The sequence below is a fragment of the Mercenaria mercenaria genome, chromosome 8 (genome assembly GCF_021730395.1).
Source record: "Mercenaria mercenaria strain notata chromosome 8, MADL_Memer_1, whole genome shotgun sequence".
Taxonomy (NCBI): domain Eukaryota; kingdom Metazoa; phylum Mollusca; class Bivalvia; order Venerida; family Veneridae; genus Mercenaria; species Mercenaria mercenaria.
Window position 1 is genome coordinate 46,493,232 of NC_069368.1, and position 65,116 is coordinate 46,558,347.

The 65,116-nt window shown below is 35.0% G+C and overlaps 3 protein-coding genes across 3 annotated transcripts; 1 reads left to right on the forward strand and 2 right to left on the reverse strand.

Moving 5' to 3' along the window:
- The first annotated feature begins 3,821 nt into the window (after window positions 1–3,821).
- On the forward strand, window positions 3,822–32,077 carry LOC123566402 (snRNA-activating protein complex subunit 3-like). The gene is made up of 9 exons (XM_045360445.2): window positions 3,822–4,023; window positions 9,209–9,307; window positions 14,891–14,987; window positions 15,785–15,940; window positions 17,783–17,923; window positions 21,299–21,381; window positions 25,493–25,654; window positions 28,794–28,901; window positions 31,075–32,077. Exons 1-9 carry the CDS (start codon window positions 3,860–3,862, stop codon window positions 31,220–31,222), a joined length of 1,158 nt encoding a protein of 385 aa, XP_045216380.2. The 5' UTR covers window positions 3,822–3,859; the 3' UTR covers window positions 31,223–32,077.
- Window positions 32,078–34,237: 2,160 nt separating this feature from the next.
- LOC123566403 (frataxin, mitochondrial-like) lies at window positions 34,238–46,277 on the reverse strand. Its single transcript, XM_045360446.2, has 5 exons — window positions 46,123–46,277; window positions 43,480–43,583; window positions 41,792–41,909; window positions 40,769–40,866; window positions 34,238–34,444 (listed from the first exon to the last, which is right to left on the reverse strand). Exons 1-5 carry the CDS (start codon window positions 46,213–46,215, stop codon window positions 34,300–34,302), a joined length of 558 nt encoding a protein of 185 aa, XP_045216381.2. The 5' UTR covers window positions 46,216–46,277; the 3' UTR covers window positions 34,238–34,299.
- Window positions 46,278–50,579: 4,302 nt separating this feature from the next.
- On the reverse strand, window positions 50,580–58,676 carry LOC123566404 (uncharacterized). The gene is made up of 2 exons (XM_045360447.2): window positions 58,554–58,676; window positions 50,580–54,616 (listed from the first exon to the last, which is right to left on the reverse strand). The coding sequence occupies exons 1-2, from the start codon at window positions 58,616–58,618 to the stop codon at window positions 53,182–53,184; spliced, it is 1,500 nt and encodes a 499-aa protein (XP_045216382.2). The 5' UTR covers window positions 58,619–58,676; the 3' UTR covers window positions 50,580–53,181.
- Window positions 58,677–65,116: the final 6,440 nt, after the last annotated feature.

The following is a 65,116-nucleotide window of genomic DNA, read 5'->3' on the forward strand; positions in this document are numbered from 1 at the left end:
CTATCAGCATATTTCTGATCAGATGGTAAACCAAGACTTTATTGTCATATTATGCTTAAGATTATGCTGATTACATGTCAACGGTTTCATTACAAAAGTATAACCATAACAGAAACATTTGTTGTAAAGAAGTATTCTGGTAAAGTTGTTTGTTTTTTATTTGACAAGTTTGATTACGAGTTAATGTAGATTTACATAAATGTTTCTAAGAAAAACTTTATTTAATGAACTTAAATTCGTGTTATCAGACACATAATGTTGGTAAATAACAATCATATTTGCCATATAATACATCTAACTTGAATGTATTTTTCTCTCATACCCATGTCATTCAATCTATTGATACTTACGTTACTTTTGTAGTGTAGCTTAACTTTCAAGCAGGACACATAAAACATTCAATTTGCTCTAACAAGTGTATATGTTTATGGTATCGTAAGAGTATATCTATGATTTTATGAGCTTATTATGTTTGCAAGTTACCTTTTGTTAATGTTTTTAAATATGTTTTGTAACAGTTAAATGTTCGTTCAATAAAATTTACTAGCAAACTTGCGCGGTAATATTCTTTTATAACTCTAAGCCAACGTTAACTTATAATGTAAGAGGTAATGATGATTATCAAAAGTCGTATACATAGTTATAGCTTCAACCGAATAATTTCTTGTCTATATGTATCCATAAAATCGTGAATTAGTGCACCTAAATGTTGCATAACGTATGTATCTTAAAGCAAAAATACGAACAAGAGCGGTATATTTCAACAAGGAATAACGCCTAAACAAGTGAAGTGGTGTTGCTGATTTTTCACTATCTTTTGTAGAAAACATAGTATTTTTAGTAGGTTTAACTTTTAATGGTTCCTTAAGACAAAAATATTTCAATATTTTTGTAAGGCAATTGCTTGTTATTAACGACTTTGGGCGAAAAACACAAAATTACTGGGCCTAGGTCGAAACACGAAACCTTTATTAAAGACGTTGACAATTTGAGGATCGTCCGCTAAAATAACATTCTAAAATGCTTTTCTCTGTTAAAACACTCTTACGCTGGAATGACGTCACGTTAACGTGCGGTGACGTCAATGTTTTTGTTGCGACCAAGAAAGAGCGCTACTATATTTTATCTACTTTTTTTGAATTAAGTGCATATTAGAATCGAAATAATTTATAGCAAAGCCGTGTTTTAACACTATTTATACACTCGGGCGGTAATACGTCGTACAAATAATATCACTCGGGCTGCGCCCTCGTGAAATTATTACGCCCGACGTATAACCACCCATCGTGCATGTTAAAACGCTCTTTTGCTATAAAATCGCTTAGGAAAAAGGAAGGAAGTAAAACTGCAGTTTTTCAGCATTATATTTCAGGGCATTAAAATGCAGTTTTTAGCAGTTATTTGTCTTCAAATGCCTAGATTAACATATTTAATAGAAAAGAAGTGAAAAAGCAGTGAAATGTAGTGAAAAAGCAGTTAAATTGGCCGAAATATGTAAATGAGCTAAGAAGTATAATGATGTTACAAAAAAACTGCAACAAAACTGCAGGATCAGTTTTATGCAGTTAAATGTCATCACAAAATACTGCAAAAATACTACAATTCTTGCTTCTACCATTTAAATGACATCACAAAAAAAAAACTGCAGAATAACTTGCATCAACTTGCCCAAGGGGAGTAATTCATTCTATACTTTCTTTTGAATATTAAACTGTCTGTGATGATTTAACCAGCCATAAAATGTACAATGAGTTGATTTTCTATTTAAATACAAAACCTTAGATTCATTTATACAAGTTATGAACTGGTTTGTCCTTTATCTTGTAAATCCTTTGAATTTGCACATTTTCACCAGTTTCCGCCAAATGATTATAAATCCAATCAGTCTGTGCATGAGTTTCACACTTTAATTCTGCCTTATTAGTTAACTCCATTAAAACAGTTGTTATCAATTATTTAACTATTTGTGCATCATTTTGTGTTAAACACTGTTTTTGAGATGTTATAATCCATTTTTACCTTTCACATGCTTTTGTTTTCACTGTGAGCGGCCATCTTTCGCACTGCATTATGGGACACCAGGAAGCATGTAGTATTTAGCAGTTTTTTAATACTGCTGATCATAAAAGATGCTAAAAATACTGCTCTCAGAAAATAATTGCATTTAACTGACCGTAGAACTGCTTTTTGTGAAAACATTTACAAAAACTTCAAAATAACAACAGAAAACTGGCCATCAGCAGTTTTTCAATCCTCCAGTTATATGCAGTTTCTAAAAAAAACTGTTTTTTACTAGTCATTTCATGCTGGAAACAGTTTTAATAACTGGCAAAGAAGGCAGTTTTTCTGAAAAACTGCTATTTCACTGCAAAAAGACTGCAAAATTGAGCAGTGTTCCCCCCTAAGGGTTATTTCTTAATTAAAGCGCACCAGAGATTGTGTTGTGACTATTCAACTGCATAGAAAAGGCTTTATTGCAGACACAACTGAAGAAGTGGGCTTCAAATACCCCGGATTAAATCCTAACAGTAAATATCACAGTTTTAAGCACACCTGCACAGGACGGCAAGGAAAACATATATAAGTGCCACTGTGTTTTTTTGATATACCAAACTAATGTCTTTAGGTATTAGATCACTAATAGAGAACCTCCTTTTTGAAGAGTATTCAATTCCTACTATAAACCTACTTTTTTTAATACTGCAATTTTTAGTGGGGCGTAGGTTCAAGCTCTACTGGGACCAATTTTTTTTTTCTCCTTAATTTCCTTTTTTTCTAGAAAGTTTTTACTTCTTTCAAGACTTATTATTGATTTCTTGTACAAAAATGATTAATCTTACAAGCGATTTCTTGGTGTTCAAAGTGAATTTACTACTTAAACAGAAGGGGTAGAGTTACACATCTTTAAGAATATTGAGTTACACGCGGTGAAAGTTCTCTATTTGGCTTTCACTCTTAGATTATATATTTTGGAAGAAATTTAGGTAGGTTTTATGTCTGCCCTAAGGTTATTTTTAAATGGAGTAAGCAAAATTCAAAACAGAAACACAGCATTCGACCTTATTTTTTCAATGTTGAAGTATGAATTCTGTCTCATTAAATCCGTTTACTTGAGGCACCATAGAAAAAAATGATATTGACATTTTTATTTTGTGTTTTATAATTGTTTACCAATAGTTTGATGTTTCTTTTATTAAAATTAATAGTAAAATGAGTTCTCTGCAAACGTTTTGGATGTGGCTATCACTTTGAAATTTGTCTTTACTTGAGCTTGAGGAGATACCACAAGTTATACAAAATTTATAAAAAAAACGGCAAGGTAAAAGTTGTTTAAAAACTGCAAAATATAGTGCAAAACACGTTTACCTTTCAGAATATACCAAGCAAAGGCCATTTTGTAAAGGAAGTGTCTAGCCGTCCGGTAATCGGACGCCTAGCTTGCGTTCTAGTCGTCCGGTTACCAGACGGCTAGCAAATCCTCAGGGGATTTTCTAGTCGTCCGGTAATTGATTTCTTAATAATAAAACATGATTTTATATAGTTTTAATGTTATTTACTTAAGATATCGATACTTATCTGCAAACAAAATTTTGTGTGAATACATATTATACAGATTTACAATAAATCACTGCATTATTCAGCGGAATAACATTACTATTAGTGATCTAATACCTTACATTTTTACCATTGTTTTCAAATTTAAATCAGCATAAAATCGGAGAGGCTATGTTCCAATTGTAAAATGATAATAAACTCTTTTAGAAAAAGAAAACATGATCTCTGGTTACACGAATATAGTTTGGGAACCAGCCTTGTAACCGCAGAAATTACTGACAGTAACGAATGTTAAACTGTTAAGATGGCGGCCTCCACGGAAAAAATAAATGTCAGAGAATTTCTGTCGAAATGGGACAATGATGTGTATCATACATGTGCAGAAGAGTCGAAATCCGATGTGGAAACATTGACCAAAAAACTTAAAATGAGTGCCGAAAATGTGAAGGAACTTGAAAACGTGTGCAGGTGATTTGTAATCTATTTTCGCGATAATAAACACTTGAAGAGGTTACGGTAAAACCTACGAATGCAAATGTTCGGCTAAAGTCAGTTTGTTAAGGGAACTTGTAAGGCCAGTGTGTGTGTGATTGACCTACTGATGAAATCTGTTTGAGTGAAGCCATGATCTAAGTTGTTTACATTATGCCTTTTTTTTGTTCTCCGAATAAATTTATGGGTATGTTCTGCAATGTGTCACACGGTAAAACTATCTACCTATCTTCCATTACTTATCTATCTATCTTCCATTAATGTCGAACCCCTTAGACATAAAATTTTCTGTGACGTAGACACTTGCACGTCAAGCCACAAAGATTGTTAGTAGAAAATAAAAGGAAAATTGGGCCAAAATAAAAGGCAGTGGCTAGAGGACCGGAATTGGTTCCCTAGACTGCGAACTTATTCGTCCGGAACCGGTTCTCTAAGCAAAATACCATGCATAGGCTAGGGAACCGGAATTTTATTTCTATGCATAATACTGCCAAAATCCACTTTGTTTCTTTTGGTAAGTATCGTGTGCATGTTCTTATCTTAATAAGTTAATTAATTTTACCATTTCAGCAAGCTATGCCCTTTTATTTATTTGTGTTTACTATGTCTCCAGAAGTGTACTCGCCGCATACTGTCCGCCATATTGGAATGATAAAATAAACTAGTACGAATGAATGCGAAATCGCGACACTGGATAAACTTGAAATTTAAACTTAAAAGGTAAAAGACAATAAAAGAAACGATTGAAACAAAATAAGTAATTTCAGTATTGATTACATATCTTTGAATGTGAAATGCTGAGGTGTTACAAACCAGTATTTAAAGTGATCAAAGAATATGTATGAAGTTTTAAGGGCAATTAAATTAATTTGTTCCTCTATAAACATGTAATGACGCAAATACAAACCAATATTATTTTATATTTTAATAAATAATTTAAACATAGTACAAGTTTAAAGCAAATAACATTTAAAAACGGCAAAGTAGTTTTCACGCATTCATTCCTACTAGTTTCTATCATTTGAATATGGCAGTCATGGTATATATGCGGCTGTTACAGTATAGAACTTGAACATTATTAAAACTGGGAGAAAGTGTGTAGGCAGCCAGGTAGCTCAGTCGGTAGAGCATTGGAACAGTATTCTGAGGCCCCGGGTTCGAGTCCTGGTCTGGCTGCACATTTTTCTCACCCTGGGACGCCAATTTCGGCGTTTCCGAGAACCCTGGTACACTGATTTGACAAGGTCATTTACAAGCATAATTAGTTGTGTCACACAGGATCTTTTTTCTCAAAAAACAACCAGGAGCACCTTATGTACTACTTCCTCTTTCCATTACGGCAGTTTGTAAATTATATGAAAATGATCAAATGTTACTGTAACAGTTACATGCATTTCCATTGATTTTTTTGCTAAAACCATTTTTAAAAGTTACCTTCCAGGGAATTGCAAGCAGTTACATGTATATATCTTTTGTTTATGATTTCAGACCATACATGTATAAATAGCAAATTTTCATATTCAAATTCAATTTAGTTAACTTTGTAATCACTGATTTTAGAAACTGAATGCACAGTATTATACATCCCTGGATGTAAACAATCAACAAAGGCAGCCATAAGCAGTAGTTCAAAGATTTCAGTAACCATAACTTGTATGATTTGATTTGCAGAGTGTTAATTATTTTTCCACATGATCATTAATCATTTCTGTCTCGGTTTCTTACTGCCCAACAATGAAATTGTTTACATCTGGAAATAGATGTCTGCACATGCACCATGGTTAAATGTGTTGTTTTTAAAATTGCTTAAAAGTGTAGTGAGGACTTTAATTGTTTTTTTTTTTTTGTATTTCCCATCGAAATCATTGAAAGTATGCCAATTTTAACAATTTTCGTTGCTTCAGTATTGAAAACAAAATTATTTGTGCATGTAGAAGTGGAACAGTTTTTTTTTCTGCAAAGACAATTAATTGTTCTTTAGAAAATAGCTTTAAACTTCTTAAAATGTAGACACTTTACCCCACTAATGGGGTCTCCGGCTTAAAATAGAAATATCACTGAATGACATTTTCCCTGTAGCCACACAGCTGATCTTCATTAAATTTTGTCCTTAGAATCGTTATATTTTCCTCTTGCAAATTTATTAAAATGGGGGTATTTAACCTGTTTCATGATGATGTCTTTTGTTCAAATCACATATACAGTACGTCCAAGATGAAAAGTCAATTTTTTGCGCGACCTCGGTGACAAAAAACGATTGACTGTGTCCTTTTGCGGTGTCCCGAACACGCTAGCACATCTAAACGGACACTGAGTCCGTTATCGGCTGCCTAGCGATCGGCGGACACGGTGGGTCGCGGTGTACAATTGCGGTGATTCTCCGTGTTCAGATCGTCTCAATTAATCCCGTTTTTGGTTGTAGAAAGATAATTTTTGCTCCTATATTTTGTTTTAACAATATTGTTTTCTGTTTTCAGGTGAACACTAAGCTTATAAGATGTGTAATTATAAACTGTTTTGTTTCCTTTGTTTATGTTCATAGTTGTATGTAAAAATGTTAAAACGTCCACTAACAATTACTACTAACATTACATGTTGGAATAAATGTTTTACTCACCTCTGTTGCAATTAAACTGCCTAAGTCTTTCTTTCGTTTAGCATGTTTGCCAATTTTCACATGTTGCGAAATTATTTGGTAAGTTACTTATGATTAATAACTTCATGTTGGTATAACAAGTGCTAATTAGGTAATTGTCGACATCAATAAAGAGTATTTAAATTTTATAGTTTTCGAGTAAAACTTCTTTCTATAAAATGCAGTTTCAAACAGTTAATTTTAACTTCAAGTCATGAAAATTGTTCGATGTTTAAATCAATATCATTTTCACTTGTACATGTAGTCTAGTTTATTTTCAATTTGCAATGACGTATTATCGTAAAATTTACAATGAAACAAGGGATAAATCAAAAGTTATGAAGCAGTTGTTTTATATTTCAGGTACACATCAACTACTAGTATATAAAAAATAGAAGAGAAAAAAAACAGAATTGAAGTTTCGGAGCAGTAATAGCTAGTAATACGGTCCCGCACGGTCCTAAAGCTAGTTATACTTGAGGCACGTTCAGCTAGACAGTCTTGCTTGGACTACAAGAGTAGTGATAATCAAATACGACAAGATTTTTTTGCCGTCGCGCGGGACAGTTCACTACAGGATGTTTTAAAGCCACTAATAAATATGTATCATTTCCATATGGTTTATAATAAATAATGAAAGCATAAAGTAGTTGTTATCTATACTTACGGGTACTGGTAGAACATTTCAACAAGAGTGAAAATTACAGCACAACACCAGAGGAGGGAAGAAGCAGAAAACGAAAATCGGGCTTCTATATCTTTTATTAATTCAATTTTTTTCTATACGAAATTTAACGGAATATAATATTTATTAGGAAGCACAAACAATTCAAACAAATAAAGCCAAGAATGATTTACACTAGAAAAATAAAATATTTTGCTATGTTTTCTTATTCATAACATGTACATAGATACAAACGATACCAACAATCGAAGATTATTTACACAAAATACAGACAGACAGACAGACATATTCTATAAATCACCATGTAATAATCACACACATAACGTGACAAATACACGTGGAGTTGTTAAAACTAAACAGTATAATTCTATTTCATATTTTGTTTCTGTTCCCTATAGTCTATTACACAGACAAAATTTTATGGAAAAGATCATATACGTTATTACGAATATGCAAATATTACGAATATGAAAGTATCTTAATCTTGCCGAAAATAATACAGAATGGAGAATAAACAATTTTTGTCAGTAGTGAATACATAATATGAATTATATAATAAACACAAAATAATTTCTGTAAGAATTACCGATACATAGGTTTTTGTTTTATATGAGGCTATAAACATATATGACATTTAATGCTAATAAAATTATGTTTACAAAAAAAAAATATATATTAAATTGTAAGTTGTTGCTTCCAAGGCTCTTACTCAGCACTATTTTTCGTAATCTTGCCCTGAAAAAAGAAAGCAGATAAAACATTATTTTTAACAGCTGTATGTTACACATTAATAATTTCCTGAAATTTGAAATGTCATGTGATATAATTCGATTAATTTGTTGTTTCAGACATGTAGACAAGCATCTAAATGTTTAATGGATAAATACTTTGTTTACTTTAAGTGAATACCACTGTTTTCTTTCCCGAGCGAAAACTTTAATGTCGATATTCTATTTTGCATTAAAATTAAATTTCATTTTTTTTTTTTTTTTGATATTTACAAAAGCAAATAAATTCGTTACAAATTAACAAGTTATTCAAAAACTACTAATTTTAACTAATAACTTACCTCTTAATAATTATCTAACTCCATGCCAAACTGTGAACGAAGATTAATCGTTAGGGTTTTAAATAACGTAATCGTATTAAAGTAATTGTTAGTATAACAACAGAAGTTTGCAACAAACATACAAAACTGCAAAAGTGAACTCTAAATAAAACAACTGAATTTACAAGTTTTATTGTTTATTGAGCACTGTGTCGTCGTATACGCTTCGTGTCAAATGCTGTACCTGCAAAATACGAAAAGTTTCCAAAATTACCTTGCAGACAAACATTGAAACTGAAAAATTACGATGATATTTTGTGTTAACATTCACATAAATATATCTTTTAATTTTTGGTTAAAATAAAATGAAAAATAGCATATTTTAAAACAATATCATGAACACCGCAATCCGCCGCGATTTCACCGCGAAACAGCGTGTTCGGCGAGCACCGTGTCCGGACACGCTGTTCACCGCGATTTGCGGTGAAATCACCCAGCTGGGTGGTCAAATTTCTTTGAACACGCTAGTCTGGTGTCACGGTGATGGGTGTCCTTGGAACTTTTCATTTTGGACGTACTTGTTTGTATATATATTCAAAGTCAGTTAGGGACATTATGGCCCTCTTATATCATATTGCTTTGTGCAAAATAATGCAAGTACTGCTATGTTGTGGGGATTGGGAGATGTGGTGTGTTTTTTTTTGGGGGGGGGGGGGATTCTCAAAAAAAAATTAAAACTAAAGTTGGGAGAAAGCGTTGTTTTTATACACTGCAATTTCTATTTTACTTTCAGTTTAGACCTGCTTGAACCAGACACAGAGGAAAGACATCTCTATGACAAATGGGAGTACCTGGAAAATATTCCTGGTGATGCAAAACTCATGTGTGTTAGGTAAGCTGAAATTTCTCATATTTTGTATACCTCATGATATAAGATTGCCAACAAAATGCCCCTTCTGACAAAGTAAATGAGACCAATGCACTCTTAAAAAAAAACCCTCTTGGGACTAGGTTTGTGTTTACTGTAAAAACAACAGGTGCCAGAGCTAAAATAGAAAAATCTTCTAACACCTATTTTAAACTGTCATTCTAAAATGCTGGTCTGATTTTGAAATATTGGTATTGAATGACACTTTACCAAAATTGTTTAAGCCTTTCCATTATAATTTATTATCTGGCTGTATAGAAAACTTCTAAAATCATCTTGTGTTAAACTGCCAGCCAGTTTTCAAAATAACTTGGCAGAATATTGCTTGAATAACTTTCAAATACTTACCTGTTTAAATTGTGATTAAGGTAAGCCATCCTGGTCCATCATGGACTACTTGTGATCAGAAAGAATGCCCCTTAGATGTCATTGTGGTCGATGAGGTCAAGGCTACCATTACCACAAAAAGAAAAATCAGTGTCCACTCGATAACTAAAGTTTGGACTGATATATTGAAATGAATTTATTAACCCTTATCCTGCTAAATTTCTATAATGAACTTGTCCATCTTTCAATTTGGTCAGTACCATTAACTATTTAAAAGAGGTGCAGTTACCAAAAAGATACTGACTGAATGGCAAACAGTGCAGATCATGATCAGACTGCATGGCTGAATGCAAATATTTTTTTGGTGAGTACTGTAAAAGCAGAAATTTTCACAAGGGTTTAATTTTCGCTATATTTGCGAGGCCCTACATCTTGCAAAAATTTATCCTTGCAAAAATATTTGCCATTAGTATAATTCAAGTAGGATATAATTAAAGTAGGATACCATTTTAGCAATTTTGGAAATATTAAACCTTGCGAACATACTCAAAATTTCAAATTCGCGAAACTTTGACCCAGCGAAAATATACGGCTTTTACAGTAAATGGTTTACACATGTAAGATAATCATCTAAACATGTTTATATTTATCTGCTCAAATGGCAGGTTTTCCTAAATGACTAATAGCTTGATAAACAGTAAATAACTTACACATTAAGGTCAGGTTGGTACACTATTTCTTTCGATGTCATATTTCTCTAATAATTTTTATAATACTATAGTCACTTCTCTCTGATCTTGGCTGCCTTTGTAAGACTGCTGTATCAATATTAGTGCATGAATTAGAAATATGAATGTACTTTAAATTTGATTATTTTCTGATTTTGAATTGAAACACTCTTGTTGGGCAGTGAACCTAACCGGTGTTCCTGGATTCTGTACCATTACAAACCTGTTCTTCGCAAAATAAAATGCCAACTTCCCCACATGAATCAGAGGTAGAGAATGAATGGTTTCAGACACGATGTCTTTTATCAAATTGTCACAGAGAATATATGCCAAGTCCGAGGATCCAACTCACGACCTCGCAATCCGTAGATCTGCACTCTCCCTATTGAGCTAAGCGAGTGGGCTGTATGGAGTCTGATTTTTCAATACCATAAGTTGCCAAGTCTGATGGTCCTTGTTTGGGTTAGAAACTGTGGAATAGTTTAAGCTTGCTGTCCTTAGCTTGTCACAAGTCCATTTTGTAACTACAATGTATGTTAACTGGTTTGGGAACACAATTTTTAGCTGTCTGTAATGGTACCTTCTTTTTAAACTTTTTCTGTGTTATCTTGCTTTTACAGTAATATTTTGTAATCTTGACTGGTTTCAAAATTTCTGCTAATGTTCAATTTATCACCTAACAAGCCTCTTCAGTACCTAGGGTACAAAAATTGAGTTTTTACAACTTCTAACTATCCCATATTGATTCTAATTTATTAAATCAGTTAGCACTACACACTTCTCAAGGATGTATTGGCAAATTTATCATGAAATTGTTTACAAATGAGATTTTAGCTTACATGAACTTTAGTACGTGTGTAGGGATGGTCTGGTAACTGTCATCAGTCTTCAGCCATCTTGCTTAAAAATCCTCTCTTCTGAAACTATTCATCAGAATTAAACCAAACTTGGTCAGTAGCATCCTGGCATAGACGTCTATCAAGTTTAGTCAAATGGTTTAGCTTGGCCCATTTTAACAGCTGCTAAGGCTAAAAATAGAAAAAAAAACTTAAATAATTAAATAATTAAATAATTAAATAATAATTAATAATTAAACTAAATAATTTCTCTTGAACAGCTAGAAGATATAAGTTGGTTTGTAGCACCAAGGTTCTTTCCCAAGTCTGTACAAGTGGGAGTGCTTGGCCCTTTTTAGGGGCCACAGAAGCAAAAAAGAGCAAGAACTTTAAATAATTTTTAATTACTTCTTGATGGTTCTTCTTCAATCTTGATCTGTAGCATCATTCATTTTTAGATCCTTCCCCGGATTTACTCAGATGGGGAAACTTGGTTTCTTTAAGGGCGGCTAGAGCTAAAAAAATAGAAAAACCTTTAAACATTTTCATCTCATAAACCACATGATGGATATACACCAAATTAAGCTAAATGTAGCAATGAACCTCTGTCAGATTTGTTCAAATGGTTTCACTTGGCCTTTTTTTAGGGGTTGTTAAAAATAGAAAAAACCTTAAACAACCTCTTTTCATTAACCAATTGTTGGATCTTGATTTCCTGTATGAACCTGTCTCATATTTCTTCAAAGGTTCCACAAGTCCCCCTTCAGGGGTAGCATAAGATAAAAATAGGAAAAATCTTCATACAACTTCTCATGATCTGTCTGATGATTCATCACCAAACTTGGTCTGTAGCATCCTTCTAAGGGTCTCTCTCAAGTTTATTCAAATGGTTCCACTTGGTCATTTTAAGGGAGCACCAGAAGTAAAACTGGGAAATATATTGTAACAGCTTCTTTATATGTATGCCTGATCAATCTTACAAAATTTGGCTTATAGCGTCCTTGGCACAAACCTCTCAGAATTTGTTTAAATTGTTCTGCTTGATCCCTTTTAGGGGTCACCAGAGCTGAAAAATAGAAAACTCTTAAAACTTATTCTTACCATGAACCTCATTTTTGGGTCATCACAGCAGAAAATAGAAAATCTTTAAATGACTTTAAGTTAACTGCATTAAGGATGTTCACCATACTTGGTCACAAGCAAGGTCCAATTATACAATACCATAAATTGCTAAGTCATGGTCTTTGTTCGACTTAGAAACTGTAAAACAGCTGAGCTTGCTGTCCTATGGACAGGGCTTGTCTTAAGTACAATTTGTAGCTACAGTGTATGTCAACTGGTTTGGGATCAAAATTTTAAGCTGTCTATAATGGTACCTTCTTTTCAAACTTCTTTTGTGTTATCTTGCTTTTACCATTATAGTATTTTGTCATTTTGACTGGTTTCAAAATTTCTGCTGATGTTCAATTTTGTCACCTAACAATCCTCTTCATTACCTGCGTAAAGGAGTTTTAACAACTTGTAACTCTCCCAGATTGATTCTAATTTATTAAACTATTCCTACAATTAGCACTAGACTATTCATGGATAAGTTGGCAATTTTATCATAATTGTTGTTTACCAATGAGTTTTTTCTTCATCTGAACTTTGTTCAGGATGAGCCATAACAACGTTCAGAGTCACAGAGCAGTGAGTGTTAGTATAGATGGATGGTCCAGTGTTTGCAACAATCGTCCTGAATCAACATTACTTCTTAAAAATCTTCTCTTCTGAAAGTAACAGTCAGAATGGCATCAAACTTGATAAGTAGCAGTCTGAAATTAACCATTTTCAGATTTATTCAAATGGTTCAGCTTGGCTCATTTTAAGGGCTGCTAAAAACTGAAAATAGAAATACCTTTAAATAACTTCTCATGAACCTCTGGATGGATATTCATTAAAGTTTGTTTGTAGCATTATGAAAAGGTCCTATTCGAAATCTATACAGTGGGGTGCCATTTTAGGGGCCACTAGAGCTTAAAAAAGAAATCCCTTTAAATTATTTCTAATGAACTGATGGATTTTCATCAGACTTGATCTGTAGCATCGTTGTAAGATCCTCTCCCATATTTATTCAAACATGGACACTTGGTTCTTTCAAGAGGCCACTTCTGCTAAGAAATAGACAGATCTTTAAACAACTTTGTCTCATGAACTTCTTCATGGATTTGCACTAAACTTGGCCTGTAGCATCCTTGCACGGACCTCTCTCAGAATTTGTTTAGAATGGTTCCTATTAATCCTTTTATGGAGATCACCAGAGCTAAAACTAGAGAAACCCTAAACAGCCTTATCTCATGAACCACTTGATGGATCTACACCAAATTTTGTCTAAAGCATTATTGTATGAACCTTTGTCATATTTGTTCAAAGGTTCCATTATAGTCCCCTTCAGGGGTAGCTTGAGATAGAAATAGGAAAAACCTTCAAACACCATAGTAGCATCCTTGTGAGGACCTCTCTCAAGTTTATTCAAATGGGTCCACTTGGTGAATGTGGGAAAAAACTTGTAACACCTTCTTCTTGTGAATGTCTTGATGGATCATCGCAAAATTTGGCTTAAGGCATCCTTGGCACAGACCTCTCAGTTTTGGTTCTGCTTGATACCTTTTTGGTGTCACCAGAGCTGAAAAATAGAAAAATATTTAAACAACCTTACCATGAACTGCTTGATAGATCTTCACCAGCTCTGAGTGACTCTCAAGTTTGTTCTAACAGTTACACATTTTTGGGCTATCACAGCAGAAAATGGGAGAAAGCTTTAAGTTAACTGCTTTAAGGGTGTTTACCATTTAACTTGGTCAGAAGCGAGTTCAGATTGGTCATAGTCTGCCTCAGGTGAGCTGCTTAGGCCCATTATGGCCTCTGATATGTGATTTGGTTTGCCCAAAGGTATACCCCTGCAATTCAAGTTTTGGGGTTTTTATGGATGCCTCATCCATTTGTCCATCCTGACACATTTAAGACAACTTGACACCACTGACAGAAATTTGATATTACTTGACACAGTGATAGAGTGCAATGAAAGAAAGTGTTAAGCATAAGAACCATATCAGTTTCTTGAATTATTTTAAATTATCCCCCTTTTTTGTGCTCTTTACATTTTAGACTAGAGGATGGACACTACTAAATCCACATCCACTATTTCATATAAATCCCACTTATTTAACTTTAATATCCTGCTAAATTTCTAAGACGGACTGGCCCATCATTCACTTTGGGCAGTACCATTTACTATTTACTATATCTCAGGGGTGGTCACTGAAAATTAACTGACTGAATAGGAACAGTGCAGACCATGATCTATGTTAGGATTGTGGTAAGGTTCTGCTATTGATGATACTTTATCCTGCAATTTTTTAATTCTGTAAGTTTAACCTTTACAATGCTGGACACGATTGATTCTGCCTTTGCAACCAGTGCAGATGATCTGTGCTGTTCGGGATTCAGTCAGTATCTTTTGGTATGCACCCCTTTTAACAAGTAATGGTACTGCCCAGATTGAAAGATGGACATGTTCGTTATAGAAATTTAGCAGGGTAAGGGTTAAAATACATTTATTCCATATGCCTTTCACTTACAACATTGCTCACTGAGGTAATTATTAATTATTACAGGTTTCAAAAACAAGAACTAGAGAGGAGAAATCAAAATTCTGCGCACCTGATTGCAGTTTACAGAAAATTTAAATACAGACAGACAGACGAACACTTGGTAAGATATGTTTAAATGCTAAAATACCCATAATGCATAGCTGCTGAAATATCCATGATCTAATGGTGAAAACACTTCTAATATTCCCCATGAAGAGCTGTTGGGTAGAGTTTACGCGATATCTGTGTGTGTTCATGCGTTACAATTTCCCCAGTCGTATATTATAACGATAAGTCACATAGAGGTGATGTTTATTAAGAGTGTTTGTATTCGCTCATTTCTGTTTTCCTGTAAGTATTGTGGAAATTAACTAATTTGGTGTGGGGCATTCTGTTGTGATCCTGTCACGGTTCTGCTTGACTAGTTAGGGACCACATGAGCAAAAAGTAGGAAAAGCATCTCATGATCTCATAACTGTTTGATGAATGATTAACAAAGCTTGGTCAGAAGCATCCTTGGACTTTCTTTAACTGCTTGTTTAATAGTTCAGCAGATAGGGTCACCAATTTAAAGGTCATATCTGCAAGGTTAAAGTAATATAGCTTAATTATCTGTTTTTATGACGGGGGTCATATCTAACATAATTTGCAGGGTTAATGCAAAAGGGTACCATTACCTTCTTTATTTAGAAGCACTTGATACAGGTTGTAATGCCGTGAATCATGTTAGATATATTAGAAATGAGCGTTTTCATACTTAACAAAATTGTTCCTTTCATAAGACCATGTGCCATGACATATATTCAAGGTAAAAAGGTCAAAGTCAGGTGAAAGACGTAGTACCATCGCAGCCCTCTTTGTACTACGAAAGTTTTGAAAGGTATATGTTGAAAAGAGTTGCATTCCTGTTCTTTCCAGATGTATGACCCAGGACCTGATGGGAGCAAACTTAAAGACATACCAGAGGATTGCAGAGTTATCTACCCTGATGTGGTATTGACTGTTCATATACATAGACCAAGTAAAGTTAAAATGGCTAAAAAGCTTTATGAGGAACAAGGAAAATATGAAGCGGTAGGTGTAATAAAGTATTTTCTGCCTTCAAGGAAAGAGATATATGAAAGTCTGATTTAAAACCAAGTTTAATGACAAAAAGATTAACACTTTGACCATAAGGGGGGCCTCCGTGGCCGAGTGGTTATGGTCGCTGACTTCAAACACTTGCCCCTCACCAGCGTGGGTTCAAGCCTTTCTGTGGGCATTGAAGTCTTCATATGAGCCAGAGGAAGCCATCCAGCTGGCTTACTGAAGGTCAGTGGTTCTACCAAAGTGTCTGTCCTGGATAATGCACAGAGGGGCAACTGGAGTCTTCCTGCACCATCAAAAGCTGGAAAGCCACCATATGACCTATAATTGTGTCGGTGTGACATTAAGCTGAACAAAACAAAAAACACCTTGACCACCCATCTGTCTTATTTTGGTCCAGTTAGCAAGTGTAATGCCAGTTTTATCTTTTTTTGCACTTGCCCAAACCTGTAATGTAATGAATGGCTGAACTTTGTTACAGTGTAGATAAAATATTGCTGCATGATTAAAATCTGCAAACCAGTCTGCCCATTGCATCTTTATAAGTCAATGAGTCCTTTGTAAAACTCAGTGATATGTAATTTATTTATCAGAACCTAAATTTGCATTGTCATTTCCAGTTGAGTTTTTGCACTTTTCTATGCATTTTATGGGTATGCAAGCTCAAATTTGTACCCTGAATTTTCAAATAAAGAAAAAAAAATCAGTACAGTAAGTTTTCTAGGTCAAATATTCCTTAGTCATTCTTAGCTTGATGATACAAAGTTTATGATCTGTCTACTTCAAAGCCTGCTGGTTGGTCTCAATTTTTCATACACTTACACTTCATAATTTTCACTAAACAGATTAGGTACAAACTTAAAATAGTTGTTCATTGTCATGACCCACACCACAAGACACATGGTCAATAACTCATGCACCAGTATATGCCTCTTTTTTTAGGTAAGATGCACTCTACTCTGTCTTTATTATCCCTCCACCTGAAGGCAAAGGGAATATGGTTAAAGTCTTGTCAATACATGGATTTTATTCAGACTGCACACAAGGATGAAAGAGCATTGTACAATTTGATCTGTTATTTTCAAACTTGACCACTGACTGAAAAAAAATGTCCGACTTGATTTTCGAAAACTGTCACACTATGCTTGAAAGAAATATTTCAAACCAAAATGTGCCAGATATGTGAAACACAAGTTTGGCTCTTAAGCAGCAAGTCTGCAAACTTATCAAATTGTTTTTAGCTCATCTGATTTTTTGAAAAAAGAATGATGAGTTATTTTCATCATTTGATTGGCATTGGCATTAGCGTTGGCCTTGGCGATGTCTGGTTAAGTTTTATGTTTAGGTCATCATTTCTCCTAAAATATATCAAAGCTTTTGCTTTAGAACATGCAACACTTGTTCACCATCAATAGCTGATTCTATACAATTAGAAACATAACTCCATCCTGCTTTTTGCAAGAATTATGGCCCCTTTTAAACTTCATATATCAGAGAAAATATCAGAAAAACACATGGGTAGGACAACATTTCTGTTACACAGGGACAATAGAAATCAGATGAGTGTCTGCACCCTCAAGGCGGTGCTCTTGTTCTTCTAGTTTGGGCTTGTTTTAAACAGCCATCTGCCTTAACCAGCCAGACTGTTTCTCTTTATTGGCTAGTTGCTTAACACTGGTTTGAGTGTATAACCTTACCTATCTGTGCATCTTAAAATTCATATTGTTGTGCTGTAAATGGGAAGGTAAAGTTCAGTCCTCGAGCATGAAATTATTATGAAATACTTGTAAATACTCCTGTTTTTTAATCTATCATTTAATTGTGTTTCAGCCATTTTTGTCAAACACACTACTGGTGCTTGGGCGTCAGAAGTTGACAGACCTTCGGGATATGGTTAGATGTGTACATGATCTGACAGTAGCTGGAGATATGAGTGAAAACCCAGACATGGATTGTCAAGTATATGCAAAGGTAACATAATTACTATGTATTACATTTTAGACAGTTCTTGCTGAGTATTTATAAACTAGAATTTACTAGTAAATAAATAAATTTTATGGTCATAACTTATAGGAAACTTCTCAGATGAGATCCCCTTAACAACCAATATGGAGGGCCACACACTTCTCGCAACTCCTACATACCAAAATCAGGGAGCCCCAGGACTAACAAAATCAAGCTAACATAGAAATCTTTACAATGCAAATAGTGCGAAAAAGTCTGCACCAGTTTTTGCTGACTATTTTTAGCTCACCTGTCACAAAGTGACAAGGTGAGCTTTTGTGATCGCGCGGTGTCCGTCGTCCGTCCGTCCGTGCGTCCGTAAACTTTTGCTTGTGACCACTCTGGAGGTCACATTTTTCATGGGATCTTTATGAAAGTTGGTCAGAATGTTCATCTTGATGATATCTAGGTCAAGTTCGAAACTGGGTCACATGCCTTCAAAAACTAGGTCAGTAGGTCTAAAAATAGAAAAACATTGTGACCTCTCTAGAGGCCATATATTTCAAAAGATTTTCATGAAAATTGGTCAGAATGTTCACCTTGATGATATCTAGGTCAAGTTCGAAACTGGGCCACGTGCCCTCAAAAACTAGGTCAGTAGGTCTAAAAATAGAAAAACCTTGTGACCTCTCTAGAGGCCATATTTTTCACAAGATCTTCATGAAAATTGGTCAGAACGTTCACCTTGATGATATCTAGATCAAATTCGAAACTGGGTCACGTGCCGTCAAAAACTAGGTCATTAGGTCAAATAATAGAAAAACCTTGTGATCTCTCTAAAGGCCATATTTTTCATGGGATCTGTATGAAAGTTGGTCTGAATATTCATCTTGATGATATCTAGGTCAAGTCTGAAACTGGGTCACGTGCGGTCAAAAACTAGGTCAGTAGGTCTAAAAATAAAAAAACCTTGTGACCTCTCTATAGGCCATATATTTCATGAGATCTTCATGAAAATTGGTCAGAATGTTCATCTTGATGATATCTAGGTCAAGATCGAAAGTGGGTCACGTGCCATCAAAAACTAGGTCAGTAGGTCAAATAATAGAAAAACCTTGTGATCTCTCTAGAGGCCATGGGATCTGTATGAAAGTTGGTCTGAATGTTCATCTTGATGATATCTAGATCAAGTTCGAAAGTGGGTCACATGCCATCAAAAACTACGTCAGTAGGTCAAATAATAGAAAAACCTTGTGACCTCTCTATAGGCCATATTTTTCATGGGATCTGTATGAAAATTGATCTGAATGTTCATCTTGATGATATCTAGGTCAAGTTTGAAACAGGGTCATGTGCCGATCAAAAACTAGGTCAGTAGGTCTAAAAATAGAAAAACCTTGTGACCTCTCTATAGGCCATACTTGTGAATGGATCTCCATAAAAATTGGTCAGAATGTTCACCTTGATGATATCTAGGTCAAATTTGAAACTGGGTCACGTGCCATACAAAACTAGGTCAGTAGGTCAAATAATAAAGAAACCTTGTGATCTCTCTAGAGGCCATACTTTTCATGAGATCTGTATGAAAGTTGGTCTGAATGTTCATCTTGATGATATCTAGGTCAAGTTTGAAACTGGGTCAACTGCGGTCAAAAACTAGGTCAGTAGGTCTGAAGTTATTAAAATCTTTTGACCTCTCTAGAGGCCATATTTTTCAATGGATCTTCATGAAAATTAATTGAATGTTCACCTTAATGATATCTAGGTCAGTTTCGAAACTGGGTCACGTGCGGTCAAAAACTAGGCCAGTAGGTATAAAAATAGAAAAACCTTGTGACCTCTCTAGAGGCCATATTTTTCATGAAATCTTCATGAAAATTAGTAAGACTGTTCACCTTGATGATATCTAGGTGAAGTTCAAAACAGGGTCACGTACCTTCGAAAACTAGGTCAATAGGTCAAATAATAGAAAAACCTTGTGACCTCTCTAGAGACCATATTTTTCAATGGATCTTCATGAAAATTGGTCAGAATTTTAGTGTTGATAATATCTAGATCAAGTTCAAAACTGGGTCACATGAGCTCAAAAACTAGGTCACTATGTCAAATTATAGAAAAAACGCTGTCATACTCAAAACTGGGTCATGTGGGAAGAGGTGAACGATTCAGGACCATCATGGTCCTCTTGTTATGACTGGTTTCCCAGTAGTTTCCGGACCGAAATCGCTATTTTTTGCCTGTAACTTTCAAACAAAACATAGTAGAAACATAAATTTTTCACAGAAAAAACCTAGGTTCTTCATTAACACCATGCAGAATTCGTATTACACTTGCGTTCATAACACAAATGTAGATGAGGCCTCAAAGGGGGCAATTAATTCCATTAATATCTCAGTTAGTCCGAGTAGTTTTCCGGACCTTTCATTGCACAGTTGTAACCCTTCTCTAAAAGCAACCATTTCCGATTTCGTTACATATATTCAAAATTAAAACATTATTCTAAGGCGAGATGATGATTAGAAAAGAATATTTCAAGAATTTAACAAATACTAGATTTATAATATGCTCATTACAGTTACGTCTAATTACTTTTGAATGACGTTTGCAACGTCACGCTAAAATGACGGGACGTATTGAGCGAACTGGTAATATTACAAAAAAGAAATTAAGAACTTTTAATACAGTTAACAACTATTTTCTAAAAAACAGCAAGACCGGTCTCAGAATTGGTATTCTAACGCCCTGACCACTCGGGCATGGACACTAATGCTAAAAATTTGATTGATAGACGGTATCGTAGGTAAATCCCTGTCTATTTTGGTTCCTATTTCTAATCGATGATTGAATGCCGTAGTTAAGTGAAAAGGTCGATTTTTCTGACTTTCGTTGTTTTATTTTATTACTATCAGTATGTTTTTACTGTATCGTCTGTAAATGGGGGCATCAGTTGACTGATGTTTACCTTCAAGGGGCCTCAACTTCTGCGCATGCGCACTGTAACTGGAATTCCCCTGCGGTTGACAATCTCTTTTGTAAACATTACATCGAAGTAAGTTAAAACAACCGGGATTTTCAAATAATAAATAAGTTCGGTAATGCTAGGTTTTCGCTGCTAGTTAAAGGCAACAAATGTCTAGATAATATGATATTGTTACCCAGATGTTTTACTACGGCGTAAATGGTATACAGCACGAAATGTGAAAGGTCCGGAAAACTACTTAGGTCCGGAAACTACTGGGAAACCAGTAGAGCTGAAAAACTGGCTATTACTTTTTCAAATCGAGTGTGAGCTCAGTTTTCTTGCATTGATGAGTATTGACACCTGCTGGCTGTCCTGTTTGTTGCTCAACTGATACATGGTGTCACTGTAATTATGCTGTATCTTGATTTGCATACTTGTAGGATGTGTTCAAATCTGGTTTCTTCTTCATAAATGATGTGTTTTACAATGACCTGAGAGAAGATGATGCAAGAGATTATAGCAAGTAAGTTATTGTACAGTATTGCATGCTAAATAGGTGACCCGATGGTCTGGTGGTAACACGCTTGACTGTCAATCCAGAGGTCCAGGGTTCGAATCGCGGTCCAGACACTGGAAATTTTTGAGATGCTCTTGAGTGTCTCCCACCTAACTAAGAAGCCAGTACTGGTTCTTCCCAGGAAAGACAGCTTTGCAGGTATCAGTGCTATACACTGGTGGATGTTAAAGAACCAGACCGTCTATTTGCATAGAGCTAGGCTAAGTTAGCCGGACAGGCCTGTATCTAAAAGGATTTTTCTCTCTCTCTATTCTTGAGGCTTTGTCACTCTGTCTGTATGGTCAGATCGCTCTATGTCTGTACTAGTAGAGGATGAATTTGGCACCCTAGTGGCTGCCTTTGCCCTGTGTGAATCGCCTTTGAACATGTTTATCATGAAAAGGGCGCTATATAAATCTGGCATAATATATAAAAATATAAACAGAATACTGATGTGTTTTACAAGAACAGGAGATTATGCAAGGAACTACTATATAATGTTGTTGTATTTTTTTTAGCTCACCTGTCACATAGTGACAAGGTGAGCTTTTGTGATCACCCGTCGTCCGTCATCAGTCCGTCCATGCGTCCGTCTGTCCGTGCGTGCGTCAACAATTTCAATTTCTTGTCTGCACGATAGTGGTTTCATTTATGATTTTATTTTAACCAAACTTGCACACAACTTGTATCACCGTAAGATCTCGGTTCCTTTCTTCAAATGGCCAGATGCCATTATGGGTTCCAGAGTTATGGCCCCTGAAAGGGCAAAAATTAGCTATTTTGACCTTGTCTGCACAATAGCAGCTTATTTATAATTTGATTTTTACCAAACTGGTACACAACTTGTATCACCATAAGATCTTGGTTCCTTTCTTGAACTGGCCAGATTCCATTATGGGTTCCAGAGTTATGGCCCTTGAAAGGGCCAGAATTAGCTATTTTGACCTTGTCTGCACAATAGCAGCTTCATTTATGATTTTATTTTAACCAAGTTGCACACAACTTGTATCACCAAAGATCTTGGTTCCTTTCTTAACTGGCCAGATTCCTTCATGGGTTCCAGAGTTATGGCCCCTTAAAGGTCCAAATTGGCTATTTTGACTTGTTGCACATATAGAGCTTATTTATGGTTTGATTTGATCAAATCCATTGCAAAAATAATCTTGGATTCCCATAAATGATCTTGGTTCCTTTTTTATATATACCCCCAGATCCGTTAAATGGTTCAGTAAGTTTATGGCACCCTGAAAGGGCGAAAATAGATATTGGACCTTGGCTGATACAAATAGTCACTTCATTTTTTGTGTTTATACCCACTTGCACATTTTGGGTAATTTACAGATCTGTCTTTCTTGAATGCAGATACCATTGGTCAGAGATATGCCCAAAGGCCAAAATTTTTTTGACTTAGAGCATATACACACTTTATTTGGTTCTTTTTGATTCATTGTTGCAAAATTTTTCTTGCATCAAAATGAAATTCTTTGTTAGTTCACTGACAAATCAGATAATGTAAGGGTTTCCAGAATTTTAAATCTGATTTCTCCCGTGATTGTAATCAAATATGATTATATACAGTATATGTTACTTATAGGACTTATTTGAAATTCCATTATTGTCATAAGTTGGACTGAGCCAATCAGGGTAGATAACTATGGACTGATTTTAAGTCAAATTACCTCCCTTTATTTCAAATTAAAATGGGTATATCTCCGTAACTAATGAAGATACTGATCTGAAATTTCATGTATGTCAACAGATTTATTTGGCAGATCCTTCTTTTGTTCACTTACAATAGTTTGTTTTTTTAATAACTTCCCTTTTACGTTACTATAAATAGCTTATTTTTAGTTTGTTTTTTTTTATTGGCGGTAGGGAAAAACCGAGACCAATTTTCTGTGGTACAACATGGATGGTACCTCCAATTTTTAGGTGTATTTTGACATATCTGTACCTTGTAAGAATTTTGTTTTGTTTTTGGTTAAATTTCTTCCCTTTGTTGTTCCTGTCCTTTGGACTTAGATATTTTTTCTGAGGACCTTCTTGTCCTCAAGTGCAATGATAACAGGTGAGCGATATAGGGCCATCATGGCCCTCTTGTTGCATTATTTTGTGATATATTGCAACTTACACATTTTGAATTTTAGCATTGACGTAACTATGTGATTACAGCAAGTATTTTGTTGTACATGTCTTTTATTAAATCAACCTATAAATGCCATACATGGTCTGAAAAATGACCCTGTGAGCTGTGGATCTGCACTCTGCCAACTGAGCTAAACTTATGAGCAGAAATGCCATTTAAGAAAAAAATATCAGTAGTTAAAATGACCAGAACTTATTTGGAGTCTAGCCCTTATGGTGCTGGACACGACTGATTCTGCCTTTGCTACCAGTGTAGATCACGATCAGCCTGCACATCCATGCAGTTTGATCATGATCTGCACTGTTCGCCATTCTGTCAGTATCTTTTTTGGTATGCAATCCTTTTAACAGTTAATGGTATTGTCCATATTCAAAGATGGACAAGTTCATTATAGAAATTTAGCAGGTTAAGGCAGGGCGTCCGCTGCCTATTGCATTTGAAGCCACTGGCTCAAAAAAATCTCAAGTGGCGAAACATGGATCCACATATATTTTCATTTTTTTCCCCATGTTGTTATTGTGTATTTGATCCGGAAGCGTGGTTCCCGTTTCACACCTCTCGGATATTCTCCCGGGTAGATAAAACCGGTAACAAGAGTCTGTTGATAGTTGAAAGTTGATTTATATGATGAGTATGAGATTGTGTTGTTAATAAGTATGCTAATTTAATTTTGTATCATCATTGATAAAAAGACTTAAAATTGTTATTTATTTGTTATAAGAAAATATAAAACACAAAAGATATGACATTTACATAGATAGTAAGTGTAACAAGTATTATGTTGTTTATTTTATACACATATCCCTTCTTTAAGCATACAAAACAGACCATGGCTTCAAAAACATGGATTGGCTCCAAAGTGGCTCTAAAATTTTGAAAGTGGCTAAACTGGTGGCTCCAACTTTTAAAATCCCGGCGGACGCCCTGTTAAGGGCTAATATCTTCTAACTTACTTTAGCATTGTTTGTTATATGGCAGTTCAGTTACTGCAGCATTTTACTTTATTCATTGGCTTGCAAGTCAGTTGTCAAAACTACTCTAATTTTCTTAAAGGAAGAGATGCTTTTCTATGTGATATATACAGATTTTTTCCTAAGTTATATAAAAGATAAATTTTGGTTCAACATTAGAATACTTGGTATTCCTAATGCTTACCTTTCACACTTTGGTTTTTAAGGGAGATGTTAGAGTGAGCAAGTCAACCGGCCATAAACATTTCTGTTTTAGAGACATTTTAGAGGGGGCAGGTCAGCCACCATAAACAGTATAATACCTTCTGTGCCTAATGCTTACCTATAACATTTCTGTTTAAGAGAAATTTTAGAGGGGGCAAGTCAACCAGCCATAAACATTTCTGTTTTAGAGAAATTTTAGAGGGGGCAAGTCAGCCACCATAAACAGTATAATACTTTCTATGCCTTAAGTTTACCATTTAGGTATGAAGGTAGTAATTTGCCAGATAACCTCTGTGGTCCACTCAAATGTAGTTTATATCAATATATAGTGCCAATTTCCGACCTAGTAAAGGCCATTTTCATGCCAGATATAAGCTTTATTATGCTTTATTGTAAAGAGGAATGTCTGCAGATGATTCTTAACTGTGTTATATGCTTCAGAAGTTGTGTGGAAGCTGTTTGGTAAAATGGAAGTGAAAGTACCGGTAGGTATTTCCTGATGTTTACCTACGCAATATTAGCATTTCCATTAGGTGTGTCAGTCACATGACCATGGTTTTATTGCATTATGATCAGCCCCATTTTTTTTTCGTATTTTTTGTTTGCCTAAAGAGTAAAGACTGACCTTTAAGACAGGTCTAAAAAGAAGTGAAAAGCTAGAAATGCTGATTAAAACATGTTATAATTTATTCTTTTTACAGAGAAAATAGTAGGAAAAGCATTAAATACCTTCTAACCTTCAACACTTCTGTTTTAGGGAGATTAGAGAGTGGGCAAGTCAGCCACCAAGAAACAAGAATTATGAGACCAAAAGGATGGAAGACACAACATTCCTTGACCTGACAGTGAAACTTGGTGCACCATATCTCTACATGCATCAGGGAGACTGTCAGCATTTACTTGTATTTAGTGATATAAGGTAAAGTTTACCTTAAGATATTAGGTGAGGTAACATAAAGTTTAATGCTTACCTATAATAATACAAGGAAAGTACACTACAGTGAATTTCTTGCCTGTGAAACAGAGAATCAGAGTATTTCTTGCCTGTGAAACAGAGAATCAGAGTATTTCTTGCCTGTAAAACAGAGAATCAGAGTATTTCTTGCCTGTGAAACATGGAATCAGAGTATTTCTTGCCTATGAAACAGAGAATCAGGGTATTTCTTGCCTTTGAAACAGAGAATCAGAGTATTTCTTGCCTGTGAAACAGACAGAGTATTTCTTGCCTGTGAAACAGGGAATCAGAGTATTTCTTGCCTGTGAAATGGGGAATCAGAATATTACTTGCCTGTGAAACAGACAATCAGAGTATTTCTTGCATGTGAAACAGACAATCAGAGTATTTCTTACCTGTGAAACAGACAGAGTATTTCAAATAAAACATGGACCGAGGAATGTTAGGATCCAAACTAAAGCTTTAACAAAACAGTGTGTGGCACCTATCTGAAAGGTCAAGTTTACATGCAAAGAAAAATTATTCTACGTCATTGTTTTGTATGTTGTACCTTCTTTTTAATACACATATGGATATTCAAATATTTTCGCAAGAATATTCATCATTTCAAGACCACTTGTTAATTGCATAATCCAGACCTCTAGCTCTAAGTTCAAGGTCACAGGGATTATTTTTTAAAAGAAACAAGTGAGTACTTCCTTTCCGTCTGATCAAATACATGAATTTTTTATCTGTTTTCAAACTAGTTGATTTATAGAGAACAATAGGCTACTGTCTTTTAATATCAATGTTACCAGGTTGAGCCTGATATGGGCTTGAAGGGGTGAGGTAATAATAGTGTTATTCATATTGAGAAGTATGGAAAAGCAATTTTTAGAGACATAAGTTATGAATTATTATATATAGTTATAGGTTATTAGCTTTGTATCGGGAAATATGCAGGAGTTCTTCAGCGGAAATATTCTTCCGCTGAAGAACGAGTGCATATTTCCCGATGCAAAGATAATAACCTTTTTATTACATACGCATCTACACTTATAAATATGATGTAAATATCATAAATATGTTCAATAGTTTGAATAGGATTGACAATACTGAACTAAATAGAAAAAAATAGTGCAACAACACACACTGAATTACATCACGCACCCGATATGAAATTCAGGCGTCAGTGTATGGGAAAATATTGACGTTTCCGGTACCAGTGTAACTTAACGGGGAATAGAAACGAGTATGTAATAAAGCTAAATATTGCATTTATTGGTAGCATAATTATGAGTGCAGTATATTAGGTTATGCTGCAGTTAAGATATGTAGTGAAACTCTTTGTATCGACTTACACTGGTATAAACTCACTGTAGTGTAGTTTCAGTGAAAATATATCCCAAGGTTGTAAATTTTTTTTTTTATGCCCCCAAAGGGAGGCATGTTAGTTTTCAACTGTCCGTCCGTTCGTCACAACGTTAACTTTTTGCATGAAGGCACTTTACTCGCGAACCACTGCACCCTTGACCTTCAAACTTCACATGCAGATAGTACTTATTGAGTACACCACTCCTACTGACTTTTGGGTCACCAGGTCAAAGGTCACAGGGGCCAATGTTAACTTTTTGCATGAAGGCACTTTACTCGTGAATCACTGCACCCAGGACCTTCAAACTTCACATGCTGATAGTACTTATTGAGTACACGACCCCTACTGACTTTGGGGTCACCAGGTCAAAGGTCAAGTCACTGCGGGGGCATTTGTCACCTCTTGACAGCTCTTGTTTGTTATTTACTTCCCCTTAACCACCAGCTGTTGAAAGGACAGGCATCATGATTGCATTGTCAAAATAATTTTGTATGGTATGCTTTCAAATTTTGAAAGGAAACATGGGCTAAGAAATATACATTTAGTGCAAATAAAAAGGAATTTATGTAAATTTCCAAGTACCAAAACTGAGTGAAAGTAGGTTTCTAACTTGTTCTGTCTCCGCTGTAAACAATGAAACAATCGCAACTGATAATTTTGACTTGTAAAGATTTTATCATGTTACAAAGTCTTACATGGTAAAAAATATGTGATTGTCAGAAGTAGGTTGTTTGGGGTTGTTTGTACTACCATAACTAGTCAAAGTGATACCAGAATCCCTTTCAATGAATTCTTATGGAGTGCTTTACAGCATTATAGATAATAGAGAAAAAATTTAGCCACCTGTTGGCAAGTGCACAGAACTGCCAGGGCAAGGTGAAGGTCATGAATTAGAATGAATTTTACATGACATTAGGAATTCAAACTGACCAATCAGAAAGCTGCATTTTCAAGTATCTGCCAGTTTCCACTTGGGTAAAATGAAGCAGTTTTACAATGACTAGAAATAAATATCACACTATTTCTGAAATCAAATTCTGTTTTTTGACCACACATGCCCTAGAAAATGCTACAAACTACAAAAGTTCAGTGTTATTTAATTTTTAATTTAAAGTTTGAGATTTTACACAGGGAGTCTATGGTAAAGTCCGAGTAAGAGTGTAACCATTACTCGAGTCAAATTGGTATTAGTCCACAATTTGTGGGGATATGTTTAAATTATGAATAAAGTCGTGACAGAAGACAACAAGCCCAGAGTCATTTGTCAAATTTATGAATAAAGATATGATAGAAGAAATCATGCTAGGAATCATTTGTCCTGCACAGTAAATCAATGAAGGGTATGTTGTCATCTACTGCAGAGAAAACTTTTAAGTACTGCTACATAATGCAGCAGCACTTGATATGTAAGAGACAGCAGTTACGTTACTGAAATACTGAACAAGTGGAAAAATTCGCGACACGGAGATGTTAGCAAAGTTTGCAAATTCAAGAAATTTGAGAAAATATCAGCGTGTGTTGATTTCCATGTTCACTAAGACTCATCACTATAGTAGAGTAAATAGTAGAGTAAAGATAAACAGATTTTGTGTTTGTATTTCGTTTTCGACAAATCACAAATATTTATGCCCTTCAAAAGGTGTGGAAATGGCAATTCAGTAACTATTTGACGCGCGAATATATCCACTTATACAACAAGTCATTTCAAGAAAACAAATACCCATAATAATTTTCATTTTATTATTTCAGACTGTTGACGACGGAGGAGCCTCAGGATCTGCGCATGTATCCATACATGATAGGAAGAAGTAACAGACATCGTACCCTGTGTAGAGTTTGTGGCAACCAGGCAGCAAGGTGATTTTACTTATAGTAGATTTATTTGTAGAAAATCCATGCATATAGTAATGCCAGTTAATTTTGGAAAGTCTCCTACATTTACAGGGGTACAGGGGGTGAATTAAGAAATAATATAATAGCAGAACCATCTTTTATCATATCAAAATAATTTAAAGAAGTTATACGCCTGCGGAATAATTTCAATAAATTGAGTGCGGCCTATAATAAATTCCTGTTATTGAGATATGTTAAAACATGGATCTGAAATCTGACTTGTCTATCATGTAAGCAAGTAGGTGAAATGGGGAAAGCCAACTTCAACCCATAATCGTGTTCAAAAGTGTTAAAATATGGGAAGTATCAAAAATTATTGTCACGAAGAATAATTGTAACACAGTTATGTAATATTATTTCGATTTTAAAACGTCTCATATCTAAAACAGTAGATCAGTTGTGTGTAGCACTCTGTCAGATAATGTGGCGATGTAACATCAAATTTCTGTGTCTTAACAGAGATGTGCATGGATTATTAGTATTATTTATATATATTTTTATTATATTTCCTTAAATTATTGCCCTTTAATTATTTTACAGTCCATAAATTGTGACATAACAAAGTAATCCATTGATGGATCTTCATGAAATTTGACACAATTATAGTGTATAGGGCAGTGATGCATGTATATCTATCATCAGAATCTTTTCAGTAACTGCAGAGTTATTTCCCCTTGTTTTAAAACTAATATATTCTCACAGAACGAAGTAATCAATTGATGGATCTTCATGAAACTTATAGATCATTTTAGAGCACTTTTCCCCCTTGATTTTAGGAAATAATAGGAATCAATAAACTGTTGCACTGTCATTTTGTACATATCTTGTATATCTGGAAATAAAATATCTTTCAATCCACAAAGCAACTTCTTTGGCGGGGGATACAAATTCACTGAATTTGCTTGTTAGTACTTCATCCTAGGTGTCTGTTTAACCAAAAGAGAGAACATAAACTTTGAGTAAAATTCAAAGTAATATCATTTAGAATGGTATTTCATTAAGGGACACAACCCTAAAAATAATTCTTGTAGTTTATTAAAGCTATCAAGTGTGTTCATTTAACATAACACTAAAAGATTTAAGCTGTACTTTGTTTCAAATTTAATGATATGTGATTTTTGTAACTAAAACATGCTGATGTTTTTAAAAAATAGAACTTTTCATGTTTATTTGGAGTCATACCCCTTTGATGAACAGACATTTTTATGTTGTTTTTTTGTTTGGTTGGGGTTTTTTTTGCAAGGAATTCAGACAATGTAGAAGGCATGCACCAAACCTTATTGTATGATTGAGTAAATCAAGCCCTTCAGAAAATAACGGCCTGTCATTTTTTGCTTAGATATTAAATAATTTATCCACTGGTTGTTGCGCAGTAAGGGTTGAATGTAGGTTGGGAAAAAACAGCTTTTTCTTGCACATCAGATTGGCGTTTCCAGTGATTTTACCCATGCCGGCAAACCCCATCTGGCACCCCCCATGCCAGATGACTCTCGTGCTGTTAATGACAGCTAGTAGTTCTTGCACTGATAATATATTTTTAATGTAAAATACGAAAAAAGCAGGTACCTTGATAGTTTCTCTCCGTCCCTTATAGTATATTTCTCGATTCAAAATACGTTAGTTTACTGTAAAAACATAACGTTATGCTACAAGCGATAAAACTAAAGTGGAACTTTGTCATTGTGCGTAACGCAAAACGTCATGGCGTCACTTCTGCTTACGGACGTTAATTTCCCGCACTTTGTGTTCATTCTCCACTATAAGAAAGAGTGCTAAAAAGAAACTATTTCTACCTTTTGTAAAATACGGTATGCAAGAAAAATAATCTGCCAGAATAAAATGCTAACATGTATACGATATGCAAGAAAAAATATCAGTCATGTGTTTACGAATCGGATGGAAATATCCGTCCCTCGGCCACCTGCGCATGGACGGTAATTCGGCAAGCCTCATTACTGCCCAATGCGCAGGTGCCCTAGGGACGGATATTTCTATCAGATTCGTAAACACATGACAGATATTATTATTTCCCCTGGCATTGTTGTTGGATCTTTTTTTCCCCCCTGCTTTATATTTTACCTTTCTTTCAGTAAAGATATACTATAAAAGACTAATTGTTTGTTTATTCTGCTTGCAGGTGGATAACATATAACAGCCAGTTTACGCCAGAAAATCCATGCTTCTTCTGTGACTTGTGTTTCCGCTGTCTAAATTATGACTCGAACAATAAAAAAATCGGAAATTTTGAGGCGTACAGATATTTCGACCATCATGCTATAGTTTGAGTGGAATCTTTCTGTGTTATGGTGATTTGTTTCACGTTTTAAGTGGAATCTTTCAGTCTTCTGGTGATTATTTCATGTATATAATGGTTTTTCAACTGTTTTTAACAGTAAAATTGTTATGATTTAATTTCAGTGTTAAGAAATAACACTTAAAAATAATAGGAAATTCTTACGAGAAATAAATGTATGTCTGACTGACCATCAAGAAAATAAAGACAGGCCATTATATTAAAATGGACAGAAATCTGTGAAATTGTGTGAATATTCTAGGAAGGTGGTAATAAGTTGATTTACACCATTGAAAGGACATGAAATCTAAAGACTGCTTGTTTGTACCAAAGGGAAGGCCAAAGTATCATTCACTTATGAATGTGCTAATTGTGAGAACATTACAATATTTTATTCATTGAATTAAATGTCATAAAGTGCACTTGCAAAATGTCAATGCTCTTACAAAGCTGTCCTCTCTCCTTTAGGGAAGAGAGTTGAGAGCTGTTCCCCCCATCAATTTTTTGTGCAGATGTGACTACCAGCAAAAATATCTATATTCTGCATTGTTTAAAAATCAGACAGAAATGAGGAGAAATTTTCATGTCCGGCCTTACAGGAGAAATGTTCATGGCCTTATGGCAGAATTTTTCATGGCTTTACAGAAACCAGAGAAACTGTGAATATGCAAGCTGTAAAGAATGGATTGTGCAAGTTGAGACCATGTAATTCAGAAACAGAATCTTCATACTGTAGCTGAATTTACTGTGTATGTAATATTCAGATGAAGAAACTTGCATGCACAAAAACTGATAATGTGAAAGTATTAGTAAGCACCTTAAATTTGAATAAACAGATTGGAAATAGTTTTCTTGTTTATTCCATTGACTGCAAATACTTATGGCCTATGGCCTAGAATAATGAATCCTTTATATAAAATGTTTGTTGAGGCTATACCCCCTTAAGACTGCAAACACCTAAATTATTGCCCCTTATTTGTGTCAAATGTACCAGTGGGGGCACTCTCTGTATCCTACAGACACATTCTATTCTAGTTTTAGATCACATGGCCCTGAAAAGGGGTCAAGCTGAATCATTCAGACTTACTGAGAGGTCATGATGCCTGAATGCTATACTGACCAAAAACAACAAGGATAACTAGTTTGGTGTAATTCTTAACAGCATTTTCAGAGACGCAGATGTTCAAGTCAAAATGTTGACACAGGACAACTGATCATCTGCCTCTACTAAAAAGAAATTCCCTCATATACAAAACCTAGATCCTTTCTGGTTTCAATTTTTACACACTTTCATTTTATAGCTGTTATTACTAAATATATTAGATAGTTGTTCCCAAAAATCATATATGACACATGGTCTATAACTCTTGCAACATTTTTCATTAATTCATAACTTTTTTTAAAAGAATTTCTGTTGAAAGTTTTGATGCACTTTCAGTCTATCTCTGTATTTACTAAATGATTTTACCTAAAATTGAACCACTTGACTATTCCTTGTCTCCAGAAGTGCAGTCATTCCCATTACAAAATTTGTCTAGCCATCTCGAGACCAGATACATACTGTTTAAATTTATTACAGCTCTAGGAGATCTCTCGTGTGGCAACAGTAAATTTTTAAACAGAGAGATGAGCAAGCCTCAACAATAAACAGAAGGCGATTGCAATAGCTCAACCCCCCCCCCCCCCCCCCCCCCCCCGAGTTCAGTGCTAAAATGAATTAAAAACTTCCTCTTTCTTGAAACTATTTACATCAGCTGTTGTCAACCTCTCAGATATTTGTTAATATATGAACATGCAAGATAATGCTTTACGTATGTGGGGATCAGAACTGCACTTTTACTGTAAATAAGTAACATAAGTGGCATATTCAGTCAAATATTAAAATATATGCCTCCTATTCAGTCGAAAGTTAAAATGTATGTCTCGTACTCAAATATTAATAAGTATGCGCCATATTCAGTCAAATGTTAAAATGTATGCTGCATATTCAAACATTTAAATCTACGCAGCATCTTCAGTCAACTGTTGAAATCTAGGTGGCAAAACATTACAATCTATGTGGAATATTCAGTCAAACATTACAAGAGGGTCATGATGACCCTGAATCCCTCACCTGAGTAATATGAGCCACATGTTTCAAATGGAAAACTGATGCTAAAATATTAGAAAGTAGGTCAGTAGGTCAAATTCATGGTCACTGAAAGTCAGTTTTAAGATCGGTATGCAAAACTGTACATGTCATCCAAATTTCAACGCTGTATCTTAAAAAACAAGAAACTAGGTCAAGGTCACTGTACGGTGACCCATAATCACTTGGGTACATCAGGTAAATATAATTAAACAGTCAAGGAAATATGATCTGATAATTTTTGAAGTATTTTTTCCTATACAACTCGTATAACAAGTGACCCCAGGGTGGGGCCTCTTTTTACCCCAGGGGCACAATTTCAACAATTCTGTTAGAGATCCACTAGGCAATGCTACATACCAAATATCAAAAGCCTAGGCCTAGGCCTTTCAGTTTCAGACAAGAAGATTTTTAAAGTTTTCTCCTATATAAGTCTATGTAAAACTTGGGACCCCGGGACGGGGCCTCTTTTCACCCCAGGGGCATAATTTGAACAATCTTCATAGAGGACCATTAGATGATGTCACATGCCAAATATCAAGGCTCTACGCCTTGCAGTTTTGGACAAGAAGATTTTTAAAGTTTTTCCTTTTGGTTGCCATGGCAACCAGAGTTCTGCATGGAATGAAATTCTTTGAACAATTTTGAAAGGGGACCACCCAAGGATCATTCCTGTGAAGTTTGGTGCAATTCTGCCCAGTGGTTTTCAAGAAGAAGATTCTTTTAGAAAATGTTGACGGACACACGACGCACGACAGGCACTGACCGGTCACAAAAGCTCACCATACACACTGAAATATGTTGCATATTTCAATCAAACAAACCAATTCACAATACTAACACATTTTGTGACCAAACACTTTTTTTCAACAACTAACAAAATGTTCAAGAAATTTTAATTTAATTTAATAATCTAACAAAATAAACACATAAAAGTTCTGCTATCTTTTCCCATAAGAACAAATAGTAAAGTCCACACTATGTCCAACAGCTTGAGAAACTTCTGTATTGAGAAGTTCATGTAGTACACTGCCATCATGCTTATAGATCCATAACCCATCCACGTAGTCGTATCGTTTAGGACCACTGCAACATGAAAATAAAGGACAAATTATTAGAATTCTTATATACATTTTCACAACATCATAACTTGTGAAATCATTAAATGTTGTGGTTTTAGTCAAAATAGCTATAGGTATGTTGTTAACAAGGAATGTGGATTTCATCATCTAAAGATGAAATGGAGGATGAATTTAATTTTATGGTAAAATTCTTATTGTACCACATTTAATTCAAATCCCACAAACCCGATCCTCTGAAAGCTGAGATCTCAAAATGAAAAAAGTCTTGTGAAATCTGATAAATTACCATCTGAGCCACCTTTTTTAGTAACAAGATTTTTTCCCCCAAGATTTCTCTTTTGAGATAACCAGTGAAGTACAGTTTAGTATCTGGTATCTTGCAAAACTGCTTGTGGCAAGAGATTCTGTCTCTGGGACCAGTACAAACCAATAGATGTGCAGGCTCGTCTTGGTCTGCCCTTATCCTTATTCAGTCAGAAAATTTTTAGTTAACACCTCTTTGAAAAATAAATGGTACTGCCCAAATTGAATGACACACAAGTCCATTTTAGAAATTTAGAAGTGTAAAGGTTAATAATCGATGCATCACACAATAAATATTGTTAATACAGGGGTCATTCTGCCATTCGCCCATTTGCTAAGACTTCATGAAAGTGAATCAAGCTTGATCTTATGGCTCCTAAAAGAAGGCTATTTCAAAAGAATTGTGGTACTTTTGTACTGAAGCTCTTGCAATAAGTGTCTGTAAAAAGTTTTGAGTCAATGTGATCCTTGATTCACATGTTCTCTTCCAGGTATTTGTGGACCATTAACACAAAGTTCTTATAGACAAACAACTCACTATCATGAAACTGCAGCAAAATTAGACATCTCCCCACTCCCTTAAAGGTGGATAATCAGATTTTGTCCATGTAACGGATTTGTTTGAAACTTTAGCATCTGATCATTTACACTCATTTATGTTCACTTAATACAAATTGGATTTTCACTGGAGGTATTTTTAAAATTTCATTTTCCTATCCTGGTTGCCCAACCAAGATAGAGTTATTTTATCATAAGTATAAATTTGATAAACATACTTTGCCTAAGGAAATGTTTAAATATTAGACATATTGTAATATATTTGTTAAATATTTGCATTAAAAATTATGTATTTAGATGGAATTCATTAGAAACGCAAGTTTGAAAAATTATTATTACCTCCCTTTGCCTATCTTGGTTGCGCAACCAAGATAGATTGGAAATAAATGAATTCAGAAGCTACACACAGCTTTTGAACTTGCATTTTGGTTCAGATTGTTCAATAGTGGATATATCTCTCAAATGCAAATGTAAAACTAGACATTGTATCGAATAAAACAGAAATACCCAGCTTTTTACATACTTTCATATTAAAGGGGAGTAATTACAAAATTTTATAAAAATAATAAAATATTCATTTCAAATAGGAATCTAACTCTATGTAATCGGTCTTTTTGTTCCTTAAATAATTCTCTACCAGAATATACAAAAAGTAAACAAGAGATCACAGAGTGATCTTGGCGCCCACCAATGTGCCATTTTTGAGTGTTCCAAATTTCAAGACTTATTGACTAGCTCAAGGTCAAATTTCATTTCCGTACACAACACAAATCTATGCATGTGGTCCAAATTTGAAGCCTGTACCTTCAAAAATGTGAAAGTAGGTCACTAGGTCAATGTCAAGGTCAAAGTTTGTTTCGGTATACAAAACTATGCATATGGTCCAAATTTGAAGGCTGTAGTTTGAGAAATGTAGAAGTAGGTCACTAGGTCAAAATCCAGGTCAAATTTTACTTCGGAATACAAAACTATGCATGTGGTCAAAATTTGAAGACTGTACCTTCAAAAATGTGAAAGTAGGTCACTAGGTCAATGTAAAGGTCAAAGTTTGTTTCAGTACACAAAACTATGTATGTGGTCCAAATTTGAAGGCTGTAGCTTGAGAAATGTAAAAGTAGGTCACTAAGTCAAAATCAAGGTCAAATTTTATTTCGGAATACAAAACTATGCATGTGGTCCAAATTTGAAGCCTGTACCTTAAAAATGTGAAAGTAGGTCACTAGGTCAATGTAAAGGTCAAAGGTCATTTCAGTACACAAAACTATGCAAGTGGTCCAAATTTATAGGCTGTAGCTTGAGAAATGTAAAAGTAGGTCACTAGGTCAAAATCAAGGTCAAATTCTATTTCAGAATACAAAACTATGCAAGTGGTCCAAATTTGAAGCCTGTACCTTCAAAAATGTGAAAGTAGGTCACTAGGTCAATGTCAAGGTCAAAGTTTTTTTCGGTACACAAAACTATGCATGTAGTCCAAATCTGAAGGCTGTAGCTTGAGAAATGTGAAAGTAGGTCACTAGGTCAAAATCAATGTCAAATTTCATTTTAAAACACGAAACTATGCATATGGTCCAAATTTGATGCCTGTACCTTCAAAAATGTGAAAGTAGGTCACTAGGTCAAAATAAAGGTCAAAGTTTTTTCCAGTGCACAAAATTACGCATGTGGTCCAAATTTGAAGGCTGTAGCTACAGAAATGTGAAAGTAGGTCACTAAGTCAAAATCAAGGTCAAATCATGTCAAGGTTCATCTTGCCACTCAAAAATATACATGTGGTCCAAGTTTGAATGTTGTAGTTACTGACAAGAACATTTTAAAAGCTTTTCCCTATATGAACCATGTGACCCCCGGGGCGGGGCCATATTTAACCCTAGGAGGATAATTTGAACAAACTTGGTAGAGAACCACTAGATGATGCTACATTGCAAGTATCAAAGCCCTAGGCTTTGTGGTTTGGACAAGAAGATTTTCAAAGTTTTTCCCTATATAAGTCTATGTAAACCATATGACCCCCAGGGCGGGGCCATATTTGACCCTAGGGGTATAATTTGAACAATCTTAGTTGAAGACCACTAGATGATGTCACATACAAAATATCAAAGCCCTAGGCCCTGTGGTTTTGGACAAGAGGTTATTCAAAGTTTTTCCCTATATAAGTCTATATAAACCATGTGACTCCCAGGGCGGGGCCACATTTGACCCCAGAGAAATAATTTGAACCATCTTGGTAGAGGACCACTAGATGATGCTTCATACCAAATATCAAAGCCCTAGGCTCTGTGGTTTTGGACAAGAAGGTTTTCAAAGTTTTTCCCTATATAAATCTATATAAATTATAAAAATAAACAAAGGACCATAACTGACTCATAAATTGTTGAACCAGCCTGATTTTCAGGGGGACACAACTAGGGTACCAATACATCATTCTGACAAAGTTTGGTCAAAATCCCCCCAGTAGTTTCTGAGGAGATGCGATAACGAGAAATTGTTAACGGACGGACGGACCACGGACGCAGAGTGATTTTAATAGCCCACCATCTGATGATGGTGGGCTAAAAATGTCATAAAATGTTGTTTAAATGTGACTGACCACCTTCAAAGTTGAATTACTGCAGCTATAACCATACATCGCATTCACTGAAGCTGTTTTAATAGTGGCTGTAAAAAGTTTTGAGACAACGTGATCCATGATTCACATGTTCTAGCTGTTCCAGCTAATGCGGACCATTAACACCAAATTCTTACAAACAACTCTCTATCACGAAACTGCAGCAAAATTAGACATCTCCCCACTCCCTTAGAGTTGAATTACTGCAGCTACAACCATACATCGCATTCACTGAAGCTGTTTTCATAGTGGCTGTAAGAAGTTTTGAGACAATGTGATCCCTGATTCACATGTTCTAGCTGTTCCAGCTAATGTGGACCATTAACACAAAATTCTTACAGACAAACAATTCTCTATCACAAAACTGCAGCAAAATTAGACATCTTCCCATGCCCTAAAAGCTGAATTCCTGCAGCTATTCACATTCACTAAAACTGATCAGTTTTGTTGTGATTATGTAACGATCTTAACCATTAAACGATGGAGACCCCTGTGATTTTATGCTAAAATTCTCCTTGTACCACATATAATTCAAAACCCACTGCCCCAACCCTCTGAAAGTCATGACCTAAAAATGAACTGGCTTATTTAAACGTGCAGTGAAACAAACAAGAGCTGTCTCCGTAGGATGACACATGCCCCCGATGGCACTTTGAATGAATAGTTATGGCTGATGTTAGAGTTTAGGACCTTTGACCTACGGAGCTGGGTCTTGCGCGCGACACATCGTCTTACTGTGTCACACATCATGCATAGTTATTTTAAAATCCATGCATGAATGACAAAGATATGGACGGACATGCCCATCAATGCACTATCCATGAAAATGATCTTTAACGTCTAGTGTGACCTTGACCTTTGAGCAACAGACCTGGTCTGCGTGTGACACGTCGTCTTACTGTGGTACACATTCATGCCAAGTTATTGAAAATGCATCATCGATGACAAGATATGGACCTGACACGCCCATATGCACTATCCTTTAACGTCTAAGTGTGACCTTGACCTTTGAGCTATGACCTGGGTCTTGCGCACTGCACGTCCTCTTACTGTGGTACTTAGCCAAGTTATTTGAAAATCCACCATCGATGACAAAGATATGGACCGGCACGCCCATCAATGCACTATCCTTTAACGTCTAAGTGTGACCTTGACCTTGAGCTACGGACCTGGTCTTGCGCACTGCACGTCGTCTTACTGTGGTACACATTCATGCAAGTTATTTGAAAATCCATCCATCGATGACAAAGATATGGACCGGACATGCCCATCAATGCACTATCATGAAAAATGATCTTTAACGTCTAAGTGTGACCTGACCTTTGAGCAACAGACCCGGGTCTTGCGTGTGACACGTCGTCTACTGTGGTACACATTCATGCCAAGTTATTTGAAATGCATCCATCGATGACAAGATATGGACCGACACGCCCATCAATGCACTATCCTTTAACGTCTAAGTGTGACTTGACCTTTGAGCTATGGACCTGGGTCTTGCGCACTGCACGTCCTCTTACTGTGGTACACATTTATGCCAAGTTATTTGAAAATCCATCCATCGATGACAAAGATATGGACCGGACACGCCCATCAATGCACTATCCTTTAACGTCTAAGTGTGACCTTGACCTTTGAGCTACGGACCTGGGTCTTGCGCACTGCACGTCGTCTTACTGTGGTACACATTCATGCCAAGTTATTTGAAAATCCATCCATCGATGACAAAGATATGGACCGGACACGCCTATCAATGCACTATCCTTTAACGTCTAAGTGTGACCTTGACCTTTGAGCTACGGACCTGGGTCTTGCGCACTGCACGTCGTCTTACTGTGGTTCACATTCATGCCAAGTTATTTGAAAATCAATCCATCGATGACAAAGATATGGACCGGACACGAAAATTGCGGACAGACCGACAGACTGACGGTTCTAAAACTATATGCCTCCCTTTGGGGGCATAAAAAAATCTGTTTGCCTCATAAATATATTTGACAAATGATAAGTTACCATTTGATCTACCTTTTCTGTAACAAGTTTTTTCCTAGATTTCTCTTTAAAGATATCCAATGATGAATACAGAATAGTTTATTATCTGGATTTTGCAAAACAAAGCAGCAATTTTTGAAAAACCCTGTTAAGGATTAGGTGCATTAAACATGAGATATTCGGCATACAAGGGTCATTCTGCCATCCGCCATGTTAGTTGTATGCTATAATTTCATAAAAGTTTCTCACTCTTATCTATACGGCTCCTAAAAGCAGGCTACTTCAAAAACATTGTGGTACTTTTGTACTAAAACTGTTGTAATAGTGTCTCTGTAAAAAGTTTTGAGTCAATGTGATCCTTGATTCAAGTCTGTCTTTATATACTGTTTATGTGTTGGAGTGAGAGGCCTATTGGTATCCATATGTTGGAAGAACCGGCTTACATCCGTGTATCGGTGGAGTAACCGGTCTACATCTGTGTATCGGTGCAGTAATGGTCTACATCTGTGTATCGGTTATTATGTTCAAGGGCCATAATTCCAATGTGCCTGGGCCGATTTGGCTAATTATTGAACTTGGCCAAGGACTTATTGGCAAACAAATTTTGTTCAAATTTGGTGAAGATCTGATGAGAAATGTTTGATTTAGTGTGCGGACAAGCTTTGTGACAGACGGACAAACACACATACAGGAGTAAATCAATTTGTCTCCCACACACCACCATGTGATTGGAGACATAATTATGATAGACACTGGATGCAGAGTACCTACTTAGAGAAAAAGCTGACCCTGAGCCTTTGGCCATAGAGAGCTTAAAACTTGGTCAAGGTTTCAAAACAAAAAAAAGGGTTTTCAATTTCAAATTATACTGACCTTAAAGGTGATGACAGCCATATCTGTTTATTTGGGGTTTGTTTGTTTATAACATATGTCCCCCAGGTATTGTTGATTTTCACTGTTAAAACGCCACTCTGTAAAAAAAGAACATATATCAACTGATAAGTAATGTAAGCTAAGCAAATCAAGTGACTGTCTGTCATCTGTTATCAAACAAACTATGTAAGTCAGACTGAACAGCTGTATTAAGATTTCAGTTTCACATACTGTAAAACCATTTAATTTCGTGGGCATGAAATTTCGTGATTTAGGTCAAAACAGCAATTTTGTGGAGATTTGAATTCGTGGATTTAAAAGTTTGAACATAAAATTAATTGGAATTTTACTTGTTAATTGGTATTAAGTTTCATGGATTGACTCAACCATGAAATCCACAAGAAATTAGTCCCCCCATATTAATGATTTCACAGTATATTACATTCTCAAAGAACAGAACCACACACTGCAGTTTCTTATTTACTGTTTAATACACAAATTCAGTGAACTCATATCCATCAATAGGTTAAATGATAAAAATTCCTTATTTTTTACAAAATCAAGGTGAAAACTATCCTTTTACTGGGTCAATGTTGATAATACTATATGTGACCAAAGGTCAAATGCTAATTAATCATTGTTAGGTTTGTGATTTTAGTTAAAATACTTTTTGAATTACTGTAATTTAGATGTATAAGCACTTTTGATTTTATTTTACCAAATTAAGACTTGGCCACAGAGGCCCCTGTCATCAGTTAAGAGCTCTGCTCAGAACAAGGGTGTAATAAGTAAATTAAATATATGGAGTAATTGTCAATTGTTGACAATGCATGATTGACTCAAGGTAACCACAATAGCTCATCTTGAGAATTTTGTGCTCAGGTGGGCTAATATTAAAATCAGTGAAGGGGATCCTTTTAGTAACGAGGAGGAGACTTCTTTTGGGGCAAATTCCTTACATAAGCTACAGTTAGTTAAGCAGAAGACAATTAGCATATAAACACTTACTTCTAACTTACTTACATTAAAAGTTACATCATAATCTGGATCAAGATCAAGCTTCTCTGGTAGATCTTCAAACATTTCGGTCAGCGAGTCAAGAGTTTCATCAGCTAATTCTTCATATGCTGCTTCACTAAGTCTGAAATTGTAACAAAATGAGAGTAAATTGCTCTTCACTTAGTCTGAAATTGTAACAAAATGAGATTAAATTGCTCTTCACTTTGTCTGAAATTAAAATGAGAGTAAATTGCTCTTCACTTAGTCTGGAATTGTAATAAAATGAGAGTAAAATTGCTCTTCACTTGGTCTGAAATTAAAATAAGAGTAAATTGCTCTTCACTTAGTCTGAAATTGTAATAAAATGAGAGTAAAATTGCTCTTCACTTGGTCTGAAATTAAAATAAGAGTAAATTGCTCTTCACTTAGTCTGGAATTGTGATAGAAAGACGACTAAATTGCTCTTCACTAAGTCTGGAATTGTGATAAAAGAGGGCGAAGATGGCCCTAGGTCACTCACCTGAAAAACACAACATAATGCTGTAAACACGTTTGACTTAAATGTGGTCTCAAACAAGTATTTTCTTTGATTTGATCTAATGACCTAGATTTTTTTGGCCACACATGACCTAGATTTCATCAAGGCAGCCATTCTGACTAAATTTTATGAATATCCAGTGTAAAATGCAGCCCCTTTTGCATGCAAAAGGTATTTCTTTGACCAGGTGACCTAGTTTTTGATCCCAGATGACCCATTTTCGAACTTGGCCTAGATTTCATCAAGGTTATCATTCTGACAAAATTTCATGGAGATCAGTTGAAAAATACAGCCTCTATCGCATATACAAGCCAAATGTTGACGGACGACAGACAGACGACAATCAGACGCCAGACATCGAGAGATCACAATACCTCAGGTGAGCTAAAAAAGGAAGGAAGAGTAAATTGCTCTTCACTTAGTCTGAAACTGTGAAAAAAGAAGTGTAAAGTACTATATGCTTCGCATAGTCTGAAACTGCCATTTGATGCATTGTATCATCTGCATATTATTTTTCTTTCTGCAGCAGTGACCATTTACAGGTAAGAAAATTTATTTCATGTAGGCTTCTGTCAAAATTGTGTTAACTTTTACATCAGGATTTTTACATCAGGGTTGTTCATGACTTACAGGTTTTTCAGTGTTGCTAATATCAGTCTGAGGCCAAGTGGCTTTATTACAACCTTTAGTACTTTTAAGTTTAGCATTTTTATACCAATGTCTGCAAATAAATCATTTTCTCCTTCTGCATAACAAAATAAAATTGTCAGTTTAAAAATGTATCACCACCCAACCCACCCCATTCTCTCCATCCAACCAAATACACATTGACAACACCAAGAAAATGTGTTTTTCATGAACACTTAAACATTTTTCTTTAGTCTTTAGATAAGAAATCAGTTATACATTACCAAGAATGTGTGATGACTAATTTACCCAACAGACAGACAAAAATTTAATCGAATGTACTGTACGTGTCCTAAGGTTTGAAATTGAAATTTCAAATGAACTAAATATGTATTGAAGCTTTTTCTTTTGATTTAACAAGGCAACTGACAGCAAATCCGAACAGCACATCACAATATTTTTTGTCAGTTTTTTTTACTTAATCCTTGACTTTGATATTTCAATATAGATGATAAAATTATAATCTAATAAAAGTTTAAAAACTTACTGATTTTCTGAGCAGTAGTATCTTCTACATGTCAAGGCACTGCTACTTGATGATACAAGAAGAGGAACTGCTGTTTCCAACTGAGCACCCTGGGCTGAGTTCAGCTAGAGAAGAAATGATCATTCATCTTTTTAATGAAATAACAACACAACAATTAATTTTGCACTTCCCTTCATGTATTCACACAAGGCTTTTAAGCAAAATACCATGTTTAAACTGAATTGTATTATTCAATTTTGATTATATTAATGTAACTTGTATAATGTGATAAATACCTTGTTTTTGATTAAACAGCAAAAAATATACTATGGGACATACTTATACAAAACAGCGAAAAACATTATAATGTACAACTTTGTGTTGATTCTGACTTGTACACAGCTGTGATAGTTGCATAGCCTAGCTTGTTCCACTTAATATTGGGATGGCTTATATCAAAGAAGTATAAAAATACGCAGAATCGCAACAGGAGATAACCTCACATAGTCTCGTATCACCGTGTTAACCGGCGTTATCTTACTGCAACTTTTGCTGACTTGATCAAATCAACAGACGCTTATTAAAGTATTATACTGGCGATATGGACGGCATCGATCGCGTTCAATTTTCAAACGACCACTGTTGATTTCCCAGACTTCCAATCAAAATTCATTCCTTCCCTGTGTAGAAAATACTAACAACAGTAAAAAAACACCATTAACATTATAAACAAACGATCTGATAGAAAGTTTTTCACAACACAAATTTTTATCCTTAATTCTGCTTTCTTACACTGTTAAAACGAGATCTCATTTAATTCCCATGAGATGTTGGCGTGATTCATTCAATATGCCTTTCAACTTGAGGATCTATTTATAGGTTATTAGTTTTGTATAGGAAATATGCACAAGTTCTTCAGTGGAAATATTGCGCAACTTTAGGAGAGCAATATTCTTCCGCTGAAGAACGAGTGCATATTTCCCAATTTCAATGCAAAGATAATAACCTTTTTATTACATACGCATCTACACAGTCATATAGATATAATGTAAATATTATAAATTTGTCCAATAGCCTGAATAAGACTAACAATACTGAACTAAATAGAAAAAAAATAGTGCAACAACACACACTGAATTACGTCACGCACCCGATATGAAATTCAAGCGTCAGTGTAAGGAAAAATATTGACCTTTCCGGTACCAGTGTAACTTAATGGGGAATAGAAAAGAGTATGTAATAATTATCTTTATATCTCTTATACAAGGATTTGATATTTTATAGTTGCCATCCTTCTAAAACTTATCATGCTGTCCCTAAATTAACATGTAGATCTCATACATGTCAAGTTTCCCGGATCGTCCGGGAGTCTCACGGATTTTTTGTCCATTTCCCGGCCATACGGAAATCAATTTTTTCTCCCGGAAATCCAAAATTCCAAGCTAATGTTTCCTATATCAAACTTAATCCCTAATTACACACTGTGCCTGACGTAATTTATCAATCTACTGGTATATTGATAAGAGTTTAACAAGGTCAAGCACTGATGACATTCTGCAAACAGGTGTGTACTGTGCTATTTTTAGATTGTGTTAACTGGCGAGTGCTGATACTGACATAATATGATGATAAGACAGGAACTTGTTTATTGAAGATTTTAAGTGTGAAAAGAGATATTTTGAGGATACATTTGAGTAGATTAAAGAGCCGACCTTTATTGGATTGATGAAAATCATTACCACTGATGGAGAAAACAACTAGAGATAGGTTATAACATTCTTTCAACAGCTATGATTTTCAAATTATTTCATTTTGATGAGTAAAAAGTATTTTTCAGTATAGATTCAAAAAGGGTGAAATAGATTTTTTTCCCATCAATGTTAGCTTCTGTTCATTTGCAAAAAATCTAAGAATGTTAAAAAAACCTGCAGATTATTCACATTAAAGAAACTCGCCAGTATAAAATTTCATCCAAATTCCAATTCTTCTGCTCAAACCATACTGTAATAACTGATTAAAGTTACTATAAATCTATATATAATTTTTTGTTTACATTGCAGAATTTCTAAAATGAACTTTTCCAATCTTTCATTTTGGACAGTACCGGTAACTGTTAAAAGCTAAGGGTGCTTACAAAAAAGATACTGATATATGGCAAACAGTGCAGATCATGATCAGACTGCATGGACAATTTACACTCGTCGCAAAGGCAGAATCAATCGTATTCAACAGGATTAAGATTAAAATGTTTTAAAATGCAACTTAAGCACCTAAAAACATTGATCAGATCTTATCCGTTATACAGTTTTATAGAATCGACCAAAAATTTCCTAAAAAAATGCTTGTCGAAAATATCTCCTGGATTTTCATCAAATATCCTGGATTTTCAACTGAAATCTCCTGGAAAATTGTCCACGGAACTTGACATGTATGAGATCTATACACTAATTTTGGACTAACTGTGGCAAAACTAACCTGCATTTGAAAAGTGAACACCAAAAGAATAATTCTAAACGAGTACTGTATTGTAATCACGACAAGACCACGCGTTAAACTAATAAAACTATATCCGTCAGTGGTATATCCGACAACTACTACATTTCATATTAAAACTGAAGATATTCGGCTACCGTAAGATTAACGCTATTGGATGAATAACCATACCATTATACTCTTTCGGGGAACATTGAAAAATGAATTTTGGATCCTATAAACCATTCTTGACCAAGAAATCCGCTTGAAATTCAACCGCATCATACTTTCGTTCTCCTTCGGTTCAGGCAACGTACCACTAAATTACAGATAATTGGTGGTCAAACACCTCCATTCCGTCGCACCTGCAAAGTGTCAGCAACATGTGTTGTAACTTCTTCTTCTTCTTCTTCATACGCAGTTAAACTACCACATTATTGTATACCGGATGGCTGTGTAGTCATAGCGATATTGCATAGTGCTTTGGTTCGTTAAGAGAGTGCCAGTGACCAAACACCTCTGTCTTCAACTCTCTAGGTATGTATGTATGTATGTATGTATGTATGTTTGTATGTATACTGCTTGACGCCCCTTTCGGGTATAACTAGGTTTCTGTCGGGGTTACCTCACCCTTAGTTCCGAGTTCATACCCTACGAACACAGGGGCTATATGTCCCATAGCTAGGGGTCTGTTCATAGGCATTAGGGCGTGTCCACACACCAGTGGGCCTGGCATGCCACATGTCTGGGAGCAGACCTCCTCCGAGTCCCCTGCAGTTCAGCCTGCATAAGGCCACACAGCTGCTCAGTTACCGTGTGGCGCCAACTGGGAGGCACTGCAAAAGGGCTTGTCTGCAGAGAGGATATGTACTGGCAGGGAAGACTTGTAACGCACTCGGCTTCTTTGTAACAACTTGAGCATGTTTGAATCTTTTCCTGTTTACTATCAGTACAGTTAAAATTAAGGCAGGTGCACCAAAAGTACACACAATTTTGGGCTTTAGGCATCACCACACGAAATTACTCGAAAGTCACATTACGCCGCTGAACCATAAACGGCTTGTGTATGTTGACTTGTATGTATGCCATACATATGAGACATTCTCGTCTGATTAGTGTATTTGACATGTTCATGTGATGTTTGGATGTTGCGTTTGGGGAAGCCCACCAGTGTTCGCTTTGGATTTTATTTGTGATTTTTGATATATGTGTATTTCAGCTAAGGTAATGCCTGATATACATGTCGACACCAAGGTATTTTGCGTCTCTAATTGTTTCATGATACTGTTGAACATATGCTCCAAGGATATTCAGCTGAGGGTATACAATATTCACGAAATGATTGGTCTGTAGTGTGTCACTGATTCTCTGTATGCAAGACACCAATCGTTTAGAAAATCATCACTGATACGGATATTGGACATGATGGGGTTGATCACTTTTCTACATTCTGGAGCACGTGTGTTCCATGACTTTATAAACATTGAGCGAGATTGTAAGTATTTTTCACAGACTGTTTGTTCCTGGCAATCTTGACATAAAACTGATCAGATATGCTTTGAGCCTTTCTAGTAATTAACTTCATAACGCCAGTTGTGTTCATCTGGGTGTCCTTCATGTTTTGTTGAGGAGTTTGGCTGTAGAAGTGGGTTCAGGGGTAAACACGGACTGAAACATATTGCTTTTGATTTCAGCCGAACATCAATGCAGAGGTAAATAATAACCTTAAAATTTGCTACAAATAAATATGGAAACACGTGAACTTAAGAAAACAATACATTTTAAATAATCATATTACAGTGGAGTTTGGACTCTGTTGAATGAAGAAGTCAGGACTTTCTATGGAATGAAAAAACAATTTAATAGTAAACAACGGGATTAACTTAAAAGGATATTTTTCACTGAAAAAGAAGCTTGCTGGTTTCTGATTATGTTGATACAGGAAAACGGATGCTTAGAGTTAACTAGTACATAGAATAATGAAGATTTGCTCTTTATACCAAAATGGACTTTTAGAAATGGAGCACTTTTGATTAAAAAAAATATAGTGACTCAGATATATACCCAGGAGTGAGGAAAAATGGTGTTACAGCTGTATTAGGTTGAAAAAGTCATATTAAATCGAAAGCAATGGACTGCAGAAAATACAATACTGTAGTTAAGCTATACATAAAAGTAAAAAGAACATTCGTATATTGAGTGTGAATGGAAAATTGGACCACAAAACGGACTGAATAAAGTTTAAAACCGAGTTTAGACCATTTCAACTGGTTAAGCAAAGAGTAAGACTGAATGAGGACCAAGGGCAGTAAATTGAATAACTGAAATGACTTACAGAGTGCGAAACAGCTTTAACTAAAAGTAATTATAAAAGCTAAACTAAATAGTGGGAGACCACAGATAGGATCATAGGTATATTTATCATACTAAATAGGTAATCAAGCAGCACTTCCGGGCTGTTCAGATTATATCTGAAAAAAATCCGCAACATTTTCCCAGTTAATGTGGCATTTTCACGTCTTATGTTACTCGGAGCCAGTTTCTGGGTTTTTTTAGTTAATTCTGGACCTATACTTGACATTTTCCGAGAATGTTCAAGATTCTTTTTTGCATTAAAATGAATGTAATTACGTACCCAAGTATTAGCTGTCAGTTTGGACTATGTTCCATAGTGTCAACCTGTCAACTAAAAATCGCTCTTGGAAGATATATGACCCCTACTGAAGATATATGACCCCTACTCTTCTTGGTGCTTTTTGTAGGTTATAGGTCATTTATGAACATAATGTTAGTAATTCTTTTCTAAAATCAGTCTCCCTATGTGTGACAGCTCTCAGAAGATTGCTAATTGTATATAGAACATGTAGCAAATTTATTCACCGCCGTCCTACCTTAAACGTTTAAAACGGGTAATTTTCAAAATATAAAACGTGTTTTCTACTGACAGGTGGTCATGTATGATTTACAAAATCTGACAAATGTAATAATGAGAAAAGCAACAAATATGCAAGGGTCAAAGATTTAAAATAGATAATTTTTAGATAAACAAATAGGTTTTATTCTAGCAGGTGGTAACGTATGATTTTGCACAATCTGATAAATGTAATTAAATATGATTGTATGTTACCTCAAAAATTTGAATTACAATGTAATTTGAAAGGCGGGTTTAATATAAGTGGGTTTCATATTATAATTATTTCAACATTTTTTATCGTTATCATTTTTATCAACCCGATAAAATGGAAACGTTTTCTTCCGAGGTCAACAAATGCACCAAAGAAATTATTTATCATGCAACGTCATTGTGCTGAAAGATTTGAGGGCCATTAATCTTGCTTTTATTTTGACGTGAGAACTTTATTCTGCATTGTTTACTTTTTATGACATCGCTTACTGGCTTTGGTGAAAAAAAGTAGAAGGACAATTAAAGATATTACATCAACTATATTTAGAATTTGAATAGTAAACACTGAATAATATTAGCTACTAAGAGGATGATTGGGCAAAATTCGATTCTAACTATTCCATTAATGATCTCAATCGAGTAGATTTAGAATAGTCGAAATACAGTCAATACTACACAAAGAGAGAACAAAAAATATGAATCAAAAATAAAACTGCTATGTAACTTTTCATATGGCTCTTTTGATCTTTTCTTCATGCAATGTCAAAGCTATTTTATTCTTGCCTCCCTAGCGAAAAAGTATACACTTTTCAAATTACGTGCCAGGGATATATATCCATGCCTTTCCCCATAGAACATAAGGATCTTACGTGCCTGTCTGTGTAATATAGACCCGAAGGGCAGCGGAGCGCTGTACCGAGGGTTGGATTACATCATTTTTCTTACCAAACATTGCACATTTTTCAAAGATATTGTAAAATATGAAGTCGCGCATGTTATTTATGAAGTCTTAATTAAGACGCCACAATGCGTGCGTGTAGCATCTTTTGTCTATGGAAAAGACAAGGCGAGATAATACCGGGATATGGTCATCCCTTTCCACCAACCCTGTCATCAACCCCTCGCTCCCCTAGAACCCAAACCCATCCCCAGGCAGGCAACGTTTGTGTTTTTCCGCTAGGTAGAAAAAAGGTAGACAAGGAAACTTTTTTCTTGCTTACCTAGCGTGGAAAGTCAACATTTGTCCCAACACGTGCCAGGGATTTCCCTCTGGAAATAGCATGTAGTTTTTGTAACGTCAATACAGTACTACTCACGTAATGACCTCGTACTCTATGCATACCCAAATATATTTGCTATTGGGATCTATATTTGATCGGTTTCTCACTAAATGCAAACCCCAGTCTTACACAGACAGGCATGTTAGATCCTTATAGATAGTAAGTGACATAAAGTCACTCCAGAGCGATGTCAGTATAGTACCGGTAATATTATGAAGTCATGAACTATAAACATAATGTCTGGAAATATCATTGCGATCTATTTTCAACGTTGTAAACAAGAAAAAATGACCCTACATGCCAGCTTGTGAATGACAGCTGTTTTCCCAACCCTCGGGACACCACGGACAAGAAAGCGAATGTTTAACATTGAATTTCATAACATTTACAGTTTTTAGACACTTTGGAGTTTTCTATTTTGTGACCTTATCTATTGGCGACATGGCCGAAATATAACAGACAAAAATGGATCAGAGTTTTGTTATTCTCAGATTCATAAAATACAAAAAATGTAGTCATCTATGCAAGAAAAAGGTGTTGCAGGATGTTTATTAAAACTTTTATTGGTTTATTCAATAGCGAGGAAAAGGAATAACCGAATCTATGTGATGATTGGCAAATGTTTACCCTAAATTGGAAGTACAATGGTACGGAAACTCAGTTATGCCTCTAATTGTCAAGTCTGAGCTATTAGCTGTACATAATGTTTATGAAACCAGTCCCATGATCATGCTTCTGCCCAAGAAAATCACAAGAAATACTTATTGAAGAACATGAAAAAAACATGAATAATGATTTTTTAATCTTATACTAGCGAGCCTCTGACAGAGAGGTGTACATATCCTAGTCAAATTGTCACGAGTGAAGAAAATGGACGGTACTGGATACAAAGACCATAATCGACTTTAAGAGTTCTAGCGCATTTATTTGTATAACGAACTCAAAAGTTCGGTGCACTTCTCTTCACTTTTGACGCACTAATTCTAAGCTGTAATTCTTGTGTCACTTTCTTATGTATTTTACACTAAATGGCTCGGTTAACCCAATACGGTAAGATATCTAAGATATTTATGCAATCAATGCAGTAACCAACATTTAACTTTGTTTGCATCCTTGCATTTTTATATGTTCCCAGAAATTTCAGTGGAATAGAAAAAAAAATGTCCTTTCAAAATATGGAAGGGGTTTTCCGCCAGTACTTACGTATTGCTTAATGATATTATCATTTATATTTCTAGCTACAGTTTTACGTCTTGATCTAAATTACTTTCTTAATGTGATGTGACATTCTTAATCTGACATGAAATTCTTAAGTTGACATAACATACCAAATTACATTCTTAAGGTGATATGGCATTATTAATGTGACGGTACAGTCTATAAATACCTTCTTTATTATATTCTAAAGTATATCTTAACTTCAATCTTCCTTCTCTGAATATGAATAGGACGGTTGTGATGGTGTATTGTCTTTGAAAGAAAGCATTTTGTTGATCATTGCCATTTACAAAAGCAGTTCATGTCTTTACCGACTCAAGTAATTCACTCGTTACTTCCGCCGACCCCAGCATATTGTTCGCTAGTTAATTCACCAGTAATTTCCGCTGTACTGGCATTTCTTTCAATTCGTTTATGAATTCTGATCTTGGTGTACCTTGACAATTCCGAACGTGAGTCCTCTACCACACGGTTCTTGTGACAGACATTATTCACATATAATTTTTGAAACATCGCCGCACTACTAGTGTTACCTTAGCGGTTACTGAAAGCAGAGGGATCAACTCTTTAATAGTACTCAGTATTACCTGTTTTTCCATATGAATTGATTTTAAGGTAAAATGAATTTTACAATGCAATTAAGATTGTTATGTGGAATGTTATATCACATTAAGAATTTCATGCCACATTTAAAAGTAATGTCACATTAAAACTAGGAGTTTAATTAAGAATGTAATTTAAATGACAGTATTGTTAAGCATTACAGATGCCATTTCGAAGTTAAAGAAACTATGAAAAAATGAAATGATAATGTCGTTAAGCAATTTGCGTATACAAGAGCTAACGAGTTACATTGATAAAGCAACCGAAAAAGTAGTAACGTTTTATAGCATACAAATACATCTAGCCTGGTTAAGACTTACAACCGAAACAACAATAATTCTTTAGCACATATTTATGTTCTCTAGAAATAACCAATTTATCATATATCTGTATAAATTCTGTAACAAATACGGCTTGTATTTCAAAAATTTATACGAACAAAGTCCGTATTGTACTGTAAATCTTGAATTGTGCATGTTGCCGGACGACTTTTATCAGTTGATGACATAGAACTGTTCTTTAAATTCATTTCTATTCTAACATCGATAAACCTTTCAAAATGAAACAACAAACAAAATATGGGGGTATATAATAAAAGGACAATATAACAGTAGCTAGATCTTTGATGTTATATTCTCATGGGGTTTGCTTGCGCACCTCGTGGGATCAAACCTGTCAAAATGCACTAGAGTCGAATACTGCAGCATCCCAGATCAAGCTGATATTACAATACTAGTGAATCTTTTGCAATGTTGACGCTGATAAGATATCGGGGTGTCAATATTTATATATGATGACATAATTACAATCAACGATGGTCATTCAAATGATCTTCCAGATGCACATTGTTTGACAGACAATTTGTATGAAGAATAATGCTCCTGGTGACACAAAAACCGATTCAAGTATATTTACAATTCCTTTTCTTATCTAAAACTGAGTAAACATGTATACATTTTGTGAATTTAGTTCTAACTAATCTCTGAAGTTTACACAAATTCTACTGGGGAAAAATGGTTTTAGATGAAACAAAAACTGTAGGAATGTCCAGTTACACAAGAAATATCTGTAAGTTAGCTCTACATAATCCAAAATGAATATTTTTACATAATCACTGAAGAAAATATTAATGCACCACTTGACATACAACCGGGCGTGAAAACTCACGACCTCATGAGTGTTTGTTGAACACCACTGTCTCAGTTTATCTTATGAATTCATTGTATTACAACTAATAGTTTATATTTATTCCTCAGAAGTTACTGGTGGAAGCCTCAAAGATATCGCTTTTTTCAGTTTAGATACGCCAACAATAAATCTGTTGGGTGAATGAATTGGAGGAAGTGATGTCACTGTAGACTGATCATTTGTCTCTCCTGCTCCAATAACGTCAACACTTTGAGATATAACTACTTTCTTTCCATGTGATGACCGATTTGAATGTCTTGATTCTCTGCCTTCTTCAATTGTATTTAGTTTTGAATATGATTCCCGCGATTTAAGCAAACCTCTTGACAATCCTGATTCGTGAGACCATGATCTGTTTAGACCACGTGACCTTGTTAAATCGCGAATTCGCATTTGTTGTCTTCTTCTAAGTCTTAGTTCGATAGGGTTACAGCTAGGTAATGTTCGTGCTCTTAAATTCAAAACGGTAGGACCAAGTGATTTCACTAACCATCCATTCGTTACTTCCTCTCTATCACCACTAATGTCTTCACTTTGAATGGTTATTTCACTTCCGTGATGCCGCATTTGCCCTCTGTAATACTGTTCTAAAGCATAAGAATATCTAAATCCTAGAATCAACTTCACAGGTTTTGCCTCGGTTTCTTTTGGTTTAGGCGGCGTCAGTGGTTTGTCAGTGTTAAAATCGTCCTTAAACTCTTTAGCAAACTTTGGTCTAGTCTGTGTGCGTTTAAGAATTTTCTTTTTCACCAGTTTCAGTTCATTTGCCTTTTTATCTTGTATTGTTTTTCTTTCAAGTTTTAATCTTTTTAGATAGTTTTGATATCTGTTAGGTGGTGGTTTAAGGCTGCCGTTCTTTTCAGCTTCTTCGTTCATATGTCTATGTTTGTCAATTTCATCTTCTTCAACAAATGGAAATGTGGATATTGGATTACTTTCAATGTGTGACATGTTCTCGTTTGGTGACCTTGATACTTCCGAGTCTAGATCAACAATTGGCTGCGATCGATGACTTGCAGAGCCATTTTTCACACTTGTCGACGTTTCCTCTTGTTCAGGTAGATCTTTACTGAAAGCTTGAACAACCAGAGGACGAAGTATGTCGTTTCCCTCAAAAGGACGTCTGATAGTTCCAGTATTGCGGTTACCTACGCTATCGTCCGATGATTTATCACTCTCGTGAAGTTTTGGTAGGTTGACAACTTTACTTATCGGTCCTCTGTCACTTAATGGTCTTTTGTTTACCTCCTCAATGGAATTCATTTTTGGATGAACGTTTCCTTGGTGCGATGATGAAGTTGTATTGCGCGTTTGTTGTCCAGTAATTACCAACAGCTGAAATGCAGAATCAAATTTTTCCGATTCACTTCTCACTTTCGTTTCGTCAAAATCCACAGATTTCCTTCTAGTAAATGTTGATTTTCCGTCTTTCATTTTCGACACGAGCCAAACTACTTTTAAACCTCTCTCATTTTTGGTTACTTGAAAATCCCTGAAAATGTACAGAATTAGTCTATTATATTTCAAAATAAATTATTTATTTCCATTATATCCCAGCGCTCTTTACATTTTGTGCATTCGACTTCCTTTAAAACTGATATCTCTATCTTTTGTTAGTTTCACGGAGATGATGGTTCCTTTTCTGTGCAGAAACAGCCACTAATGACATATTAAAACCGCGGTGTATTGTAACACATAATGGTTTTATTTAATCTATTCACTCGCATATTATTCAATACACTTCCATCATAGATTAAGTAAATATCAATGGTAAAAATTGTTAAAACGACTTGTTTATTTTGGGGGTTGTTGTTCATATAGTTGTCATTGAAAACTGATACGGTAAATATATTACCAAAATTTGATAACTTTTAAACCCGTAAAGAATATATTCACAATTAATTTCCTCAAACTGTTTACTTGCACGACAAACCTGTTTTAATACTTCTTTTTCAAACAGCTAAGATTAAAGTTATCTTTAATGAATTATGCGACGATCTGGAAAAAAAAAACTTGTAATGAAATATGGTCACTTTGAAGTGATCAGAAAATAGTTTTAAAATGTAGTCATTATTAGTCTTATTGCCCTTGATTTAGAAAACAAAATGAAATCTCAGTTCACAAGAACACTTTTATTTAAACTTTTACATGAAAGCAGGCCGAATTTTTTTCTTCACGCACAGTTATAATAGATTTAATGTTCTTTTTGAAATAATTTATACACAATGTAAATATTTCAATGCGAGTTTTATTTGCGGTTGTACTGGATTTGAAAATTGAAAGTAAACATTAAACAGTTAGCAATATTTGACAAACTAGATCTGTTCCCTGTTTTGTTAGGGTAAAATGGGGTAACTGGGACACTTAAAGAAACGCTGTTGAGTAATATTTTAGAAAGACAAAATATAAACTTGATTTATTGATATTTCAGTATGCGCAAACTATATAATATAGGACGAATATAAACTTTTACTAATACCTGATAACATGTGATTAACTATAAATTAATTAAACATTGGTCAAGTGTCCCAAGTTACCCCACCCAGTTGGGGTAACTTGGGACATTTTAGTTTTATTAGAATTTATGTATATTACAGTCGCATTTATGACAAATGAAACCATTCATGTCCACAGACCAAAAAAGAATTCTAAACTGAAAATATAGCTCAGTATTAATTACAATTTATGACTGTTTTGTAAAACAAGGATGCATAAAGAAATCAATTTGTCCATTTTTTGCCTAAATTATGTCATTATTTGTTTCAATATATGCTTATTATATAAATCGTTTAAAATAAAAAATGTTATAAGTGTAAATAACTATGTATGAATTAAACATAAACTTGACATAATCCATTATGTACTTATATATGTGATTTTTACACTTGAAACTGATCAAAATTTTAAACAGTCTTAAAACATAGATTTTATCAAATATTAACGGGACAATTAAAATGTGTGTCTTTAAGGACATTAACTAGCTTTTTGCATACAGGAAGACTCGGGGAGGAGGGGATGAAATATGAGGGGAATGAAGGTAGAGTTAAGGAGATCTAGAGGGACACATGGGCATACGCTCTCGGAAACTATTGGCAACTGTACCTAAAACGTGTTGTCTGGCCAATATTTGGTGTTTGCTTTAGCCTGAATATTTGACACAATGTCATCTTTTAAAGGAGTAATTAACTGAAAGAACTACCATGTTGGCTTGACTGTCAGTTGGTTCCTGCGCTTCACCTAGTATAAATACTACTTATTAATATAAGATTTGCCGACAGTTTCTTTAAACATGAAAGAAATATCAGTACTAGCGTATTAGACTATCAAAAATTCTAAACTCACCATATTTTACGCGGAATGAGTGGGAGGGGTTCACGGAACGATCTCCCTTTAAATAAACTTATGTGACTAAACAGTGAGTTAGATCATGTAAACTTGGTATTGGGTAGAAAATTCAGTAGTTGCACCAGAGTTAAGCTAATATATATTATGACCACGCCTGTGAACTAGTAGTATACTTACAAAATATCAGAGTTTCATCATTACTAGACTTTCTTTCCTATTTTCATTTCATTCGTGGAAAAAGATTAAAAGTTGACAATTTATAGTGGTTATGTCCAGTTATGTACAACATTTTATGTACTGTCCATTGGAGCATATCCCCTTTTTCTTCCAGCATCCAGTTTTTTCAAAAATAAAATCATGGAGAACTTTGTTCTTAACGACAGTGTCCCACTTGCCCCAATACATTAGGGTAAGTGGGACACTTTTGAAAAGGAATGTTGAAAAATAAAGTATGTTGTAATTTCTCAAAAACAAATCTCATTGTATGAAACAGTAATGAGATACCTACAGTTTTGCAACTCTTCCCATAACTGAAGGTATCAGCACATACCAATATAAATATTTTGGACATGCCATATTTCACAAACAAGCACCTGTTTTATAACGTCGTTGTCTGACGTCAACGCAACGGTTCATGACAGGCCACTTTATTATTCAAAATGAAAGTCAGCAAAACAAAATTATTATACTTTTTTTATAGAATTTTAAAAAAATAATGCCATGTCCTTGATTTGCAATGATACATAATACGCTTCAATATTTCAAACAAGTTAAATGCGATATTACATGTATACAAGAACCAGCTTCTTGCGTCAAAATTGACGTCACATTTAAGATCAAGCCGTTACGGTACCGAAATTAAATATGTTTAAGATCTTATTGATATACCGACCACATATAAGCAAACATATCTAGAAAGTCGGACGACTATTTCAACTGTGCGTTTCACTAGACAGGAACATAACGAGAATATTTTAATGCACCATCTGAAAAAAATAGGCATTATTATTTACAGCGTGTAATTTTATGTTTTCTTATTTTTATTTAATTAGTAATACTCTCAACATATGTCTAAGAAAATCGATTCTTAAAATATTTTCCAATCCATCGGCAGAAAAGTTTTGTCATAATAGGCTTTAACACTGAATGTTCTTTTTCAACATATGATCTTATTTAGGGAACGTAACCAATATTTACCCCAATTTACTGAAAAGTGTAAAGTGTCCCAGTTTCCCCATTGTCCCAGTTACCCCATTTTACCCTATGACAATGTCACGTATTTAGACATACGTGAAATATTTACATTGCTAATGAAGTACATTTAGGAAACAACAATAATGGCACTATTTCAAGGTTTCATGGTGGTTCACCTCTATGAGACTCAGTATACACATACTCGAACATTGCATAACTTTTAATTAAATAACAGCCGGGTAAATAGTACGATAAAAATGATGCAGCGCCAAAGCAGACAAAACAGTTTTAGCGATATATTGATTAAAACTAATTTAAACTACTTACGAGTTATACAATATAGCTTTCATAGCATCAGTTGATTTTCTTATTCAGTTCTAGATATGGTTTTATAATTAGTTGCGAAACCATCATATTTGCTGAAAACAGTTCTTGATACAATTAAACGGATATTTTCTTATTGTTTAGAAAACCATTATTATAGCTGTAAGTCGTCATGGGTCTAACAAAGTTAGTTTTTAATGACGCTTATTGCGCTAGTTTGTCATGATTCTTATTATGTTAGTTTTCCATGATTATGAAATAACAGTTTCTGCCGTATCAATTGCAAAAATGTTACAAAAACATAAGGTCACTACTGACCACACTGCTGATCATTTTTTGTATATTCATTTATACCATTTAGCAAACTGCATGTTTTAAAATACAACAAAGATGACTGAAAACTGGCTATGTGATACTAAATAAGTACAAAAACTAACTTTTCATACTATATACCTATAATATACTATTCTATATTGTACTAGAATTTAACCAAAAAAAATAATGTTAATAACAAAAAAACATTTCCTTTATAGAAACTGACAAAACTTATATATACTATACTGTACCTATTATCGTTTAATTCCGTATATAAAGTTACATTTGCACCAAATAAAAGAGAATTAACACACATTCGGATAGCACTAGCTCTTTGGGATAAAATTATTGTAATACACGCTTTAGAAAACGAGGCCCATGTCTATTGATCAAGACGAACAGATGATTAAATGTTACCGCATGACCGAAGACTCTTCCTAAAGTAACAAACAGGTAAATATGGTCAAAAGGCTAAAATAAATATTTGACATTAATCCGATTTTTAAGTTCAATATTAGAAATTTGAATGACATCAATATTATTGGACTGCATTAATTCATGAAAAGAATAGATATAAAATGACGTATTTAGCGCCCGGGCATGTTTTCGAATTACGTATTTAATTGTCTTTTTGTTGTCTTTTCCCAGGTATACTTTAACCTTTATCAACTATTTTCTCATATTTGTTAACTCTTGTAAGGCTAACTTCATTAATTGTTATATGTAAAGCACCGCATAACAGCTTTTGACAAGCTTTGTCATTGTCAAGAATATTCATCATTTGGAAACAAATCTTGTTTTGCCGTGCCACCAAGAGCTAAGACCAATAGCTTATAATGTGCTAAAACCAGTAGCTTACAAATCACGAACGATTACTTTTTATCAGAGGGTATCATTAATTCTTTCTAATGATGTAGATTATATTTTTATTATAGAGTACAATTTAACAGATAAAGCTCTTTTGTAATCAGCAACCACTTCGACCTACACTCTGTTCTTATTTCGATACCCGATCTTACCATAGAGAATAATTCGATTCTCTGTCACACATGAATAAAATAGGTAAGCGTAGATCGGGAAATATGATAAATATATAGATCATTTCTGGAGATTAGTTTTGTTGGTTGAACTATTTGATTTTAGCATAAAAGTGTCTGATAAAACTGGTTTTACAATGAAAAAAAACAGCGTGTGAGAAATGCACTGAAGGTAAAACAACTGTCTAATATTGAGCAAAATGGTTAGAAAAAGGACCTGAGCTAAGTCCGAGAAAAACATATTGAAAGATATGATCGCTAAGGTCTTGAAACAATGATTGAAACAAGTACTTTCTATGACCGAGCAACATAAATTAAACAAATGCTGCGTGGATTGAACCATGAAAAAGAACTCTCTGATATTGAGCAATATGGATCGAAGAACTGATTGAGTAACATTGACGAAGAGAAAAAACTTCTAAGGATTGACCAAAAGATATTGGAAACAAAATTACTACGACTTTACAACTTCGCTCTTTAGGAGAACCATTTGAGGCTGAGAAAAAGGGTAGTTGGAAGATTAACCAGAATTGATTTAAAAGCATTCCTTGCTTGGATTGAGCAATATTTGGTACAGGGTAAGGGATCTTGCTAAGCTTCATCCGTATGCCATGAACTGAAGTGGGAAAAACGTTCCGAAATTGAACAAGAATGAGAAAAGATGGAAACATTTAAAATATGTTAAGGAATAGTTTGATAAATACTAAGAAAATCTTTTTGATAATTTATGGAAATGATATCCCGTTTGTAAGAAACATTGGCTGAAGTAAAAAAGGACTTGCTGAAAATAAGCAAAACTAATATAAAGAAAAATATGGTTAGGAAAGAATATGATTTGAAGGAACAAGATCGCTTAGACTGAGCAAGATGGATAAAAAAAAAGATCTTACTGAGATTAAGTAACCTGGTTTGAAGTCTGTTTCGTCGCTATTCAAAACACTGTTAGCAAAATCTCGCTAGAAAATATGGATCAAAGGTAATAGATAATTAAGCATCCTTAACTCAAAAAATATTTTCCGTGGGCATAAAGTTGTGTTTGATGCTCCTTTATCTCCACATTAAGGAAGGGCAATACCAGTATAAATAATTCCATTCTCTTTAATTTAGCAGTTTGTTGTAGAAATGAAAACTATCCTCATTTTCAAGTTAACATTTAACTTGGTATTTTTATGCTTGCCAACCAAACCCATGATAACATATGTCACCAGCCTGCATAATTTTTACTAACCTGCTGGCAACTAGAAGGTAGCTGGTAATTTCTTCGATCGTTTAAAGACGTTAGTAAAGTCAATTGAAAGCCGCTGTAGAAAATATACATGTTTATCTCATAACTAGAGGTAAAACTGATTTGTACATTTCGGATACGGTCAGCTGGAGCAAATCAGAACAAAATTCATCTCGTGTCTCCTTAAGCTGACAGTTATTTACTTGGTGTGTTATTCTGCGTAGCTGTAGAGAACGTCTCTTCACATGCTTTCCACAGGGTAGAGTTCAAAATATAGGTCCTGTTAATGGCTTTAACTCTTCACAACCGAACACGAAAGATTTTATGGTCTACAAATAATAGGTGGGTACAAATAAGCCAATGTCAAAACGAATTATATCAATCAAACGATAGTGCGGTGTCGGTTACATAAATTGTATATTTAATTGAAAAAAATTGCATAATATTACCTTTATATTTATGTTACAACTGGTATTTTCTATCAAATTTGATAGTTGATTAAACAGTTCAAATATTTAATGCCCTACAATTTGCATTGGTATTTCCTTTCTTGTTACTGGATTTTGTACAAGATGAAAGGCTTCTCAGAGGTCACGAAATACACAAACACTTATTCATTATACAAAATTATACTTGTTTTGTCAAACGATTTCTTTGGTTTGATATACTTTTACAGTCATATTCTTCACATTTCACTTTTTTACTCACCCGATTTTTCTTTAATTTTTTAAATGTATTTATGTTTTTAGATCGTCGATGTTATTGCCTGCGTTGACACTGGTTGCGTTTTTTATTGAGTCCTGTTTCCTTTTAAAAACTGTTTAATCTTTGAAAATGTGTACATTTGTTTTATCATTATGAGGTATTTTTTCTATAACATATTGTAAAATGTCTGGTTATTTATTATCCTATAAGAATTGACACACGTAGGAGGTACTTTTATTTCTTTTAATACATTTAGGAGTATCGCTCGTTTATTACTTTTGTCACGAAAGTACTTATAGTTACAGGTGTTAATAAAAATGAATCTCCTTTATATTAGAAAGTAATATGGCCAATCTGTAACTCTGTGCGTTCGTTTTTAAAAGCTTGAACAAATCTCTACAAACAAAATGTTACCATACGTGCGTCATTTAAGTTAGAAAAGTAAACAAAATGTATTCAGCTTCTGTTTTTGCACGAATTAAATGTTTAGATATGTGATTATTCGAAACAGAATATTAATTTGTCAAACATTTATATCACTGTATGAACCCGTGTAGATATATAACGAAATTATTAGAAGCGTGTAAGAGGGAATACGCGGAATCGAGGGGAATGAGCAGAAGTGACTGGCGTCAGTAGTTCCGAATTGTTTGTTAACTGTTTTTTTTTTATTTGGTTTAGTTTCACACCGACACAATCATATGTCATATTACGACATTCCAGCTTTGATTGGGGAGGAAGAACATCGGAATAACAAAGAAAAGGGGGAAAATGCTACATATTTTAAAGAAAATGTAAATGAAGGTAAAAATACCATAAAATTTAGTTCAAGGAAAAACCTAGGAATTATATAAATACATTAGAAAATAAAAAGGGAGTGTCAAACATTTCAAAGTAAAAAATGGTTCCTGCGGGTTTTGGAGTTGAACTTTCTGTAATCTCTTTGAGAGATTCATCCTGCTTATTATCAGACGAGTGTTAATATACGCAGGAGGTGTTCTTGTACTTTTTATACATTATGAAGTATCACTATTAATTACTTTTGTCACGAAAGTACGCAATGTTACAGGTGTTAATAAAAATGACTCTAACGATCCTTTATGTTAGAAAGTAAAATGGCCAATCTATAATTATTTCAATACCGCTCTGTACTTTTGACTTGATATTGAACCAGACCAGCTAAATAGGGCACTTCATTGATCTCTTATACGTCAGTCATTTAATCTTTATCCTGCTAAATTTTTAAAATGAAATGGTTCATCATTCAGTTTGGGCGTTCACTGAAAATTTACTTACTGAATAGCGAACAGTGCAGACCATGCAGGCTGATCTTGGTCTGCATTGTTCGCAAAGACAAACTCACTTGCCGCCTGCAGGCTAAAAGTTAATTAAGAAAGAAACACGTTAAGAAGGCATTCAGCTTAACTGTTTACATGAATTAAGGTTCAGAAAAGTGAAATTTGTCAAACAATGATATGACAGTTATAACCTGTTTTAAAGAGACCAACAATTGATTTAAGAGACAAAGTTTATTCTAAGACAATTCATTTGTAACATCCATTATAATACAAACATGAATTAATAATTATCAAATATTATTGGCGAAAGGGAGACAGGCCCGCACAGTCCACCACTGCAAGCTGGCGATCTCGACCGAGGCGACCATGACCGAGGCAATGGGGCTTGCACCCATCGAGGCAGTTCGGTGAACTGAATGTGATCGGATGACAGTATCCGAGAGACCTCAGGCAGTCATGGTCGACGACCATGACTGAAGGCGATGATCACTCATCAAGGCAGTTCGACGAACTGCGTCAGATAAAAGTATCCGACAAAACTCCAAGCAGTCATGGTCGTAGGCATACTAGATTAAAATTGTTTGACAGTCGCTAGTATGCGAACCTAATTGCGTTAGCGGCAGCCGAGTTCGAATAAACAAACCACCAAAGTAGAACCAATGGGACAGTAGTATCAAGAAGACTCAAAAATGACTTAACCTTTGAATATCTTTTCCAGAGAACCTTTAGTTATTTGGTTCTATTCAGTGACTTGTTAAGGGGGTGGTTATATAACCTGAGTTATATAATGGCCGTTAACCCTGTGTTGAACTGTACGTTCCTACTCCAAGAATGCAGAACCTAGAATTGTGGTACAAGGTGGAGGGGTGGCTGGCGGTTAGTGAGCTCCGAAAAATGTCTGGTCTTGACCACGCACTTTCGAACAAAGAAAGAAAGAAGCTGGATGCGCGAACTAATGCGAGGCTGCAGCTGATTACTGATAAGCCCATGTGACCCACATAGGTTAAAGGTTAGGAGAGGCTCTCCAGGGGTGTACCATATATTGGACTCTTCAAAACTCGATTGAATTTAATTATTCAGTCTTCACTTTAAAGAGACCAACAACTGATTTAAGAGACAAAGTTTATTCTAAGACAATTAATTTAGGCTTATTCACAAATTGTTTATCTGGATGTTTCGAAAGTTCTTTTTCTAGATTCCCAATATTGATTGGTGTGGTGGCCTTAAAAATGGAGCTTTTACCGAGTCATTGTTTTTTACTTTGTTGTTTTGGAATGTTCTTTCCAATGTCACATTTGTATGCAGGGTGGTTCCCAGATTTACATAAATCACAAATATGTACAATAGTTTTGTTCGGGTGTGTAGAACTGCAACTGCCAGCATTAAAATTGTTGCAAATCTCCTTCCCCTGATGAAATTTCCTTGGTCGGCCTAATCTGTCTGTTCTGGCTCGATTATAGGGGGTTGTCTGATTGTTAACAGATCTACCCTTTCCTGTGTAGTTGGTTGCTTGTGCGTGATATCCTGAGCTGTGCATATTCAAAGGACAGAACGAGGTAAGATGGTTTGTGTTCATGCACAACTCGCATGCCATTGTTCGCAGTCCCAAGAAAGTAGTTAAATACAACTGAGTGTCACTAGAGGACCAATCAACAAGCATTCCCTGCCTTTCATACTGTTCCGCTTTCCTCGCGAATGCTACATGATAATCATAGAAATGTGTACCACCATACTGGAGGTACATTCCATCAATCATTTCTGCATATGTATCTAGCTCCTTTCGCCTATATGGCTCTACTTCACATATAACATTCCTGAACTTCGCAAAAGCTGCCCGAAATTCGTTTATGTTTAGCTTCCTGTGAAGACGCGAATCACCAGCTTTGATCACTACTCGCTCTCCATTATGATTTAGTATTTGTGTTTCGCTGTTAGAATCCATACCCGGGATGAGAAGCATTGCTAGATGCAAGTATTTGTGCGTCAAAATGTCATTACGCACTTTTTGCGGAACTAAATTAACGGGAGGCAACTCATCTACCGGCCGACGTCTCGGGATCTGTGGAACACTCCCGGTCTCCTGTTCTTGTTCCGTATAAAAATCAGCTGACTCTTGACCAGGGTTATTTATTTTTCGTGCCATTTCCGCGAGATTCGCTTGCATTGTACGCATCTCAAGTGATAACCGTTCAAAACTTGGAGTTTCCGACGGATTCGAGACAGAAACATGGGCGCCGCCATCTTGGTTAATGACGTCATCAATTTCTGTGTAGTCCTGGGGATTTTCCATCTCGCTGTTTTCGTCGCTATTTTTAGAACAACTATTTTGCGCACACAATTGTTCGTACAACTTTAATAACGCTTTATGAGGAACAGTGCCTGCTAACACAATACCTTTCTTTTTCAATTCCGCTTTCAGTTTCGTTGTCGTCCAATTCGCCGGAATGGTATTATCCAGGTTTGATGAACGACGTGGCGACCTGCTTCGGCCTTTGTCTGCATCTATTCCGGAGGAATTAATTGCACTGTCCGTCGAATTTCTTGCTCGT

What these genes read in the sequence shown, in the direction of transcription:
- LOC123566402 (XM_045360445.2), top strand. Translation starts at nt 3,860, where the DNA reads ATGGCGGCCTCCACGGAAAAAATAAATGTCAGAGAATTTCTGTCGAAA. An exon ending in GAACTTGAAAACGTGTGCAG is followed by an intron (nt 4,024 to 9,208) that starts GTGATTTGTAAT and finishes TTTTACTTTCAG; the next exon opens with TTTAGACCTGCTTGAACCAG. An exon ending in AACAAGGAAAATATGAAGCG is followed by an intron (nt 15,941 to 17,782) that starts GTAGGTGTAATA and finishes ATTGTGTTTCAG; the next exon opens with CCATTTTTGTCAAACACACT.
- LOC123566403 (XM_045360446.2), bottom strand. Translation starts at nt 46,215, where the DNA reads ATGATGCGGTTGAATTTCAAGCGGATTTCTTGGTCAAGAATGGTTTAT. An exon ending in TTCCCCGAAAGAGTATAATG is followed by an intron (nt 43,584 to 46,122) that starts GTATGGTTATTC and finishes TTTCTTCTCTAG; the next exon opens with CTGAACTCAGCCCAGGGTGC. An exon ending in ATTATGATGTAACTTTTAAT is followed by an intron (nt 40,867 to 41,791) that starts GTAAGTAAGTTA and finishes CTTTTTTTACAG; the next exon opens with AGTGGCGTTTTAACAGTGAA.
- LOC123566404 (XM_045360447.2), bottom strand. Translation starts at nt 58,618, where the DNA reads ATGTGTGTTAATTCTCTTTTATTTGGTGCAAATGTAACTTTATATACG. An exon ending in ACGGAATTAAACGATAATAG is followed by an intron (nt 54,617 to 58,553) that starts GTACAGTATAGT and finishes GTACATTTTCAG; the next exon opens with GGATTTTCAAGTAACCAAAA.